This window comes from Caretta caretta, chromosome 2 (assembly GCF_965140235.1).
Source record: "Caretta caretta isolate rCarCar2 chromosome 2, rCarCar1.hap1, whole genome shotgun sequence".
In the NCBI taxonomy this organism is placed as follows: domain Eukaryota; kingdom Metazoa; phylum Chordata; order Testudines; family Cheloniidae; genus Caretta; species Caretta caretta.
The window spans coordinates 122229994-122301369 of record NC_134207.1 but is presented as its reverse complement, the minus strand read 5'-3'; the positions used below and the strand labels follow the sequence as shown (position 1 = coordinate 122301369).

General features: G+C 43.2%; 2 protein-coding genes, 1 long non-coding RNA gene and 1 pseudogene across 3 annotated transcripts; 2 read left to right on the top strand and 2 right to left on the bottom strand.

Moving 5' to 3' along the window:
• The first annotated feature begins 11099 nt into the window (after window positions 1–11099).
• Window positions 11100–22355, top strand: LOC142070770 (serpin B3-like). The gene is made up of 7 exons (XM_075124739.1): window positions 11100–11328; window positions 13057–13179; window positions 13824–13967; window positions 17716–17833; window positions 18829–18971; window positions 20453–20608; window positions 21658–22355. Exons 1-7 carry the CDS (start codon window positions 11161–11163, stop codon window positions 22060–22062), a joined length of 1257 nt encoding a protein of 418 aa, XP_074980840.1. The 5' UTR covers window positions 11100–11160; the 3' UTR covers window positions 22063–22355.
• A 7199-nt stretch (window positions 22356–29554) lies between these two features.
• On the bottom strand, window positions 29555–31501 carry LOC142071090 (uncharacterized). Its single transcript, XR_012667045.1, has 2 exons — window positions 30496–31501; window positions 29555–29627 (listed from the first exon to the last, which is right to left on the bottom strand). It is a non-coding gene; the product is annotated as an uncharacterized LOC142071090 (long non-coding RNA).
• Window positions 31502–38304: 6803 nt separating this feature from the next.
• LOC142070769 (serpin B6-like) lies at window positions 38305–56938 on the bottom strand. The gene is given in 8 exon segments (XM_075124738.1): window positions 38305–38875; window positions 43705–43847; window positions 44086–44203; window positions 44523–44527; window positions 45638–45826; window positions 45829–45865; window positions 51504–51681; window positions 56737–56938. Coding segments are annotated over 7 exon segments (888 nt in total). The 5' UTR covers window positions 51672–51681; window positions 56737–56938; the 3' UTR covers window positions 38305–38647.
• Window positions 56939–65325: 8387 nt separating this feature from the next.
• LOC142071089 (serpin B10-like) lies at window positions 65326–68525 on the top strand (annotated as a pseudogene).
• The last annotated feature ends 2851 nt before the right edge of the window (window positions 68526–71376 follow it).

Genomic DNA, 71376 nt, shown 5'->3' with positions numbered 1-71376 from the left:
CTGGTTTGTGTGGTCTCACAATCTCAACCATACACTAAGTTGTAACTCTTTCATCACTTATGTATTTATTATTTCCTTACAAAGTATAACAGTGTACGCCAGGCTTACAGTAGGAGAAAGCTTCCATGCAGCCATCACTCCTCAGCCCAAACTCACCCTCTGAACTTAGAGTCATAGGGTTAGAAGTGACAGAAAGGGTCAAGCTTCCTCTTCCTGTTCCTCCCACTGATAGCCTTTCAGTTACTGAGCCCATTGCCCGATTTGTCCAGCAATTGTCACCCCAGTGTTAGTAATCCCCAACAGAAATCAATTAATTGGCTTCAATTAAGCCTGCACTCTTCCCAGTGCTGCAGCAACCTCCGTGACCAGGGTGCTCCTAATAGTGCCCTGTCACTGAGCCCCATCTGTACACATTATAGAAGATAAGTTCTTCAGGGCAGGAATTGCAAGACAAATACAGGGTGGGAGAATGGAAGTGCCATCTCTGCTCTACAGATGGGGAACAGAGACAGAGATTAAAGTGATTTGCCCAAGAATATACAGAAAGTTTGTGGTAGAGCAGGAAATTTAACCCAGATCACCTGTATTCCAGTCCCACATCATAATCCCCAAACCATCCTTCCAGGGGTATGTTTATTACCAGAGGCATGAAAGTCAAAAGTCCAGAAAGGAGGCTAGGAAAAAAAAATAGAGGAAATAAGCCACTACATCATGATCAACAAGCACTTAGTATACTGTATCTAAGGAGCATTTGTCATTCTAAGTCCTACGGGTCTTAGGCATTTAGCCACGCCAAACTGTTTCTCCATGTTTCGCTCTGTACAAGAGCCACCCCACAATATTTGTTACCATTATCACATTCATGTGCACTATTGCCAGGCAACTTTGAAGGAAAATGAAAATCACTAGTCGAGGTTTTGATTTGGCATTGTCTCTTGCAGTCGCAGAGACTGTAGTAAAAAAGGCAGGTATGAACTGGGAGAAGGTCACTAATGATGGAAGTTACACATCAGTTAAAAAGTCATTGGCCAGATATTCATGGAGATTGGAACTCATTACAATCCTAGACCCAAATTCTCCACTACATTATGGCAACTGCCAGGGACCTCAGCTAGAGAAAAATCTTTATAAAAGGCTGCCAGGATTTGGCCTAGAAAGGAGTGAAATTGGTACATTTCAATGGAATTTCATCTTACTTATTGGTCTTGACCAAATATTCATTCCCGTCAATGGGATTCTTTCCACGAGAGCTAGATTGGGCCTATAAAAAAAAAAAAGCTTCACTATATTTACAGTGAAGTTTCACTCTGCCATGGTAATTCTTTGGAAGGCAACAATTAACTACTCGACATGAATTAAGTGCACCGTGCCACTGCTTGATATTTATTATTAGTCATCTAATCTATGTGTGCAGAGTGCTGACAGTATATTATTAGTGGTTTATCCAGCCCAACTTTAAATGGCTCAGGCAATGGATCTTCCTCCAGCCTTGCAGCGACAAAGTGCCCAGTCTTTGCTGAGCAACAAAGCCAGTAGCAATGCAGTTGTTATAGATGGAAGCATCTGAACAACCCTCAGATTTTAATGCAAGACATAATGCCCCTTGTTTTAGCCAATCTTCTTTTGAGCATCTCCAGGAACAGCTCCTCAGCCACTATCCATGCTCTAGCCCAAAGCCTGATACATCTGCAAATAAGTGTTTCCCATTACCTGGCCTGAGTTATTTTGATTTGACTTTGAAGACATTATTCCTTTTCTCACATTTTCAGATAATGGGAAGAGACAAAGTGTGTTCCCTTTTCATCTTTCCGTGAAAGTCAGTGGCAGAGACCCCACAAACTGTAGGGAATTCAGAAAATGATGGTTAAAAATGCATGTAACAGAGGCATTGCAACAAAATGCATGGATTAACATTAGACTGACTTAATTCATTTATTTGCACTAATAAAGAGAAGCATTTAGTACTCCTCCCAGGACCTGTAAAGCTACTAGCAGTGCTGCAAATATGCAGTGGGTGAGAGCCCTTTGCATTCTGTCCAACTCACAGGCCCCATTTAACAAGACTGTGGGTGGGAGCTGGCTTGCAGACTGTTGTTTGGGCAGTTCTGGCATAAAGTACACTATAATCTTTATGGAAGTTCCTTGGAGCAAGCTCCCGTGAATTACAGTTTTGTTCTCTACTAGATCAAAAAACCTGTAAGTAGACCAAAAAACTGCAAGTTTTGATGTGTACAGTTACAGCAGAAAGTAGAACTGGTGAAATCATTTGTTATACTAAAAGGCAATATTAAAGGGACATTCAGGTGGCAAAGTCAAACATTCAGAAGCTAGGAAATGCTCAACTTAAAGTTGCCTCTGAAACCTTAATTTTGCACCTTTGTGGCTATGAAACAGTCTTTAATTATAGTAATTCCTCACTTAAAGTCATCCCTGATCAATTAGGGAACACAGTCATTTAAAGTTGTGCAATGCTCCACTATTACGTTGTTTGGCTACCTGCTTTCTCCACAACTGACAGCCTCCCTCCCCCCCACAGTGCCTCCTGCCTGCTGGCAGACCCCACAGATCAGCGCCTTCCCGCTCCTCCCCCCACCTCCTGCCCGTGGCAGTCAGCAGGCTTGTGGCATTTAGGAGGCAGGAGGGAGTGGGGAGAAGCAAGGACTCGCCGCTCAGGCTCCCCCTCCCTCCTGAACACCGCAAACCAGCTGATTGCCCCGGGCAGGAGACAGGGAGAGGGTGGGGGAGCCTGCGCCCTGAGTCCTCATTCCTCCCCCCTCCCTCCTAAACACAGCAAGCCAGCTGATTGCCCTGGGCAGGAGGGAGGTGGGAGGAGCGAGGACTCGGCATGCCTCCCCCTTCCCTCCCCTGCCTCCTGCCCGCGGTAATCAGCTGGCTTGCCACGTTCAGGGGGAGGGTGGGGAGAAGCGAGGATGCAGCGTGCAAAGTAAAGGGGGGGAACAAGAGGCGGGTCAAGGGTGGGGGTTTGGGGGAAGGGGTGGAGTGGGCGGGCTGAGGGTTGAGTGATGGCAATCCTGACAGGGAACGCAGATCCAAAATAATTAGGGGAGCTGGTCATCTAATGACTTGCTATAAAGAAATTTACCAAGAAAAAAAAAAAAAGGAAATCAAAACAACAATCTCTAGATGTGTTTTTTCGAGTTCAGAAAGTTCAGCAAAAGGAGCAGACAGACAATACACCCTCTTCCACTCTCTGACTCCACTACCTCAACCAAGCTTCATACTCAGCAATGATGATTGCAGTATTAAACTGCTTGTTTAAAATGTATATAATGCCTTTTGTCTGGCAAAATTTTTTTCCCCTGGAACCTAACCTCCAGTGTTTATATTAATTCTTATGGGGAAATTGGATTCGCTTAACATCATTTCACTTAAAGTCGCATTTTTCAGGAACATAACTACAACGTTAAGTGAGGAGTTACTGTACCTGATACGAATACCCAAACCCAAACCAACCCCCCCAGCAAGTCCATACTGTGGAACCATCCTGACTCCCATCTGGCTCATCAACTGCACGACAACTCCAAGGAGGCACCGCAGCAGGCTTTTTGAATAAGAGTTTTTCAGTTTTCAGCTGAAAACCAAAATGTTTTAGGTTTTGGGCTAGGACATAAAGTCAACCTTTTCTGCACAAAGCAGGCACTTTTTGTAAAATCTTTTAGTCAATGTCACAGCCCCAGTCAACAGCCCTCTGAGGTTAGACTACTTGATACCCCTTCTTGGAAGTAGCCTCAGCCCGATGGCCACTGCTGAACTCCCACAGGCAAGCTCACCCTGCCCACAGCTCCGCCCTCCCAGTGGGCACTCTGGTTTACAGTTTAACCCTTCTGGGAACCCTTGATGAAGCCAATAAGACACTTTGCAGAGGGATTTTTAAACCAATACAGTATTGCCAATCCCCAAGGCTCAAAAATCATGAGTCTATCCCCCAGCCCAATGAGCTTTAAAGGGGGGGGGGGGAGAGATAATTTTGTATTTATTTTAATCTGACTTTTGATATTTGACCTCCCATTGCTCATTGTGTGTGTGCGTGTGCGTGTGCGAGAGAGAGAGAGAATTAGCATTGCCAATACTCCCGTATTTATTAAAGTGATTTTCACCCCTGCTGCAGGAACTCTCACTCCCGTCCCCCACCCCTTATCAATTGTGTTTCACCCACAGTCTCACCTCTGCTCTTCCTGAAGTTTTGGGGGCTCTTCACTCCTCTCTCCCTGGGAAGGGGGATTGCAGCAGGTCCCTCTTTTTCGCTTTATAGACTGGGGGCAGCTCTGAGGGATTTTCATCCCCTGTTGCCCCTTCCCAGGCCAGGTGCTGCAGGGAGAGAGGGGAGGAGCTGAGGAGTTGTCCCAATTGATCACAGGGGAAGGGGGAGCCACCCTGAGCTGCAGGGCTCTTTCTGCTTCTTCCTTATCCTCACCCTCCCCCCTCTGAGAATGGCATCAGCTCCTGAGGAAAGGGGGAAGTGAGCTCTGCCTTATTCAGGCAGTCTGGGTATTTTTCCCCCAGGCAAGCTGGAGCTTATGATGTTAACACCAGGCTGGCTGCAACCCCAGCCCAACTCTTGTGAATCAGGGAGGTATTGCAAGAGTTGACAGTGCTGCCAATCACACTTTCTTTTCAACAGCACAAGCAAAATGATACACCTCCATGCAAAATACAGGACACTTTTATGTCATTCCCTGCCTCAGTTTCCTCACCACTCCGGAATGTACCCAGTCCTGCATGATATTCCACCAGCACGGGGGTCTCTTTCTGTTCTGGTTGGTGAGGGAAAGCAGACGCTGCTCTAAGCAGTCCTGGTCTTTTGATAACTTCCAGTCCCCTCTACTGTGGGAAACCTTGTGGTCAGCCTCAAGGCACTCCCTCAGGAGATCAAGATCCCACATCATGTGGGCTGTGCTTGGTTACCACCCATCTGGTAACCAAGTCCTAACTCAAAAAAACTGGCTCTAAGTATTGCCCCACCAGCCCCAGTGTTCTGATTAGTTGTAGATCATCTTGAAGGATAATCAAATTCAGAGGCACACCGCCCTCTCCTTATCACGATTAGTATGGTGAAAGAAGTAGAGCAAGATATCCATAAAGCAGTCCCCAAAGTTACCTTGCCTCCACATTGAGCAAACAAAGGCTGCGTCCCTGTGGGAACTGGGAAAACAAAATATCTAGTGCCTCTTTTCTTTCAGAGGATAGTAGCACAATTCCAACAACCTTCTCCTCAGGATTTAAACCAAGTTTTTAGCTTCTATTTCCTTGAGGGAAGAGATCTGGGAAAAGTTCCAAACGATATTTAATAAAGTCTCCAATTTTTTCTTCCTTCATGGAAAATGTATAAGGAAATTCCAGACAGATCTTAAACAAATGAATGAGCATCTTAGAAAAAGCCCCTTTGTGGCCCATCAGTTTCATACTGTTAGCTAGTCAATGTCAGATCCTAGAAGCTAACTTCCTCTTCCTTTTACCTGCCGCAGCCTGGCTCCCTGAGAGGCCAATCAGCTCCAGCTGTTTCTTGACTCCCTGCATCAAACCCTATCCCGGAGTTTCCTGACCCAGCTACTCTGACCTTCCTGAGCCCCAGAGGGGTAGCAAATTATTCTTGTTACACAAGAATCTTTATTATTTGCACAGAAGGGTCCTCCATTTTGTTAGAAATCATTTAAAAAGTAAATACCCCATTGTGAAAATATACATAAAAAATTTTGCAAAAAATATAAATTTCTTCAAAACATAACAAAATTCTAGAGTTTTGGTTAAATTGGACAGACCCTTGCAGCAACAGTAAGAAGTGCAGCTGTCAAGGTTCCTACCCCACTCTGAACTCTAGGGTACAGATGTGGGGACCTGCATGAAAAACCTCCTAAGCTTATCTTTACCAGCTTAGGTCAAAACTTCCCCAAGGTACAAAATATTCCACCCTTTGTCCTTGGATTGGCCGCTACCACCACCAAACTAATACTGGTTACTGGGGAAGAGCTGTTTGGACACGTCTTTCCCCCCAAAATACTTCCCAAAACCTTGCACCCCACTTCCTGGACAAGGTTTGGTAAAAAGCCTCACCAATTTGCCTAGGTGACTACAGACCCAGACCCTTGGATCTTAAGAACAATGAACAATCCTCCCAACACTTGCACCCCCCCCCTTTCCTGGGAAATGTTGGATAAAAAGCCTCACCAATTTGCATAGGTGACCACAGACCCAAACCCTTGGATCTGAGAACAATGAAAAAGCATTCAGTTTTCTTACAAGAAGACTTTTAATAAAAATAGAAGTAAATAGAAATAAAGAAATCCCCCCTGTAAAATCAGGATGGTAGATACCTTACAGGGTAATTAGATTCAAAACATAGAGAACCCCTCTAGGCAAAACCTTAAGTTACAAAAAAGATACACAGACAGAAATAGTTATTCTATTCAGCACAGTTCTTTTCTCAGCCATTTAAAGAAATCATAATCTAACACGTACCTAGCTAGATTACTTACTAAAAGTTCTAAGACTCCATTCCTGGTCTATCCCCAGCAAAGACAGAATATAGACAGACACACAGACCCTTTGTTTCTCTCCCTCCTCCCAGCTTTTTAAAGTATCTTGTCTCCTCATTGGTCATTTTGGTCAGGTGCCAGCGAGGTTACCTTTAGCTTCTTAACCCTTTACAAAAAGAAAAGGAGTACTTGTGGCACCTTAGAGACTAACCAATTTATTTGAGCATGAGCTTTCGTGAGCTACAGCTCACTTCATCGGATGCATACTGTGGAAACTGCAGAATTATATACACAGAGACCATGAAACAATACCTCCTCCCACCCCACTGGAGTGTTGTTTCATGGTCTCTGTGTGTATATAATGTCTTCTGCAGTTTCCACAGTATGCATCCGATGAAGTGAGCTGTAGCTCACGAAAGCTCATGCTCAAATAAATTGGTTAGTCTCTAAGGTGCCACAAGTACTCCTTTTCTTTCTGCGAATACAGACTAACACGGCTGTTACTCTTAACCCTTTACAGGTGAGAGGATTTTTTTCTCTGGCCAGGAGGGATTTTAAAGGGGTTTACCCTTCCCTTTATATTTATGATAGCAGCAGCTTAAGTAGTTCAGCTGGCAGAGTCCACACCTTAAAAGGGATGCTGAAAATCGGAATATGTTCAGAAAAGAGCTACAAGAATGTTTTGAGGTATGGAGAACATACCACGTTGTGAGACACTTAAGGTCAACCTGGTTAGTTTATCCAAGAGAAGGTTTAGCGTTGACTTAATCACAGTCTACATCTACCTACATGGGTAAGATTCTCCATCACATGACATCGTTAAATCAAGACTGGTGATTTTTCTGAACGATACGCCATACATAGCTCGGACAGAAGATATGGGCTTGAAGAAGAGTTTAATGGGGGAGGTTCTTTGGCCTGTGTTATGCAGGAGGCCAACTAGATCAGTGTTTCCCAGATGGTGGGTCCTGACCCACCAGTGGGTCCTGGAAGGTTACAGATCGGTTATCATGTCCAGGGCCAGAACTGGCCTAGACAAACATATACTTCTCCCAGCCCAGCCAGTTTGGAGGGGAAGCCCTGGGGGAGGGTGCAGGTTTGGAGAGCAAGCCCACCCCTTGCTCACCCCACAACAGCTGGGGCAGGCTTTCTTTCCAAATCCTGTCCGCGGTGGGGCTTCCCTCTACACCAGGCTGGGATTTGGGTTGTGGAGCCAGGCAGAGGGTGCACACGTGTATTAATGGATTACCAAAAAAAAAAAAAAAAGAAAAGAAAAGAAAATGCAGTTGGTGGTTGCCTTGGTGCAATATTTGGGAACCTCTGAGCCGGATGATCATAATGGTCCCTTGTGGCTTTAAAACTGAGAAATCTGTTATCCAGTCCCGTGCCTTGTCAGATCTCTCAGCTACGAAATAAAACACCACTAGAGTATCCTATCTCTGTTCTGAGATTATTTATGCGATTGGTGAAAGTATAAAGATTCAGGTCCCAATCCTACAAAAACTTAAGCATATACACAACTTTATTCATGTGAAATTAAATGGGCCTTTTCATGTGAATAAAGTTATGCACATTCACTTTTCCCTAGCCACACTCTGTTCATTAGTCCTGGCTACGGTGGCTCTATGGCAGTGGAGGAGGATTCCCAAGGGGGCCTAATCCACCATATTTAGGGCAGATTTGTGTTGGAGGATGAGTGAAAATATACAGCAGAGGTAGCCTCTGACAAATAGTGTCTTATCTTTCCAGGAGTATAAGAATGATAATTATATTTTATGACTAACAAAAAATATTCTGTGGATTGCATTCTATTTAGTTATGCAAGATACCGTTAAGAAATCATACATCTAATAATTTTGACATATGATAATGCCAGTGGGTGTTGCAAATGCTTTATATTCCAGCACCCTGCAAGACACCACACCAAATATCTAGCAAGTTTCAAACTTCCTCTCTATAGCCAGGTAAGCATTTCTTCTTTGTAAGTTTATGGTTTTAGTTACTGTTATGATTTGTGAAGGGAATATTTGTAAGTCTTTTTGCTATAACCAGTCCATTTTAGGATTGCATGGATTAGTTCAGCTGTCCAGAATGTTACATCCCCAGAGGATCGTGTGCAAAAGGTGCAAGGCTGGGGCTCAGGAGTCTATTCCTGACTCTGCCATTATATTCCAGTGTGACTGTGGGCAAGTCACTTTGATATAATTTTCAGATGTGGGTGCCTACAGGTAATCACTTAAACCCAGATTTATGTACCTAAATAAACAGCATGATTTTCAGAATGCCTGATCCCCACAGATCTTGTTGGTTTAAGGTAAATTATGATGCGTTTATATCAGTGTAAGAGCAAAATTTAGCTTGCAGAATTTACATAAGATGTTGCAGGTGTCACCACTTTCCAAAGCATATCACATTGCTACATAAAGTCATCAGCTCTTGTGAAATCTGTAATTTGCCAGCTTTTGATTAGGAAAAGAAATTCTCAGCAATCTTCTTACTTTTTCCGTAACAAAGCATGTTGTATTAACAATAATACACAAATTTTCTTCTCAACTTCAGACGGCAGTAAATCTGTGCATATTTTTGAAAAGAGTCTGAGATGGAAACAATATATTTAAGTAAGGAAATCATATAATGAAGGACCAGAAGGGAACTCAACAGGTCATCTAGTCCAGTCTCCTGCTCTGAGGCAGGACTAAGTATAATCTAGGTCATCCCTGACACATGTTTGTCTAACTGGTTTTTAAAAACTCAGTGTTGGGGTGTCAGTCCATGATCTGTTCCACCTTGCATTTTGCTATGATGCTAGGAGAACTTTTCCAGACCCGAAGAAGAGCTCTGTGTGGCTCAAAGGCCTGTCTCTTTCACCAACAGAAGTTGGTCCAATAAAAGATATTACCTTGCTCACCTTGTCTCTCTAATATCCTTGCAGTTAGGAAATTTTTCCTAATGTTAAATCTAAATATCCCTTGCTGCGATTTAGTCCCTTACTTCTTGTCCTGTCCTCAGTGACTAAGGAGAACAATTTATCATTCTCCTCATTATAACAACCTTTTACGTACTTGAAGGCTGTGATCATGTCCCCCCTCAGTCTTCTCTTCTCCAGACTAAATAAACCCAACTTTTCCAATCTTTCCTTATTGGTCATGTTTTCTAGACTTTTAATCACTTTTTTTGCTCGTCTCTGGACTTTCTCCCATTTGTTCACATCTTTCCCAATTGTGGTGCCCAGAACTGGACACAGTACTCCAGTTGGGGCCTTATCAGTGGTGAGTAGAGTGGAAAAATTATTTCTCATGTCTTTCCTACAAAATGAAAGGTGATGCGTATAACACAATTTCAGAGGAACAGTGGATTAGAATTTGGAAAAGGAAAACCACTACATCGTTCACTTATGTAGAGAAGAAGACGGGGGACTCAGATTCAAGTCCCTGACCAATGACTATTTAATTTACACAAAGTTGAACAGCTTCAGTGGGAGACACTCCAGAATATCTGATAGCCTAGTCATTATGGTAATCTCCTGATCAGTGAGAGATTCAAAATTGAACTCTCTGTTCCAAACCAGGAAAAGGGGAGAATTGAACCTGGGTCTCCCACATCCAGGTGAATGCCCTAACCTTCAGGCAGAAGTTATAAGGGAGAGCACCACCACCTAAATACTGGGCTAAAGCTATAGAGGAGCAAGGACCACACCACCAACCACTTAACAAATCTAACCTGAAATATTTTTTTGGTCCAAACTCTGGAAAATTTGGGCCAAATTTACAAATAGTTTCAGGTCAACCAGGATTACATTTTTTAGCAGATAAACTATTTGTCAGAAAAACTTCCCCCCCGGATCTTTTTTATCAATTTGTGAAAGTCTTGAAATAGCTACCTGGGAAGAAATCAAGGGTATCCCTTTTCAGAGTTAATGGAGATGGATTAGAGTATAATCTTCCTCTCAGTCAATCCCAGTTGCAAAATGTATTGCAATAAATAGATGTTCACACATCTTACATAGTGTAGATTTCTTTTACAATAGAATAAACTGATTTGGTGATACCTTATCCTATATTATTCAAATCATTTTCTACCCATTGTCTGTTTTTGTTACCTAGATACTAGGGGTCAAATTAGACTCTCATTTACATCCGTGTATATCTGGATTCACTCCTCTGAAGTTGCTCCAGCTATAACTGGGTGCAAAAGAGAGCCTCGTGTGGCCCTGATCACATACAAACAGAAATTGGAGCATCCAATAATCCCTCTCAGGATGCCTGATTTTGAACTCAGACTGCTATAAATCATGAGTAACTCCCCTGAAGTCAGATGGGGAGATGCACCAGTGTGTTTCATTGCTCTAAGAAACAGTGTTGGTAGAAGATTTTACTCCTTGTAGCATTGTACATTAGCCCCAGAAGTGGAAGAAAAAGGAGAGTCTCAATTTCCTGGGTGGAGGATTGGAGATGAGGCTGTTTTCTTAATGGGAATTCTTTTTTTAAAAGTCTGTATCACAATGTTCCCAAAACTTATGCCCATGCCCATCCTGAGGCTAGACACGAGTGTATAACTAACAAGAAAGCCACTGAAAACATCTGATGCAGTAAGAGGTTGAGAAAAGAGACTGTTGAACTCCATTGATTTGGTTTATTTTTTTCCTCGACAGCTTTTCATTTTCACAATGAACTCCATCAGTGAAGCAACTACAAAATTTTGCCTTGACTTTTTCAAAGTACTGAACAAAGATTTTCCATCTGACAATATCATCTATTCTCCTCTGAGTATCTCAGCTGCCCTGGGCATGGTCCTTCTTGGGGCCAGAGGTAATACTGCCACCCAGATAGAAACGGTAGGCAACAATAAATCATTTGTTTTATTCCTTCGTATTTGTTCAGCAATGGCAGACCATTCCCATGTGCAATGTTAGTTGAGCTCCTCAAGGCTTTTCTTTTAATGCAGAGCGTTTTCCTTTTCCACGTGTAACATAGCCTGCACAAGTAGCAATTGTCCTAGTTAAGGTCTCAAAGGCACTTTTATATTGAATGGAATTAAACTTTATGTAGTTGAAAAAGTGCCTGGCAGAAGGTGCAGGCTGAGAACATTATTATAAACTGGAAATAACATTTCCAGTCCAAGAGCAAGAGATTTTCCCCCTCAAGCCCTGATCCTGCAAACCGCTCCATACACGAGTGTCATCATGTACATGAGTAGTGCACAATGGTACCTGGGTGTGTTATTGTTTGTGAGACTATGGCCTATGGTACAGCTTCACTTACCTTCTGCCTAGGCTGGTCTATTTTGGCCCATAGGAATGTTTGAGCCTCTTGGCCAATAGGCAAAGCCCCAGCAGCAGAAAGGTCATCTTTGATAAAACCCAGAGAAACATTTCCTCAATGTTTGCAATTTCCAGCCCCTCACATTCACTTTACATATACATTTCTGTGGTAACGTTATTGTGCACTGCCTGGTGCCTCTGGTTTTAAAGGCATTTTTTATTTATTTTGTTTTGGTGACATTTTTGTGTTCTGCATTGTACCAAAAAGGGAGATACATAGAGTAAATGGTTATTTCAGAAACGTGTGTATCTCAGACGCAGGGTCCTTTTTAGTTGCTTACTATGGACATGCCGAGCATCAGACTTACTAGTGCAGAAGTGTCGCAATTTTGGGTCATAGTTATTAAAAAAATAAATTGAACATCTAGTTTGGCAAAAGTATTAACTTATTTCGGATCCCATGAGCCTGTATGAGTCAACTTTTTTCATTGGAAAATTATTTGTACTGCTCAAGCTTGGATTGCACAGGAGTTAGTACAAATCAAGAATCACGTATCATCAGTCTGAATAAATCAACTGTCATTATTAGAGCTTTGAGATGAATATTTTTCTTTGAAGGCGAGATGTGTGACCCAATACAGTTAGGGGATGTAAAGGGATCTGCAGATGAGAGGAATGAAATTAAAAAATAACCACACAGGTTCCAATGATGCTGGCACTGAAGTCAAAGGCAAAACTCATGTCCACTTAAATATGAGCAGCAACTAATTCTACATTTGACAGACAAACACTGCATTTGTTCGAATTAAACCTAGCAAACTCTGAAAGCATTTCCAGTGGTCTTCAGATTGTTCCTTACATTTAGGTTTTGTAAAAAATAAGCTTTTATCCAAGTCCCAATCATGTGATAGGATCCACTCTTGCAGATTGCTGCGTGCCTGCAGAACCCTACTGAATTTATTGCCCTATTGCAACACAGTGCAAAAAGATCTAACAAACTGAATATTATGGGCAGAAATAGGAAGTGATTACCACAATCATAGAAATATAGCTCACCCTTCTAGTGATTTTAAGTAGTATTCACAAAATGGCTTGCTGTTCTTGATGTCAATGGATGGACTGGAGCATTCAGTGATAAAAGTTGAGAACACCTGCGTTTTGAAAGTGTGATGTCCATCTCCAGTAGAAAGGACAGTAGGTAAGACAGACAACTGAATTCTCTGTAACAAGTTCAGTTTCACACATTGTCATAAGTAAATCAAAATAGCGTATGACTGTTGCAATGTTACATTTCCACCTCAGGTGCTTCACTTCCGAGAATTTGCAGAAAATGAAAATCCAGGAACAAGAAGCTCTTTTGAAGCAACAAGAAGTGATGACAATTCAGAGAGCAGTCACAGACAACCTCTTCCTCCCCAGCAGCCGGTATCTTAGAACAAGTGTTGGAGTCGGAGAAACTTTGGGGAATTTGAATAAAAATTCAAAATTGGCAGATTTGAATTAAAACATAAAAATGGGGGGGGGAAATGCTGTGATGTTGGGTGACAGAAAGTACAGAGAGAAGGATAAAAATGTATACAAGATCGCAAAAAGTAAGGTTTAGGGTTTTTTTTATTGAAAATATTGTACAATTATATGCTTGATTTGTGAATGCAATAGTCATAACCGCATTTACAAGTGATGAGTTCAGTTTGCATCTTGTTATTTTACGAGCTTCTACCATGATTCTGAGCACATTTGCATGTATAAATCAGACATACAGAAAGCATTTGAAACTCTTCTACCCTGAACATTTTTCATTATTCAACAAATTTTCACGTGTGGTGCTCCATAAGTAACAAGTGGAAAATCCCAAAAGAGCCACGAAATACTTAGGCCTTATAACAGACTTTTGCACCACAGATTTGCACTGTCAGGAACAAGAACAAGTCAGACAAGGTAAAGCTAGTTAAGTTATTGAATCTGAATGGTTTAATAGGAGAACAATTATTTTAAAAAAACCAGTGTCTCTGTTACTCTCAGCCTTCTTCAGTCAGAAATAAACTACAGCAGCTTTGTGTTATTTGAAGGTTCCTGATGATCAGTGTGATATATCTGGAGGGATTCATTCCCAGTTTAATGACATCTTCTCTGCAATCAACAAACCTACCACTTCTTACGAACTGGCTAATGCCAACAGACTGTATGGAGAAAAGACATTCAATTTTCTTCAGGTGAGTTGCACTGGGATTCACATTAGTGGCCTGTGACATTGTAGGACAGATAGAGATGAACAACATGGACTTAGTTCAGCTGAGGTCCCATTTCCTGCTGACTTGTATGTGATGTGGCAAAGTACCTTGTTCTCCTCAGCAGACTCAGTCCTTTTTAGCCTGGGAGACACTGGCTTGGGCAAGGCAAATCCTTACAGGTAGCACAGGGTCTGGTTATTCCTTTCCCTGATCAGTCGCTGGTGCTTACTTTCCCTCCCTTCTGGGCAGGGAGTGCAGCCTCCCTTCCTGGAAGGGTTCTGTGTCTTGCTGCCCTTATTCAACTGGCAGCTTCCCTACTTCTCTCACTCTCTCATCCCCTCCCCCTATTTCCACCGCGGGGAGGGTTAAAAAGAAAAAAAAAAAAAAGAAAGAAAAAGAAAAAAAAAAGGTCTCCAGCAGTTGGAGCCAGCTGAACCTAATTAGTTCTCTAGCAACCCCTTTTCCAGCTGAACCTTATTTCCCCATGGTTCTCCTCAGTGGACAGGGAGAGGCCTTTTAATCCCCTGGGACTAATTACTACTCCTCCCTTTTTTGTAGCTGTTTGTCCTGGGTTTACCACAGTGAGTTGTGTCCACTTAGACAAGGGGTGGAGTTGATCCCATGGAGGTACTGAACAGTAGAACAGAACAGCCAATCATCTTAAAATAAAGTGGTTCCGGAATGGAATATTTAAGATAACTTCAATCTAAGGCCTTAGTTACAGGCTCTGCTCATTTCTCCCCTGGTCATAGAGCATTATAACCTAACTGTAATTAGGTGTGTTGAACAGCACTGAAAGCAAAATGTCTAAGTGTTTACTATTACTATTTATATTATGGTAGTGCCTACAGGCCAGGATCTCCCTGGGCTACACACGGTACAAAAATATAACAAAGAGACAGCGTTATGTAAACCTCACCCTGAAAAGCTGTTTTATACAGTACATTATTGTTACTCAGGTTTGTCTTCAGCTTTGTAACTATTACTTAAATAATTACTTCAGTACATCAACAGCAAAATAAAGTTTAGAGGGTTGCTATAGTCAAAAAAGTAACTGTTTAATCATGGCACCAGATACTCAGATATATATTCAGAGTTGTATTTGTTTATTTCATTGACAAAATTAAGATTTTAATGCTTTTTACTCTTGTTAGCACTCTAGAAGTAATACAATGATAGAAAAGTGAGCTAGAATTATGAATTCTGGCTCATGCAAATTCAATAAAATTGCTAGCTATGTTCTGGGGTTTCATGCTACATTTTTAACCAATTTATTTCACATTATTTACAAGGCCTCACCATTTCATTTGTGTGAAATTTCATAGGCCCCAAAACTATTCACAAATCAGCTTTCAAAATTTGCATCTAGTTTTAAATTTTATGTGGCAGCACCATTGCAGTCATCTTTAGTTATTTTGGCTGGTGGGGAAAAAGAAACATTACAGGACAGTGCTTCAAAACATTCATGAATTACATATAAATATACAGTCATGGACACACTAAGTTAGACAGCGACAGAAGTGGCCAGACAGTATATATTGGTTTCTACTTCCAAGATAAATTCAGGGTTCTACCTGTAGAACTAACAGAAAGACCTGTAGTGGGTCCTGTTCCACCAGTTTCTCCTGTTCCGCAGTCTACCCAGGATGGAAAGTAAACTTGAGAGACCTAAGGATTGGTTGCTGCAAGAGGAGGCGCATCTATCAGATCTTTCCTCTGAATGGGAGTAGGAAGTGGCCTACGTGAAAATGGTCCCCCAGTCCTTTAGGGCATAAGCAGCCATTTAAGGACCACGAGAGGACCTGTGACAACCAGATATTCTGGTTATTCAAGAGCGACCTAGGTCCACCTTCCATTGTGTAACCAGAACCTGATGTTCTCTAAATGCCTGCTAAAGTGGCTAGGTTGCCAGGGGGCTATATGTGTTTATTGCATCTAAAAAACAGAGAGTAAATCAGCCTTACATAACAAGATCACATGGAAAAGCAAACACCAGCCTCACCACAGCAGTAGTGAGAAGTCCGGGGAGAAGTCATTATTATTTGTGATGAGTAGTATAACATAGGGGCCCCAACCAGTGACGAGCTGCCAAAATCTTAACAACAGGTTCCCTCCTCACCCCACGAGGGGGTCGTTGCCCACCCCCAACCTCCGGGACTCCTGCCCCATCCAACCCCCCCTGCGTTCCTTGACGCCCCCCCCCCCCAGGATCCCTGCCCCATCCACCCCCCTCCCCTGACCCCTGACTGCCCCCAGAACCGGGCAGGAGGGTCTCATGGGCCACCGTAGTGGGTGCCCACCTCACCCCTAAGAGCCAGAGGCACCTGCCAGGGGGCGAGGTGCGGAGTCCTGGCGGTGCTTTCCTGGGGCAGCTCCCAGGAAGCATCCGATAGGTCCCTCTGGCTCCTCGGTTCAGGGGAGCATAGCTAGGAGGGGAGTAGGGGGCGCGGCCGCTCCCCCCACTGATCACATCAAAAGTGGTGCCCTAGGCGCTGACTCCCTGGGTGCTTCAGGGCTAGAGCACCCACGGGGAAAAATTGGTGGGTGCAGAGCACCCACCGGCAGCTCCCCGCCCCACCCCCGGCCCCAGCTCACCTCCACTCCGCCTCCTCCCCTGAACCCACCGCCCCGCTCTGCTTCTCTGCACCCCCACCCCCACTGACTTCCCGCAAATCAGCGGTTCCGCGGGAAGCCAGGGAGGGCAAAGAAGCAGGTTGCGGCTTCCCACTCAGGCTGAGAGTGGCGGAGGTGAGCTGGGGCGGGGAGCGGTTCCCCTGAGCACCCCCCCCCCCCGGTTACCTGTTGCGGCACGGGCGGCCCTCCTCATGCCCCCCTCTCTCCCCGCCCGAGCTCACCTCCACCTCCCTGGGCCTGAGCGGGAAGCCGCCGCTTGCTTCTCAGCCCACCCAGGCTTCCCGCGCGAACAGCTGATTCGCGGGAAGCCTGGGGGGGCGGAGAAGCAGAGCAGGGCGGCACGTTCAGGGGAGGAGATGGAGGCGGAGCGGAGGTGAGCAGGGGCCGGGGGTGGGGCGGGGAGCTGCCGGTGGGTGCTCTGCACCCACCAAATTTTCCCTTTGGGTGCTCCAGGGCTGGAGCCTAAGGCGCCACTTTTGGCTGGTTAAATTTAGAAGCCCTTTTAGAACTGGTTGCCCGTCGTGGAACAACCGGTTCTAAAAGGGCTTCTAAATTTATCAACCGGTTCTAGTGAACCGGTGCGAACCGGCTCCAGCTCACCACCGGCCCCGACCAGGGTCAGGGCCCTGTTCTGCTAGAATGCTGTAGAAACATAGTAAAAGACAGTCCCTTCCCCACAACTTACAATATAAATAGACAGGACAGACACAGGGGTAGGAGAAAAGCAGTATCACTATCCTTATTTCACAGTTGGGGAACTGAGACACAAAGATTAAATGACTCTCTCAAGGTCATACAATGACTCTGTCACAGACTCAATCAGCTGGCGGAACTTCAAAAAGGTTCAGTGTTTGACTCTTATGTAAACTGTCCAAACCCATGTGGCCCTGTATCTACACTCTACCCATCTGGTCCAGTTCCTTCTGCTCGTCCCCACACTGTCTCTAGCATGTACAAACACACTTTTGAATATTTTGTATATTTCTTGCAGTGTTGCAGAACTAAAAAACAGCAACATTTTATCCTATTCAGGAGACAGCCTAAAAAGAGACCTGTTTTCTGATATATTCTTCTGATCTTCTCTCTTATTGTACAGCAATACCTGTCCTGCATCCAAAAGTTATACCAAGCTGAATTGAAACCAGCTGATTTTCTGAATGCTGCAGAGGAAACCAGGCAGCAGATAAATTTGTGGGTTGAAACCTTTACAAAGGGTAAGGACAAGTCAGCCATTGGCTGCTATTTCTTGATATTTAATAAAAAAACAATGAGGTAAAGTGTACAAGGTGCTTAAAAACCTGGAGGAGAAAACTATTTTATCATAATTGGAGCATGCCCAGTATGCAGTGGCAGCTCTCAGCAATTTGACCACCTGAGTGACCTGAAGATGGATCATTAATTCCCACAGAGAAAACATATTTGAGGAGAACAGAGTAGCCAGCAGACTCTGGACCTAGTACAACACCCATTGAAATCAATAGGAATTCTTCTGACAACTTCAGTGAGCGCTGGATGAGACCACCAGTGTGGTTGACTGCATGGAGTTTAAGGAATTATTCAGTCAGTTGCAAGAGGTATTGGAGCAAGGAGAGGGAACCCTCAAAAAGTACCTTGATTTATGAGCTCCTCCACAGAGAAGCAAAAAGAAAAGGAGGACTTGTGGCACCTTAGACACTAACAAATTTATTTGAGCATAAGCTTTCGTGAGCTACAGCTCACTTCATCGGACGCATTCAGCTGTAGCTCACGAAAGCTTATGCTCAAATAAATAGGTTAGTCTCTAAGGTGCCACAAGTACTCCTTTTCTTTTTGAGAATACAGACTAACACGGCTGCTACTTTGAAATCTACATATAAGGTAGATGACAGCACACTACTTAAAATTGACTTGGATCCAAGACTAGTCGGCAGAAAAAGAATAAAATGGCCATTTTAGGAGATGGCATCTATTCTCCATTATTCACTTGAAGCACATCAGTGTGGGGAAGCGACAAAGATGCTGCTTGTGTTGCACTTGTTCTGTGAATAGATAGAAGACTTCAGCCTCTTAGGCCTGTCAGTCTAATATCTTTCATGTGTGTCCAGTGTCATGTGTATATTATTACACGCAGGAACATAGATGCACTGTACATCAATGTTATTACAACAGATGAATGGAACTAGAGTTACTGAACTGCCAAAATGAAATAATTTGCCTCCATTTTTTTAAGGTAAAATCAAGGACCTCCTTGCCCCAGGCACTATTTTTTCTGGTACTAAGTTAGTCCTCGTGAATGCTGTCTACTTCAAAGGGCAATGGGAAGTGGAATTTAACGGAAAAAACACCAAGGAAAGAGCTTTTCAGATTAATAAGGTAGAGTATAGAAAAACACATATCACATCATTGCTTCTATTGTTTTACATGCTTGGCAGAAAATGGGGAGCTACCATGGGATATGGCCCTCTGCCTGTAGACCAGCTCTGTGGGTGGAGAGGGAGCTGTTTCCCAAAGCTTCTGCTAGAAGAGTGCATCATGCCTGACACATGTACAATGCCTCACAAAGCCACTTGGAGCACAGGGGAAGTCAGTGTATAAGAAGCTGTGGCCTGTCAGCTCTTCATTCAGGAGTGGAAGTGCTCAGGACAAAGCCCTGCTTTTTCCCCTTCCCCTTTGGGGTTGCGGGTGCAGTTAGGTTTACTATCCTTGTAAAGATTTGCACTCATGTGAGCAAAGACGGACTGGCCCCTGAGCAGAGGCATAGCATAAGGGTGCTTCTTGTACCTTCCCCCACTACACTCCTAATTTGGAGCAGTCCACAGTCTGGCCTCTAATTATCTTCTTCATAGACCCTTAACTGGTTTCCATTGTATTCAGACCTACAATGAGCTGTTCTGCTGCCACATTTACAATGACGGCTACCAAGCGATCCATTTAGTCTGTGTTCGGTTTCCACATTCTGTCACCAGATTGAGCTCTCTCCTCATTAAGGTTGAATACTGAAAGTGGGTTTTTTTAGGTGACATTCTGCACATTGTCCCAGTGCTACTCCCCCCACCCCCATCCCCCCATGTTGGGTGGGCAATGAATGTAGAGTAGCCAGCTTCGTATTGCTTCAGTTCCATTTCACCTTCTGTTGGTCACACATTAGCACAATGTAGCAAAAATAGGTTGGCAATGTTGCGAGGGAAACATTTGTTTAGCTAAAGGAAAATTGTTCCTAGTGGAATTTGTTTCCATGAAATTGTTTTGTGGATGTCTGTTGCTTTTAGGTTTTGTAAATTTCTGGGTCAACGTGACCTAAGAACATGCTATTATATTGAAATTTAAATTAAACAGAAGATGGAAAGCCTGTAGTTTTAATGTCCTTAGCATGGTTCTCAAGCTCAACAACCTAACTGTGAGGCACACACTGTCAGTGGCAACTACTGAAAGTGTTCGTCCAACAACAGCATTAACTGTTCTTCTAAACCTTCTATTCGTCGTGGGGTGGGTGCACCTGAGTGCAGACACAGGGAGATGATAAATGGTATCTTAGCTTTAAAGGGGCAGGGGAGAAGCAACATGGTGGAATCCTGGACCATGGGGATGGGCTTTATGGAGTTTCCTAGTCCCCCCTCCCCCGATGCCTCACTGACCCCTTTCCCTTGAGTCCAAGATAGAGATGAACCTGTTGTGAGATGCTTGAAGAGATTCAAGGGGACTATATACACCTTTCTTTAGAAGGTGCTAATCTGGCCCTAAACAATCACTGCAGCATTTGGGTCCAAGTGAAGATATAATACAAGGAAAAATATGTAAATACAGGAGGATATATTGTATGAATTTCATTTGTTACTAATTGTCATTGCTTTCAGACTACAAGCAAACCTGTGCAGATGATGCACAAAATGGGCGAGTATAAAATAGCTACAATAGAGGAGCATGATTGTCAGGTGCTTGAACTCCCGTACAAGGGTGATGACCTGAGTATGTATGTACTGCTGCCAAAAGACTACACGGGTCTAACACAGGTAAACTTACCTATGATGAGATGATAACCTTATAACCAGAATATGAACATGGCAATATATCTCTGACCACCTGGACAGGCAGTATAGAAGAAAATTACCTTTCCTCCTCCTTGTTGCAGAGTATGCAGCATGTTGAATAGTAAATCTGAAGGCAGGCTGCTTATGTTGTTCCTGTGTCTATTGAATTTTCAGGAAACAAACAATGAGCCAGCCTTTTTATTCTCCAAATGGGGCACAGTGACAATGTAATTAATAGCTAATTGCTACATTTTTGTATTATCAACCTTTCTAAACAATTAATACCCACACAGACTCGTCTAAAAGTGAATGAATAATAAATGCAAACAATATAGATAACGCATCGGCAGATCCACAGAGGCTGTCTGCCACATATTGCTGCCAGACTTAACATCTGATCCATCTCCTAACCCTTCTCCCATACAATTTAATTGCAAAACACCCATTGACTTCACTGGTGCAGGATCAAGTCCTTTAGCTTTAATGGTAGAGGTCTGAGCACTGAAGTTAAAAGTTTCACGATTGACTCCCACTGTTGACCCAGCATTGTGGTCATTATATTTACATTAAAAAAAAGAAAACAAGATTCTATAATCAACACTGGACAAACACTTATTTGGAAATCTTTAGGGTACAGCTACATGGAGATAAAAGCCCTGCAGCTGAGGGGCTAAAAATTGTGGTGTACACCTTCAGGCTTAAGCTGGAGCCTGAGTTCTAGGACTCTGTGAGGGTGGAGGGTCCCAGAGGTTGGGCTCCAGCCTGCGTCCAAAAGTCCACAGAGCAATTTTTCAGCCATATAGCCGAGTCAGCTGAGATGGGCCAGCTGTGGGGTTTTTTTTCCTTTGTAGACATACTGTTAGTGTACGTCATGCTACTGACCCCAGTAGTATTGTAAGAATCATGCCTGATGTGGCTACCACAGTGTGAATGAAAAATCATTTTTTCCAATTTCTCACACAGTTGCATGTCTTGTTGATTTTGATGCATAACCACAAGATTCTGATTCCCATGTATCTTTATACCTGTAGCTGGAAAAGGAACTTACTTATGAGAAATTAACAACTTGGATTAGCCCCGACCATTTGAAAGAAGATAAAGTGGAGGTGTCTCTTCCTCGGTTCAAAATCGAGACAAGCGCTCAACTTAAGAAACATTTAGAAGCTTTAGGATTGACCGATGTGTTTCACTCAGGAGTATCAGATTTATCTGGAATGGTAAAAACAGATGGCCTGTCTGTCAGTGAAGCTATCCATAAAGCTTATATAGAGGTCAATGAAGAGGGCACTGAGGCAGCAGCTGCAACTGCAATTAGCGTAGGTATAACCTCAGTAAGAATACCTGTACAGTTTGTGGCTGATCACCCTTTCCTCTTCTTTATTAGACACCAAAAAACCAAATGCATTCTCTTCTATGGTAGAGTCTCTTCCCCTTAAGAAAATTTCTAATTAACATGGATGAGATTCTGGACCATGGAACCATGATATGGAAAATACAATGGAAATGTTTATTTTCTTCATTTTTCTCTTTTCCTTCCACTGTATCTTGCCAGTGACTCCATAGTTGCGGGTGAAAATGCACACTATACTCATGGCAGGACTCATGTGACATTCTTTTGATGAACATGTCCTACATTGTCTGTTGTTTCTCTCCCTCACAAGGTTGCTTCTGGTTCCTACTTAAAGAATGCCCCACTCTCTCAACACCTAAGGAAGGGCACCTCTGCTAAGTCCCAGCTCACTAGGAATCACCTTGAACCAAAGCTTTGATAATCAGTAGTGATCCTGAACTGAATGGGTATTGACACAAACATTGACCAAACACTTGCAGTGGAGAACCTGGCCCAGAGTTGAAGCTATGTAATGGTGAAGGATCAGGCTCATTGTTCTTGGTTATTGCTATTGCCCTTCAGCCACCTGTACTCAGAGAGAGTTGTGCTTACTTCATAAGGTATTCTGCTGAAGTGAGTAGGACTACCATGGAGGAAGGCACTATGCACTGAGGGAGAAGGAGGGAGAAGGGAGAGCTGGAAAACAGAGTCTGACCTCTTAGTACTTGAATATAAAGTTAACACTGTACACTGATACAAACTCCTACAGACAGGGTGTGAATTAGGGATGCTGTGGGAACTTTGTACTTCCTGACACATGCATTGATAATTAACACAAATGTTGCTGTGACCCAAGAACCTCTTAATACCAGCAGGCAATGGGGTGCAGAGGGCTCCAGGGTCCTCCTGATTCTCATTCATCAAAAGAGTGTCATGTGAGGTCAGAAATAAGAGTCCGTGTTGCACTCTTCATCAATATTGTTGTGAAATGTATGTAAGGATACTATGTAAGGAGTAGTGTATCTATACTGAACATATGTTCTTAAAGTCTGTGTCTGGGGGTTGGTCACCAGCAAAGGTAAAAAACAGGTTTTTTGTCAAACAAGAGATGTTCAGCCACCTACATATTTACGTGTACATTGAGCATTGTCTCATTCACAATGGGTCTCCTATCACCAGTCTGAATGGAATGCAAATAAAAGGATTGTGAGAACTTCAGAAAGGAACTAATAGGAAGAAAACAGCAGGGAGGGAGAACCTTATCTTGAAGTGCACCTCAAAGGCTTTTTCTACTATATTTGGGGGGCAAAGACAACACCCAGGCATCCATCAGCTAGGAAGGAAATGGACAGCGGATTTACTTCATGAAAATGGGATCTCAGCCAGGCTGGAGAGAACTTTGGGTGAGATAAGCTTCTTTAGCAGGAGGTCAACCTGTTAGTTAAGTCTAGCTAGTCTATAGAAAGAGCGTTATTTTGCTTTATATGTAACCATTTGATTCTAATATTCTTGCTCACTTTTACTTGAATCTCTAATCTTTGATAATAAATGTATTCTTGTTTTCACTATAAACATATCTGAGTGCTGGGGTGTTAAGTAAAGTGATGATCCTGAGTTGAATTTTACAAGCTAGTGTTTAATGTTTCTTTGGGAACGGCAGGCTTGGTAATTCTGTGAGTGGTCAGTGGATCAGGGGCCGGACGCTGCAGGGAACGCTCTGAGGACTCGAAGGTTGATGTGTGTCCATCACTACTTGTGCAGAGAAAACAAGGGCTGGAGGGCAGTGCTTGTGTTGTAAGAGGCTGTTGGTTTCAGGGAGCTGATCCACAGCAGGCCCAGACATGACTTCTTCACACTAAGGGCAGGTGGTGGTGAAGTGCCTCACAATCGTGGGTACCCCGAGGAAGTGTCACGGTTGCATTAGCACTTTTAAAAATCATTTAGTTTGTTATAATTTAACTAAGTCCAGGTGTTTGCCACCAGCTGAGAGATTACTGTGAACAGGAATATGGGATCTTCCAAATTTCATGTAGCGATTTCCTGCCAGTTGTTTAGCGTTTAACACAAAATTAGAAAATTTTGTTGACTTGTCAGAAAAATTTAAATTGTAATTAACCAATTGTCTTCCAAAAGGGCAACTGGGGAAAATAACTCTCTTTCTGCAGCGCTCTCGCGACTGTAATTTTATGGCTTTTCTTTGGTGAAGTATTATAGATGTATTTTGCTTTTGACCTTTTAATTTGTGCAATTGCAATGCATCTATACAGCTATCAAGTCAAAGATTCAATAAATCACTACATATTTTGCCATTTTCAGTAGTGGCAGGGAAATAAGCGGAACAGAAGTTGAAGACATACCTGTCTGCATTCACGTAAGACAGAAGCAGCAAGTGTATAACATACGGCTAGTGGTCACATGGTGATAGACAGCATATTGATCCCTGTTCCAGACAGCACTTGGCCATGCATTTATGTCCCACTGATTGCAATGGGACTCAAGCAGATGTGTTTAAGTGCTGTTCTGAATACAGATGCACTCCTTGGGGCCATAACATACATCTTCTTCTAATCATTCTTAAGTAGACAAGTGAGTATTACTAATACATATTGATGTTTTGGCAATTCTACTCAGTTTCATTTTTCAGTTTTATACTCCCTTGGTTCCTAACCATAAATGGTTAGTCTTAAAACCTTGTTTCTGTAATAAACCAATATAATCTACCTAGACCAGTGTTTAGATAATTTATGTCCCCTGAGAAATGATCAAAAGAAAGAAGCTCTAATCTACAAGGTACTAAGCGTTCCTCATATATGGGGTGAGAAACAAGAAAGCAGCCTCCTGTCCATAAATTAGGGCTTGTAGCAATCTGCATGGAACTGGGAGGGAAGAGTTTGGAGCAGGCACTGGGAAGCCAGTCTGTGTGCACATGGCTGGAAATGGCACTGCAGTTACAGCATTGTGTAAAAGTTGCACTCATCGCAGGTTCACCCTAGTGGCTGGGTGTTGTGTAGCAGCTCATCATCTAGCATTCCTTGCTGACAGCTGCTACAGCCTTGGGGTAGCCTCTTTTCTCATGACTTGGCCTTCCTGCCAGGTCTCTTTAGAGTCTCTCTCCTGTCAGGGTTTCTGTGTGCTACATGGACAATGCCCTACACAATACTGGTAATCGATCTGCCATCTTCCTCCCCTCCCAGACTCCTCTTCCACTCTTCTCTTCTATCAGACTAGCAGCCTGAGGGCTTCTCCCTGGAGTTTGTTAACCCAACTCAAAAGCAAACCACAAATTTCAGGGAAAGCAGCGTCAGGCCCTTTTCCTGCCTTGAACTTTTAAACCATCCTGTGTCTGCTCCCTTTCCAACTGCAGCTTTCTATTCTTCTGCAAAGTGCTGACTTTCAGGGACTATCCTCCTTAAGTCTTGCCCTGTTTGGCTCCTCAACTCCAGTCCCTCCTAAGGCTTTCTGCCTGGGGGGTGGCCTTCTCTCAGGCCCACTTCAAGATTCCCCATCACCCCTGCTCCCTCTTCCATCCAACTCCCTCCTGAACTTCCTCCATGCTCTACTTCCCAGACTACAGGTTTCTTCCCCTTTCTCTTTCTCCCTAAAGCCCTTTTCTACTCTGGGCTTCCTCTCTTTATAAAAACCACCCACATCCTCCACCAGCTGAGAGGTCATCTTTAACTGGTCCTGGCCTGCTCTCCAAGTGCCATCACCTGCGTGTAATGATCTCTCAGGCCCACATTAACCATTTCATCACCTGTGTGAGGTAAACAAAAAGAGAAATTTAGTTTTAGGATCATGGAGTCTTCTCATCTTATTGCCCTGTACACGGTACATGAAACATGGTGTCAATGGTCAGTCTAGAAAGAGACAATAAGGAAGAGTGTGTGATTAACAGGCCTACAAAGCAGCACCAAGAAAGAGAGGAAACATGCGGCATGCAGGTAGTCAGAACAGCAAAAAGGTTGACAGCCATTCAACTGCCATACTTGCAGCTACAGCAGTAGATCAGTGATTGCTTCCATTCCAGGCAGATTAACTGGAACATAGAGGCTGTGTCTACACTAGAAACACTACAGATGTAGCTGCACCTCTGTAGTACTGTTATGTCAACACTCGCTACAGCAATAGAAGGGGTTCTTCCATTCCATTGTAGTTGACGCATAGATGCACCACCCACTGCTGGACAGGGTAAGCCATGGATTTGATCTTAGTACAACACTACAATATCTTTAATGTGAGAGAGGAGAGATACCAGTCACCATGCGCCCTGTCCAGCATTCTAACAGAATGTAAGGATGAAATGCAAGGAGATGAACACCTAGAGGGCAAGCTGAAGTTAGAAATACATCCCCACGTGCAGCCCAGGATACTACTGAAATGCAGAGTTTCATTACCACTGTTGAAGTCACTGAAGAAGGATCTGACAAGCCTTCAAAGAAGAGGCATCATTACACCCATAGAAACTAGCACAGAGTGGATAAGCTGCCTAGTCCTGGTGAGAAAACTAACAGGTAAACTGAGGATCTCCATGGACCCCAAACCATTGAAAACAAGTCACTAGCCATTGCCAGTGACTGAGGACATACTATGTGATGTATCCAGGGGAAATGCATTCGCTGCTTGTGATGTCAAAAATGAGTTCTGGTGTACTGAGCTAGACGAGCCATCCAGCCACCTGACAACCTGTGTCACACTTTTTGGCAGATGCCGTGGCTATAAAAGCTTATGGGCATCAGCCTGGCCCCAGAAATGTTCCACTGAAAATTGAACTGGGCACCTCAAGAGCATAGTTGACAACCTTAATATCTTCTTCCTCTGCAATAAGAATGAAGCGGCAATCCAAATCCTCAGTACTAAGCTGTGGCAACTTCTAAACAGGTGCCAGGAGCGCAATATTACGCGGAATACAGACAGGCTGAAAATGAGAAGAACTGAGGTTCTCTACTCCAGGAATTTGATTTCTAAGGGATTTGGTGAGAGACGTTTTGACTGCCATTAAGGAAATGCTCAGACCAAAGGGAGTCCAGCAATTTATAGGGATGGCCAACAATTTTTCCAGATTCTGTTCCCACCTGTTAGAAGCCTATGATCCTTTGAGACCGTTAACATATAATGACGCACCCTAGGAATGATCAGAGACCCAAAATCAGGCTGTGATGCTGGCAAACCAGGTGTCAGTTCTTGCCAAGGCTTTAGGCCTCAGCTGAGCACTGAGAAATTCCCTACTGGAAACCAGACCAGCTCACCTGTGTGTTAGTATGGTTAAGATGGATATTAGACTTATAACATGTGTTTAGTCTTTATAAAATGTTTGTAAGTTGCTGCATGTATTAATCCTACTTATAATGTCTGTTTTCCATGCTGTAAGGTAATACTTAAGTATTTGCTATACAGTTGTAAAAGGTTTGTTCTGAAATATCTAACTTATGAACCAAGAAAAAACCCTGTTACCTAGTGCAAAATGCTAAATCCCTATGAAAGGTTTTACCTCTTGCCCATCAGGAGGGGCTATCCGAAACTAAATGGGCCAGCGTGAGACATCAGGGTACAAAGACTTTTCTAATTGTCCCTGCATACCCATGAAGAGGCTACATGTAAAAGGACTTGTCCCATCAGCTTGAATTCTGGAAGAAGGAAATAAGTTTGCTTGCTTTAACCTTGTAAAAACCCTCTCATTTCTTTTCTTAGTTAATAAATCTTTAGTTAATTAATTACAGGATTGGGTACAAGTGTTTGTTTTTGGTGAAAGATCTAAGGTACAAATTGACCTGGGGTAAGTGACTGGTCTCTCGGGACTGGGAACAACCTGAATATTTTGTAATCTGTGGTGTATAGCAACCATCTGCCACATAATCCAGTTTGCCTTGGTGGCAAGATAGATTGGAATGCCCAAGAGGACTGCCTGTGACTCCATGGTAAGACTGTTACAGAGATTTAGGAATTCACATTTGTTAGTGGGTTTGTGAAATCTCATTATAACATCTAACCAGTTTGGCGTCTCGGCCCTGCTTCTTGACAGTCTGCCCTAAGGTTGGCACACATGGTTGTGAACCACTCCAGACAGGGTGACACAGGCATTTGAAAGAGTAAAGAAAAATGCAAAGTAAGCCACCAGTCTTTTACTAAAACCCCATAGAACAGCTAGCACTGCAACGTGATGCCTCAGGAGGCGGCCTGGGAGCAGCATGGATGCAAAACCCATAGCATCTTCTACTACAGCCCAGAGAGACACAGAAAGGGGATATGCTCAGATGCTCAGATACTTGCTGTGCTCTTAGGAAAGAAACAATTCCATCAGTTCACTTTTGGGCACAATGTAAGATGTGCAGCTGGACCAGAAGCCAGTAGAAAGCAGCATAAAGAAGCCACTTCTGAGTGCACCAAAGTCTACAATACCTGTTATTGAGATGGCAGCACGGTGATTGTGAGGATAAGGCACTGCCCAGGAAAGGGTCTACTGGTGGCAGATGCACTCTGGAAGGTAAGCCTTGCTTAGTGTAACACAAATGGCTCTGTGGAATAGAAGACGGGATCGATGAATATGCCACAATACCTTTGCATCTTTGATGGGAAGCTCCAGGAAGTCCAGCAAAGCACCAAGAGGATGGAGTGCTCCAGACAGTGAAACAATACAGACTTCAGAACTGGCCAAATTGCAAGGAGTAAGTGCCATAGGAGGTTACCTGATATTATCACATAAGGGATGAGCTGAATATGCATGATAGGATTTTGAAAGAAGGGTGGAAGACATTCCCCACCATCAGTGATAACACAAAGAAGAAGTGGGAGACTGGTTTTAAGACCAACACACTTGAAGGAATATGAAACTTAACAAGCCACAAGGGGCTGGTGGAAAAGGTCATAGCTCCCTAGTGGGTTATGTACTAGTAATCTGTGGCCCCAGCAACTCAACAGAAAAGTCAGGCCATAAGCGTTTCAAATTGGGCACTCCAAATCAATGCATACTGCTGGTGGTACAGGAACATTTTTAGTTGTGGGGGTGCTGAAAGCCAGTCCCTTTACCCATCTGCCCCCCACCTCTGAGCCTGGGAGCAGGGCTGTGTCTCCGGGATGGAGGGACCCAGACAGAGGTAAGGGGGCCAAGGCCACAGCTGGGGGTGGGGGTGGGGCCAGGATCGGAGCCCGGGCAGGGGCCGGCAGCCGGGACCCCACCTGTGAGGCCAAAATCAGAGCCCCGGCTGTGGAGCGGCCAGGGAGCGGGGCCAGAGGCCGGGCCCCAGGAGCGGGACCAGAGGCCTGGGACGAGGGTGAAACAAGGGGTTGGGGAGCAGAGTGTGGGTGGAGGACATAGGCACGGGAAACACCCCGAGGTTTTATGCACGGCGCCCCACAGCACCCCCACTTCCCACACTGGTGCATACTGTTGACATTGATGTCCCAGTGCTTCCATTCCTCAAGTGTAAAATGGAGAGATCACCACCTCACTGCGGCGTTGTGAATGTAAATTCATTAACATTTGGGAAGAACTCAGCTGCTACAGGGATGAGTGCCACAGAAAAGCTCATAAGGAAATTAATAATTCTGTTCTCAGTGCTGTGTTTGAACGGTATACAGTAAATAAAGCCAAGGGCCACATATTTAACACAGAAACATAATAGCTTCTCATTTACTTAGTGCTGTCCATCCTGTACACTGAATGAAGCAGCAGTCCTGTGGAAAAATGTGATTGTGTAATTAGAAACTGTATCATGAAGAATAGACACCTTAATTTGGGACTTTCCTAACTCGTGTGTGCTTGACTTTGCAATCTTAATGTTTCTTTAACATAGATTTGTGTGTGCAAACATAGCTAGGTTTTCTTAAAAAAAAAAATGAAAAAAACCCCCAAACCAACCCCCCCAGCAAGTCCATCCTGTGGAACCATCCTGACTCCCATCTGGCTCATCAACTGCACGACAACTCCAAGGAGGCACCGCAGCAGGCTTTTTGAATAAGAGTTTTTCAGTTTTCAGCTGAAAACCAAAATGTTTTAGGTTTTGGGCTAGGACATAAAGTCAACCTTTTCTGCACAAAGCAGGCACTTTTTGTAAAATCTTTTAGTCAATGTCACAGCCCCAGTCAACAGCCCTCTGAGGTTAGACTACTTGATACCCCTTCTTGGAAGTAGCCTCAGCCCGATGGCCACTGCTGAACTCCCACAGGCAAGCTCACCCTGCCCACAGCTCCGCCCTCCCAGTGGGCACTCTGGTTTACAGTTTAACCCTTCTGGGAACCCTTGATGAAGCCAATAAGACACTTTGCAGAGGGATTTTTAAACCAATCCAGTATTGCCAATCCCCAAGGCTCAAAAATCATGAGTCTATCCCCCAGCCCAATGAGCTTTAAGGGGTGGGAGAGATTATTTTGTATTTATTTTAATCTGTTTTTTAATATTTGACCTCCCATTGCTCATCCCCAGTGCGTGTGTGCGAGAGAGAGAATTAGCATTGCCAATACTCCCGTATTTATTAAGGTAATTTTCACCCCTGCTGTAGGAACTCTCACTCCCTGTCCCCCACCCCACATCAGAACTACTTACCCACAGCCTTACTTCTACTCTCTCTGCAACTCCTGGGGCTCTTGACTCCTCAATCCCTGGGAAGGGGGCTTCCAGCAGGTCCCCCTTCTCCTCCTTATAGGCTGGGGTCTATTCATCCCCTGCTGCCCTTTCCCAGGCCATGTACTGCAGGGAGAAAGGGGAGGAGCAGAGGGGTCATCTCCATTGCTCACAGGGGGAGGGAGAGGCTACCCCAAGCTGCCAGGCTTTCTGCTCCTCTTCCTCCCCTTCTCCCCCTCTGAGAATGATATCAGCTCCTGAGGAGAGGGGCAAGTGAACTCTGCCTGATTCATGCAGTAGCTCTGCACTGCTGCTCTTCCCTAGTGGGGAAAGCAGTCTGACTGTTTTCCCCCTAGGGAGAGATGACATTCACCAGGAAGCTGGAGTGTCTTATGTTATCACCAGACTGGCTGCAACCCCAGCCCAGCTGTTGTGAGTCAGGGAGATATCGTGCAAGTTGGCAGCACTGCAATCACACTTACTTTTCAACAGCAAAAGCAAGGTACACGGTACACCGTCATGGAAAATACAGGACACTTATGTCATTCCCTGCCTCAGTTTCCTCAACACTTTGGAATGTTCTTTGGGATTTCTGGGCTCCAAGTCCCTTCTCCTGCATATCACTCCACCAGCACAGGGGTCTCTTTCTCTTCTGCTTGGTGAGAGCAAGCAGGCAGTGCTCCAAGCAGTTCTGGTCTTTTGATAACTTCCAGCCCCCTCTACTGTGGGACACCTTGTGGTCAACCTCAAGTCACTCCTTTAGGAGATCAAGATCCCCCATCATGTCGTTTGTGGACCTGGAGTCCTGACTTAAACAACTGGCTCTAAGTAGGCTGTTGCCCCACCTCTCCTGATGTTCTGACGTTGTAGATTGTCGCTAAGGCTCATCAGAATCAGAGGCACACTCCCAAGCACCACACCCCCCTTTTCTTATCACGATTAGTATGGAGAAAGAATTACAGCAAGACATCCAATAAAACAGTAACAAAGTTACCTTGCCTCCAGATTGAGCAAACAAAGGCCAAGTCCCGGAGGAATCTGAGAAAACAAAATATCTGATGCCTCCTTTCTTTTCGAGAGAAGTAGCACAATTCCAACAACTTTCTCCTCAGGATTTAAACCAAGTCTTCAGCTTCTATTTCCTTCAGGGAAGAGATATGGGAAAAGTTCCAAACATTATTTAATAAAGTCTCCAGTTCCTTCTTCTTTCACAGAAAAGGTATGAGGAAGTTCCAAACAGACCTGAAACACATTAGTGAGCATCTTAAAAAAAACCCCTCTGTGACCCATCAGTTTTGTACTCTTAGCAAGCCAATGTCAGATCACAAAAGCTAACTTCTTCTTCCATTTACCTGCCCCAGCCTGGCTCCCTGGGAGGCCAATCAGCTCCAGCTGTTTCTTGACTCCCTGCATCAAACCCTATCCTGGAGTTTCCTGACCTGGCTACTCTTCTGACCTTTCTGAGCCCCAGGTGGGTAGGAAATTATACTTGTTACACAAGATTCTTTATTATTTGCCTAGCAGGGACATCCATTTTGTTAGAAATACATTAAAAAGTAAATACCCCATTGTGAAAGAGTGATATATATACATATATAAAAATTTAAATTTCTTCAAAATTCTAGAGTTTTGGTTAAATTGGACAGACCCCTGCAGCAACAGTAAGAAGTACAGCAGCATAAGTAGTTCAGCTGGCAGAGTCCACACCTTAAAAGGGATGCTGAAAATCGGAATATGTTCAGAAAAGAGCTACAAGAATGTTTTGAGGTATGGAGAACATACCACGTTGTGAGACACTTAAGGTCAACCTGGTTAGTTTATCCAAGAGAAGGTTTAGCGTTGACTTAATCACAGTCTACATCTACCTACATGGGTAAGATTCTCCATCACATGACATCGTTAAATCAAGACTGGTGATTTTTCTGAACGATACGCCATACATAGCTCGGACAGAAGATATGGGCTTGAAGAAGAGTTTAATGGGGGAGGTTCTTTGGCCTGTGTTATGCAGGAGGCCAACTAGATCAGTGTTTCCCAGATGGTGGGTCCTGACCCACCAGTGGGTCCTGGAAGGTTACAGATCGGTTATCATGTCCAGGGCCAGAACTGGCCTAGACAAACATATACTTCTCCCAGCCCAGCCAGTTTGGAGGGGAAGCCCTGGGGGAGGGTGCAGGTTTGGAGAGCAAGCCCACCCCTTGCTCACCCCACAACAGCTGGGGCAGGCTTTCTTTCCAAATCCTGTCCGCGGTGGGGCTTCCCTCTACACCAGGCTGGGATTTGGGTTGTGGAGCCAGGCAGAGGGTGCACACGTGTATTAATGGATTACCAAAAAAAAAAAAAAAAGAAAAGAAAAGAAAATGCAGTTGGTGGTTGCCTTGGTGCAATATTTGGGAACCTCTGAGCCGGATGATCATAATGGTCCCTTGTGGCTTTAAAACTGAGAAATCTGTTATCCAGTCCCGTGCCTTGTCAGATCTCTCAGCTACGAAATAAAACACCACTAGATTATCCTATCTCTGTTCTGAGATTATTTATGCGATTGGTGAAAGTATAAAGATTCAGGTCCCAATCCTACAAAAACTTAAGCATATACACAACTTTATTCATGTGAAATTAAATGGGCCTTCTCATGTGAATAAAGTTATGCACATTCACTTTTCCCTAGCCACACTCTGTTCATTAGTCCTGGCTATGGTGGCTCTATGGCAGTGGAGGAGGATTCCCAAGGGGGCCTAATCCACCATATTTAGGGCAGATTTGCGTTGGAGGATGAGTGAAAATATACAGCAGAGGTAGCCTCTGACAAATAGTGTCTTATCTTTCCAGGAGTATAAGAATGATAATTATATTTTATGACTAACAAAAAATATTCTGTGGATTGCATTCTAATTAGTTATGGAAGATACCGTTAAGAAATCATACATCTAATAATTTCGACATATGATAATGCCAGTGGGTGTTGCAAATGCTTTATATTCCAGCACCCTGCAAGACACCACACCAAATATCTAGCAAGTTTCAAACTTCCTCTCTATAGCCAGGTAAGCATTTCTTCTTTGTAAGTTTATGGTTTTAGTTACTGTTATGATTTGTGAAGGGAATATTTGTAAGTCTTTTTGCTATAACCAGTCCATTTTAGGATTGCATGGATTAGTTCAGCTGTCCAGAATGTTACATCCCCAGAGGATCGTGTGCAAAAGGTGCAAGGCTGGGGCTCAGGAGTCTATTCCTGACTCTGCCATTATATTCCAGTGTGACTGTGGGCAAGTCACTTTGATATAATTTTCAGATGTGGGTGCCTACAGGTAATCACTTAAACCCAGATTTATGTACCTAAATAAAAAGCCTGATTTTCAGAATGCCTGATCCCCACAGATCCTGTTGGTTTAAAGTAAATTACGATGCATTTATATCAGTGTAAGAGCAAAATTTGGCTTGCAGAGTTTACACAAAATGTTGCAGGTGTCACCACTTTCCAAAGCATATCACATTGCTACAGATAATCATCAACTCTTGTGAAAGGTGTAATTTGCCAGCTGTTGATGATTTGAAATTCTGAAAAAGAAATTCTCAGCAATCTTCTTACCTTTTCCATAACTAAGCATTTTGCACTAACAATAACACACAAAGTTCTCTTCTCAACCTCAGACATTGGTAAATCTGTGCATCTTGTTGAAAAGAGTCTGAGAAGGAAACAAAATATGTAAGTAAGAAAATCATATAATCATAGAAATGAAGGACTGGAAGGGACCTGAACAGGTCATCTAGTCCAGTCTCCTGCCCCAAGGCAGGACTAAGTATTTTCTATATCGTCCCTGACAGGTGTTTGTCTAACCTTTTCTTAAAAACTTCCAGTGATGGGGTGTCAGTCCATGATCTGTTCCACCTTGCATTTTGCTGTAATCCTTGGAGAACCTTTCCCAGACCTGGAGAAGAGCTCTGTGTAGCTTGAAAGCCTGTCTCTCTTAACAGAATTTGGTCCAAAAATAGAGGCTACCTCACCATTCTCATCTTTCTTGCAGTTAGGAAGTTTTTCCTGATGTTAAATCTACATATCCCTTGCTGTGATTTAAGTCCCTTACTTCTTGTCCTGTCCTCAGTGAATAAGGAAAACAATTTATCATTCTCCTCATTATAACAACCTTTTACGTACTTGAAGGCTGTGATCATGTCCCCCCTCAGTCTTCTCTTCTCCAGACTAAACAAACCCAACTTTTCCAATCTTTCCTTATTGGTCATGTTTTCTAGAGACTTTTAATTATTTTTTTTTGGCTCTTCTCTGGACTTTCTCCAATTTGTCCATATCTTTCCCAAAGAACTGGACACAATACTCCAGCTGGGGCCTTATCAGTGCTAAGTAGAGTGGAAAAATTATTTCTCTTTTCTTGCTTACAAAATGAAAGGTGATATGTATAACACAATTTCAGAAGAACAGTGGATTAGAATTTGGAAGGGGAAAAGCACTAGATCATCCACGTGCAGAGAAAAGAATCTCAGCTCAGAGGAGGGGGACTCACATTTAATCCCTGCTCCAATGACAATTTAATTTGCACAAAGTGGACAAGCTTCAGTGGGAGAGACTCTAGACTACCTGATAGCCTAGGGCTCATGGCATTCTCCTGAGCAGTGAGAGCTTCAAATTCAACTCAGCCCTGGTCTACACTAGGACTTTAGGTCGAATTTAGCAGCATTAAATCGATGTAAACCTGCACCCGTCCACACGATGAAGCCCTTTATTTCGACTTAAAGGGCTCTTAAAATCAATTTCCTTACTCCATCCCTGACAAGTGGATTAGCGCTTAAATCGGCCTTGCCGGCTCGAATTTGGGGTACTGTGGACACAATTCGATGGTATTGGCCTCCAGGAGCTATCCCAGAGTGCTCCATTTTGACCGCTCTTGACAGCACTCTCAACTCAGATGCACTGGTCAGGTAGACAGGAAAAGAACCGCGAACTTTTGAATCTCATTTCCTGTTTGGCCAGCGTGGCAAGCTGCAGGTGCTCTGCAGAGCTCATCAGCAGAGCTGACCATGATGGAGTCCCAGAATCGCAAAAGAGCTCCAGCATGGACCGAACGGGAGGTACGGGATCTGATTGGTGTATGGGGAGAGGAATCCGTGCTATCAGAACTCCGTTCCAGTTTTCGAAATGTCAAAACCTTTGTCAAAATCTCCCAGGGCATGAAGGACAGAGGCCATAACAGGGACCTGAAGCAGTGCCACGTGAAACTTAAGGAGCTGAGGCAAGCCTACCAGAAAACCAGAGAGGCGAACAGCCGCTCCGGGTCAGAGCCCCAAACATGCCGCTTCTATGATGAGCTGCATGCCATTTTAGGGGGTTCAGCCACCACTACCCCAGCCGTGTTGTTTGACTCCTTCAATGGAGATGGAGGCAATACGGAAGCAGGTTTTGGGGACGAAGAAGATGATGATGATGATGAGGTTGTAGATAGCTCACAGCAAGCAAGCGGAGAAACCGGTTTTCCCGACAGCCAGGAACTGTTTCTCACCCTGGATCTGGAGCCAGTACCCCCCGAACCCACCCAAGGCTGCCTCCTGGACCCAGCAGGCGGAGAAAGGACCTCCAGTGAGTGTACCTTTTAAAATACTATACATGGTTTAAAAGCAAGCATGTGAAAGGATTACTTTGCCCTGGCATTCGCGGCTCTCCTGGATATACTCCCAAAGCCTTTACAAAAGGTTTCTGGGGAGGGCAGCCTTATTGCGTTCTTCATGGTAGGACACTTTACCACTCCAGGCCAGTAACACGTACTCGGGAATCATTGTACAACAAAGCATTGCAGTGTACGTTTGCTGGCGTTCAAACAACATCCGTTCTTTAGCTCTCTGTGTTATCCTCAGGAGAGTGAGATATAATTCATGGTCACCTGGTTGAAATAGAGTGCTTTTCTTCAGGGAACACTCAGAGGAGCCCATTCCTGATGGGCTGTTTGCCTGTGGCTACACAGAAATGTTCCCCGCTGTTAGCCACAGGGAGGGGGGAGGGTTGAGGGGGTAGCCACGCGGTGGGGGGAGGCAAAATGCGACCTTGTAACGAAAGCACATGTGCTATGTATGTAATGTTAACAGCAAGGTTTACCCTGAAAGAGTGTAGCCACTATTTTATAAAATGTGTCTTTTTAAATACCGCTGTCCCTTTTTTTTCCTCAACCAGCTGCATGTGTTTCAATGATCACAGGATCTTCTCCTTCCCAGAGGCTAGTGAAGATTAGAAAGAAAAAAAAAAGCACTCGAGATGAAATGTTCTCCGAGCTCATGCTGTCCTCCCACACTGACAGAGCACAGACGAATGTGTGGAGGCAAATAATGTCAGAGTGCAGGAAAGCACAAAATGACCGGGAGGAGAGGTGGCGGGCTGAAGAGAGTAAGTGGCCGGCTGAAGACAGGGCTGAAGCTCAAATGTGGCGGCAGCGTGATGAGAGGAGGCAGGATTCAGTGCTGAGGCTGCTGGAGGACCAAACCAGTATGCTCCAGTGTATGGTTGAGCTGCAGCAAAGGCAGCTGGGGCACAGACTGCCACTACAGCCCCTGTGAAACCAACCGCCCTCCTCCCCAAGTTCCATAGCCTCCACACCCAGATGCCCAAGAACGCGGTGGGGGGGCCACCGGCCAACCAGCCACCCCACCACAGAGGATTGCCCGAAAAAAAGAAGGCTGTCATTCAATAAATTTTAAAGTTGTAAACTTTTAAAAAGTGCTATGCTTAAAGTGCTGTGTGACATTTTCCTTCCCTCCTCCACCACCCCTTCTGGGCTACCTTGGTAGTCATCCCCCTATTTGTGTGATGAATGAATAAAGAATGCATGTATGTGAAGCAACAATGACTTTATTGCCTCTGCAAGTGGTGATGGAAGGGAGGAGGGGAGGGTGGTTAGCTTACAGGGAAGTAGAGTGAACCAAGGGGCGGGGGGTTTCATCAAGGAGAAACAAACAGAACTTGCGTAGCCTGGTCAGTCATGAAACTGGTTTTCAAAGCTTCTCTGATGCGTACCGCGCCCTCCTGTGCTCTTCTAACCGCCCTGGTGTCTGGCTGCGCGTAACCAGCAGCCAGGCGATTTGCCTCAACCTCCCACCCCGCCATAAACGTCTCCCCCTTACTCTCACAGATATTGTGGAGCACACAGCAAGTAGTAATAACAGTGGGAATATTGGTTTCGCTGAGGTCTAAGCGAGTCAGTAAACTGCGCCAGCGCGCCTTTAAACGTCCAAATGCACATTCTACCACCATTCTGCACTTGCTCAGCCTGTAGTTGAACAGCTCCTGACTACTGTCCAAGCTGCCTGTGTACGGCTTCATGAGCCATGGCATTATGGGGTCGGCTGGGTCCCCAAGGATACATATAGGCATTTCAACATCCCCAACAGTTATTTTCTGGTCTGGGAATAAAGTCCCTTCCTGCAGCTTTTGAAACAGACCAGAGTTCCTGAAGATGCGAGCGTCATGTACCTTTCCCGGCCATCCCACACTGATGTTGGTGAAATGTCCCTTGTGATCCACCAGAGCTTGCAGCACTATTGAAAAGTACCCCTTGGGGTTTATGTACTCGGCGGCTTGGTGCTCCGGTGCCAAGATAGGGATATGGGTTCTGTCTATGGCCCCACCACAGTTAGGGAATCCCATTGCAGCAAAGCCATCCACTATGACCTGCACATTTCCCAGGGTCACTACCCTTGATATCAGCAGATCTTTGATTGCGTGGGCTACTTGCATCACAGCAGCCCCAACAGTAGATTTGCCCACTCCAAATTGATTCCCAACTGACCGGTAGCTGTCTGGCATTGCAAGCTTCCACAGGGCTATCGCCACTCGCTTCTCGACTGTGAGGGCTGCTCTCATCTTGGTATTCATGCGCTTCAGGGCAGGGGAAAGCAAGTCACAAAGTTCCATGAAAGTGCCCTTACGCATGCGAAACTTTCGCAGCCACTGGGAATCGTCCCAGAACCGCAACACTATGCGGTCCCACCAGTCTGTGCTTGTTTCCTGAGCCCAGAATCGGCGTTCCACAGCATGTACCTGCCCCATTAGCACCATGATGCATGCATTGGCAGGGCCCGTGCTTTCAGAGAAATCTGTGTCCATGTCCTGATCACTCACGTGACCGCGCTGACGTCACCTCCTTGCCCGGTATCGCTTTGCCAGGTTCTGGTGCTGCATATACTGCTGGATAATGCGTGTGGTGTTTAATGTGCTCCTAATTGCCAAAGTGAGCTGAGCGGCCTCCATGCTTGCCTTGGTATGGCATCCGCACAGAAAAAAGGCGCGGAACGATTGTCTGCCGTTGCTCTGATGGAGGGAGGGGTGACTGACGACACGGCTTACAGGGTTGGCTTCAGGGAGCTAAAATCAACAAAGGGGGTGGCTTTACATCAAGGAGTATTTCAGGCAGGACTTCACGGAGGGTTCCAATAAGAAATGGTGCACCTAAGTTATTGTTCTTATTGGAACAAGGAGGTTAGCCTGGCCTCTGATTGATACATGGCTAGATTTACCTCGCTGCACCTTCTCTGTGAGTGACTGCAGTGTGACCTAGAGGAATGAGTCCCCTAGACGGGGGAGGAGGCAAATGAGTACAAAACAAATCTGGTCTATTTCTTGTTTTGATCCACTCCATCTATCTTTTACATCTTTGGCTGGCAGCAGATGGTGCAGAAGGACTGCATGCCATCCACATCTCATGGCTGCTCAGCAGAAGATGGTGCAGTAGGACTGCTAGCCATCCTCATCTCTTGCCTGCCCGGCAGAAGATGATGCAATAGGACTGCTTGCAATTCGTATCGCCTGCCCGGTCACCATAAGACAGTTCAATAGGACTGACTGCAGGACTAAAGAGAATGACCTGGTCAAGTCACTCCAGATTTAGTCCCTGCGCCCATGTCTGCCCAGGCGCTCCCAGCCGACGTGGCCAGGAGCACCTCGGACATGACAAGGACAGCTACCAGTCGTACTGTACCGTCTGCTGCTACAAGGCGATGGGTTGCTGCTACTGTGTAGCAATGCCGTACCGCGTCTGCCAGCACCCAGGAGACATACAGTGACGGTTACCTGAGCGGGCTCCATGCTTGCCGTGGTATGGCGTCTGCACAGGTAACTAAGGAAAAAAAGCGCGAAACGATTGTCTGCCCTTGCTTTCACGGAGGGAGGGAGGGAACGGGGGCCTGACGATATGTACCCAGAACCACCTGCGACAATGTTTTAGCCCCATCAGGCATTGGGATCTCAACCCAGAATTCCAATGGGCAGTGGAGACTGCGGGAACTGTGGGATAGCTATCCACAGTGCAACACTCCGGAAGTCGACTCTAGCCTCGGAACTGTGGAAGCGCTCCGCCGAGTTAATGCACTTAATGCACTTAGAGCATTTTCTGTGGGGGCACACACACTCGAATATATAAAACAGATTTCTAAAAAACCGACTTCTATAAATTCGACCTTATTCCATAGTGTAGACATACCCATAGAATCACAGAACTGGAATGGAGAAACTGAGATGCTAGGAAAGGTTAAACAACTTCCTGTATGTGTAGAATCCCGGTTTTCTTTGGCCTGCCCTCTGTCCATTGAGCCACATTGCCTCCCAAATGTTGTAAGCTGGGACGAGTCAATATGTGACTGAACAAGAAGAATACTTCAAACAACCAGTTATCCTCTGGTAGCAGATTTCATTCCATCTGCAGCAGCATCTCTTTTTGGCTCTGATTTACTAATGCATTGCTAGATTTGAATATTTTGACACAGGGCCAGTGTTTGCTTCTAATGATGAGAATATAAAAGTACCCCCAAAATGTTGTTTAACTGAAATGTTTTCTGCAGTAGAAAGAATTCACAGTATATTGAGGAATTTCAACATTATGGGCCTGATTCCAGAGTAACTGTTGAAATCAATTTAAGTAACATTGGTGTAAAGCTTGTGTAAATAAGAACAGAATCAGGCCCATTGCTTTACATTTGTTACTTAAGCATAAAATTTCAGTGGGTTTATTTCTGCTTATGTAATTCTAAAATGCTGATTGTTAATACTTTTTTGTAGTTGGCAGAATTTTTCACTCGGAATTTAACATAGCATCGTTTTAAACATTGTGCAGAATTGCACATAAAGCAGAAGTACGTATAGCTTTGATTTTCTTTTCATGTAAGTCGGATTAATTTTTAATGCTTGGGTGCCTAAACACCAATATTCGTTTCTGTGAGTGGAAATGTATAGTTGTTCGTAGGCTCACGCTGATGTTTACTATCAGTGTCAGTATTGGAATTAGCACCACTTGAGTAATTTTTAATGTTAACTAACAGTGAAATATGATAATTCAAGAATATTCAGAATATCTGGCAATAAAATAACATTGGTCCATGTTTGTTTGGGGGAAAAAATAACATGCTACCAAGCTAAAACACTTTCCTTTAAATTTCGTGTCAGAGGAATATAGGTCTACAATGCATAGGAAGTATTTGCAAACTGGTTTATTTTCCTAAAACATATAGTTACTAGAATAAGTTTTTGTAAATTCTACTCATGATAGTAGAAGGGTTGGTATTTGTACAGTTCAGTCATCAGGGGGATTAATTTACAGTGCTTTTAAACTAATCTTCTGGTTAAGGCCTGATCCTGCAAATACTTACTTAAGGGCTTAGTTTTAAGCATGTGAGTAATCCCATTGAAGGAACAGAATTTATATGATATGACTGGTTCTAATACCTATTTGTTTTCTTAAAACAAACCAGTTTTAAAAATACCTCCTCTGAATTGGGGATATGAATTTCTCTCACAGTGTAAATTTAAAAGGCCGTATTTTATTGTAGTAGCATCTGGATTTTTTTCTGAACAATCATAGAATCATAGAACTGGAAGGGACCTCGAGAAGTTCTAGACCAGTCCCCTGCACTCATGGCAGGACTAATAATCTAGGCCATTCCTGACAGGCGTTTGTCTAACCTGCTCTTAAAAGTCTCCAATGATGGAGATTCCATAACCTCCCTAGGCAATTTATTCCAGTGCTTAACCACCCGGACAGTTAAAAAGTTTTTCCTAATGTCCAACCTAAACCTCCCTTGCTGCAATTTAAACCCACTGCTTTTTCTCCTCTCCTTAGAGGTTAAGAAAAACAATTTTTTCCCCTCCTCCTCCCCACAACCTTTTACATACTTGAAAACTGTTATGTCCCCCCTCAATCTTCTCTTTTGCAGACGAAACAAACCCAATTTTTCAATCTTCCCTCATAGGTCATGTTTTCTAGACCTTTAATCATTTTTTGTTGCTCTTTTCTGAACCGTCTCCTATTTGTCAACATCCTTTCTGAAATGTGGCGCCCAGAACTGGACACAATACTCCAGTTGAGGCCTAACCAGAGAAGAGTAGAGCGGAAGAATTACTTCTCATGTCTTGCTTACAACGCTCCTGCTAATACATCCCAGCATGATGTTTGCTTTTTTTGCAACAGCGTTACACTGTTGACTCATATTTAGCTTGTGTTCCACTACGACCCCCAGATCCCTTTCCACAGTACTCCTTCCTAGGCAGTCATTTCCCATTTAGTATGTGTGCAACTGATTGTTCCTTTCTAAGTGGAGTACTTTGAATTTGTCCTTATTGAATTTCATCCTATTTACTTCAGACCATTTCTCCAGTTTGTCTAAATCATGGCTTCTGGAATGCTGGCCTGACTATAGCATGGATTGGGCTGGGCAATAAAATTCTCTCTCTAAAAGATGGCATTGAGAGATAATAGGACTTCCAGGCACTCCTGAATGTCTTTCACCATCCAGGATGGGATGGGTACACACACAGGGTGGCTCACATTTCATTCAGTTTCTTGGTACGCAAATGGCCTGAGCTCTTCAGACTCATCTTACCAGTCCCTGTTTGTGCTATTTGGAGACAGCATCAAGAGGATGCATGAGCTTCTCCAAGAAGGAGGGCTGGCCTATCGCCACAATGAGCATTACTGTGTTATGCCTTGGGTAGAGTGGATGCACTTTAAGATGAGGAGATTTACACACGGTGGTGTGAGTAGCTATCAGTCCTACTGCACCGTCCGCTGCAAATGCAAGGAGCTGCTGCTGTGTAGCAATGCAGTACCACGTCTGCCAGCAGCACCCAGGAGACGTACGGTGACGGTGAACTGAGCGGACTCCATGCTTGCCGTGATATGGCAACTGCACAAGTAACCCAGGAAAAAAGGCGCAAAACGATTTTCTGCTGTTCCTTTCACGGAGGGAGGGAGGGAGGCCTGACGACATGTACCCAAAACCACCCACGACAATGTTTTTGTCCCATCAGGCATTAGGAGCTTAACCCAGAATTCCAATGGGAAGCGGAGACTGCGGGAACTATGGGATAGCTATCCAAAGTGCACCGCTCTGTAAATTGATGCTAGCCATGGTAGTGAGGATGCACTCTGCCAACTTAATGCGCTTAGTGTGGACATACGCAATTGAGTGTATAAAATCGGTTTCTAAAAATTGACTTCTATAAAATTGACCTAATTTCGTAGTGTAGACGAGGCCTAAGTATAGCTGTTTTAGCTCCACTGACTGCAGTAGAGTTGCTCCTGATTTACATGGCTAATCCTCCTCAAAGCAATTGCCACACATTTTACAAATCAAAGCTTACAAGACGTGAGGTACTTGAGCATTATTTGTGTCCCAGTTTTATCACTGGGTAAAAACTGAAGCAGAAGGGACCAGTTTCTGTAAGTAAACTTAATTCTGTGGTAGTTCTGCGCACAAAACAGCAACAGATTCAAGGACAGGGAGGTTAACTGACTTACAGGTTTTCTAACCACCGAACAATGTATGGAATCCCAAACTGTCTGACACTCATTTATCCACATTCTTCCCTTCTATGTTAAAATTCAGACTATTTTAAGTTCTGTAATTATGGTCAAAGTTACTGCCCTCCAACGCTGAAAAGATACACTGAGAGGTATAGCAGAAAACAGAGAGAGAATGAAGTAAACAAGGGATACATCTAAGCTAATGTATTTATTTGAAAATGCAGTTTCAAAGATATTTACAATAAACTAACCAAAGGGGTTGTGTTGAGGGGATGGGATGGGATAGAACAGAACAGAGGGTTGTGGTAAAGTGTATTTAGGGCAATCCTTATTAAAAGCATTTCTTGTTTTCTCTGGGTGAAGTGTACTGCAAAATTAGAGACATTTCTCTACTTCATACCTTGTTAATTTTAAATTGCCTTTCCACTGTGCAATCCTTGTTGAATTGGGTTTCCCAGTTGCCTTTGAAGTAGATGGCATTCACCAAGACCAGTCTGGTCATTGAATCAACAACGCCCTGAGCCAACAGATTCTGGATTTTACCTTTAGGGCACATTAAAGGAAGAATAGATTTTAGCTGGTACGCATCTATCTACTTAGTTGTGTTATTAACTACAGTATCTTCTACCAGCTGCACAATACAAGAACTTCATCTTAATCTGAAGGATTCAGTTCTGTTTTTCTTCTCCTTCCCTTATTGTATCTCTCCTATTGGCCATATGCTTTTTAAGCAGGCTTTAGCTGTTTAGAGAGACACTGTGGAACTCTGCAAGTTATTTACCTTCAGTTTTTTCTTCTACCCAGGCAATTATATGTTTTCTGGAATCTTCTGCAGCTCTAGAGAAGTCAAGTTGTTCTAGCTCTGCATGGTAGCATTTCCGGCAGGAGTCTATACATGTCTAGGACAAACTAAAGAGGGTGCATTAACAATACATTTTTCTGGTGTGCAGTTGCAGAAGACTCAAACATAGAATCTACCTCTTCTTCCTCCACCCCTTCAGAAAGAGTCAGTCTTAAACCAACTTGTCACTTCTTTTCAAGATGAGCGTTTTATTTTCTATTATTACCTTCTGAGTCAGAGCAGCTGGCCTACTGACAGATCAACAACAAGACTGCATGGTGAAGTGAGGCAATCAATTTGCTTCGGTTTGAGAGTACAAAGCTTTGTAAATTGGTCTCTAGAAAAGGTTTTTGTAACCCTCCCATAGTATCTCAAACCTGATCTAGTTCAGAAGTGAAACCTCAGGGGGTTATTTCTATATCTTTTTTGTACAGTATGTGTGGACCATAATGACCTGCTCTTAAGCCTTAGGAAAGGTCTACTGTGAAAATGTCAATAGGTCAGTAATTACATGGTTAGGTCAAAATCATGCTGTCTTTCTCCAATTTGTATTTTGGAGTCTTCCATTTTATGGACAAAATGCCAAAGATGCCAAGTTTAAATATTTAATCACAGTGGTTTTAACTTTATTGAGAAGAGGAGCTCTGGATCATAGGGCTAATCTACACAAGGCTTTAACGTGCCTTGTGCGGTCGCAGCGTAGCGCTGGGAGACAGGTTTCCCAGCACTCTAAAAAAACCACCTCCCCGAAGGGCATAGCTCCCAGTGCTGGAGCACTGTTTACATGGGCGCTTTACAGCGCTACAACTTGCTGCACTCAGGGGGGTGTTTTTTCACACCCCTGAGTGAGAAAGTTGCAGTGCTGTTAATTGGCTGTGTAGACAAGCCCTGAGCCAATTTATACTGGCAATCTCTTTTAGTAATAAAATTACTGTAGATTGGGGAGGGTAAGGTTGATCGGCTTACTGAAAATGTAAGCTTGTTTTTTAGTCTAGGACTCAAGAGAGACTTTCAGTTACCTCTTAATTTTCTGAGATGAACGAAGCGGGTCAGAAAGAGTAAAGTTAAAATCAGGGGTACACTTTTTGGATACATTTTAAAAGGGAAATATATACCCCAGTACCCGTTACTCTCAGCTAAGTCTTTGAAGAATTTCTAATCACTCTTGTCTGGTTTAAAAAAATAATTATGTGCCCATTGCTGTGTCCTTTGAATGCACTGTCCAATTTAAGGGGAGAGAAGACACCTCAAAAAGTCACACAATAATGCCTATTGCCCTCCCTGTCCACCATTGGAAGGAAATTCTTAAAATCTTAGATCCTGGCCAAAAATGCCTGAGTGATTAATGGAATGCTGAAGAGTTCGGGTTTGTTGGACCTTCCATTGACAACACTCCATTCCAGTTCTCAAGAGTTCAGAGCTAGGGACTGTCAAACAATCAGCTGAGCACACAAATTGTTTGGATTTTACAAGGAGACTGGCTTTGGTTAGCCAGGTCCTGAACTACATAGTGCCTGTAGATTAAAGCCAATCCCTGGATTTGCACTCAGAAGTGGAAGCGTAGCAAATGTGTTATAACACAAAAGCAAACTGAACGTTTGACTTACTGCAAGAAATTTAAACGTCAATCTTAAGAAATAATTAGTGCCTGGTTTGTTAATTTCAGAAATAAGGGACTGTATCCATCATGAATGTCTTCACCTTTGTCCAGGGAAAGCACCTATAGAAAGAGACAGAAATACACTCAGCATGACCCACATGTGCTGAAACATGGGCTTTGGGACAGGTTAGTACAATGACTTTCAGAAGCTTAGAGATGAAAGCTGCAGCCTGAACACCCAAGGCAGCCCTAAAAGGGAAAGGATTTCCCATTACATAATACATTGGGAGCTCACTGTGAAGGTTCGAAGAGAGAAACTGCTGAAAAAACATTTTACCATGGAAATAAACATAGCTGTTTTGAAGAGACCCCTCACTCAGTCCTAGCTTTAGGGCACATAAATGAACAGTTCTGGAGAGTTAAAGGAAAACAATCAACTTGAAATCTACTCAGTTTCAAAACATGAATTTAAAGTAGCTTCAGGTCTCATATCTGTCTCTATATCCCCATGTCGATTTTTGTAGCTTTATAGTTGCATTTTTTAAATTTGTTTCATTGTGCAAAAGAGCCTGACAAACAGGGAAAATGTCTGTATGGAAGAAAGAGTGAAACACAAAGTGCTGTCAAATGCACAAACATACAAACTGGGGGGAAATGTCCCTCATTTTTCCTTAATCTGAACTGTTACTTGCAAGACTAAGAGGTTAAAGAAAAAAATTCAGACAAGGTAAGATTTATGTTGACGGTATCCCTTTCAACAGTCCTTTTCCCAAAGCTTCCAGCAATGTTTTGGAACTATGCCTTCAATTCAACCACTACCATAGGATGCTGCTGCCTTTGTCCCTTTGTAACAGGGCCTCCATTTTGCCTTCCATAATGCTTTATTTGTTGCATCATTACATGTTTGCATTGTTCAATTCCCCATGCTTTTCCGTCTTCTTCTTTACTAAAATGAAGCACCTGATAATACAATAGTTAGCACAGGTTCTCTTGGGAATACATTCAAGAACAGATCTGGCTCTTATTTGAGCTTAAACATTAGTGAAATGAAGAAATGCTATGGATGACCTAGTGTTCCAGTACGTTAGTTCTTTGCTTTAATACAAGCAAGCTTTATTTACTAGAGATCGAGAACGACTCTTCTAGTATGAAACACTGTACTGCAGTAAGACACCCTGAAAAGCCCTTTCTAAGGGAAAACTTTAGCTCTACAGTGCTTTACTGTATGTGGGCAGGCAAATGTCAAAAGCGACAAAAATAGCCCAAGACCTCAGAGGCTTCCCAAAGGGCCACAACAGCCAACAGGGGAGGCAGGCGGTTCATCAAAGGAAGTGTCCCCATAGGACACAATAGGCCCAATTCAACCGAATGCAGTCTGGGATAACTCTGTGGGACATCCATGGTAAGTCTCTGGGCTAAATTCACTGATATCCGGTCTCGTAGGTCAACGGTTTTAAAATCAAGATCAGGCCATATTCTGCTTTCATTTACATAGATGTAAATCTGACACAATTCCATTGAAATCTAATAGTTATTCCAGTTTTACACCAATGTAACAGCAGAATTTGTCTCAATGTTTATTTAAACATAATTAGTACTAAAGCTTAAAATTAATCCTCAGTTTGAGTTCAGGTGACACACTGATTAAGATTGATTTTTTTTTTTTAAATACTACCTCCCAAATGTTGAATTTGCTTAAAAGTAATAACTACTAAAAAAAAAAAGCCATGATATGAATACCATAACAATTGCAGAGCTGTTGTACTGGTTGATATATTGAGCAAGAGATTTACTTACACAGAACAAGAGAATGTTTGCACGCACTAGTGCATGTAATTTTTAGCAACGTCTCCTAGTCTGGTAGTTAATCATTCTAAACAAAAGACATAGTCTTGTGATGTAAGCAAATAAGTCTTGTCTATTGCTATAGCTTTGATCCAAAGATCAAAAAAGGAATATTAACAGTTAGAAAACACTTGAGTGAAATAGTATTATTGTCTATGTATCTCTTTGAAGGTTGTGATAAACTATATATGAACTGTTTAATGGATAAATTACACTATGTTAATTGCCATGATGTTTGGGAGGCAGAAGATTAAGCTTATTCTCTCAGGCCAAAAGGCTGCTGGAAATGTATAAAAACCCTGGGACACAATCCTCCTTCATCTCAGATCTGCTTTGGGTTTCAAGAAGGGGAAACCCTAAGCCATAAGAATTGAGATCCCCAGTCAGTGACTGGAGTCACCCCGAATATGGATATTGGACTATAACCTATAGACTATTTCTAAAAGGACTTTTGGCAACTACAAACTCATCTCTGCTATGTATCTGAACCTCAGGAATGGAATTCAAGTCTGTATGTATATTGATCTTTTATCCAACACTAACTCTTTTCGTTTTTCATAAATTTTAGTTTAGTTAAGAATTGACTATAAGCATGTATTTTGGGTAAGATCTAAGTTATAAGTGGACCTGGATGTGTGCCTGACCCTTTGGGATTGGAAGAACCTTTTATTTTATATGATGAGATAAGATTTTTAGTAATCATCATCATATCTGACATGTGAGTCTGGATGGAGGCCTGAGACTGGGTACTTTAAAGGAACTGCATTAGTTGGACTTCTGAGTAACCAGTGAGGTAATATAGAAGCTGTTTTGTGCTGGCTTGGTAAATCTAAGTATTGGAATATCCACCAGCTTTTGGGGTTTGTCTGCCCAGTTCTGATTGCAGTTCACCCTAATTGAGTGACCTCAGCTGGCTCCCACGGGCAGTTACAAGGCCAATTCTAAAAGTCCTTACATATTATAGGGAATCAGTTTCAACTTCACCCTATTTTACTGTTGAAGCTGCAAGTTTAGGCAAACTCTTCACCTCCCCTAAACCCAATATTGTATAAGGCTCTAAGTACACAGCTGTAAATTTAGTTCTGAAATTTGTAATTCTCACCCCAGGACCCCTTTCATACTACACTAAAAACCTACAAGCTAAGAGAACCTAAAAGGGTATGTAGCTGCAACACAGAAGTCCTTCTTTGCAGACAGATCTCAGGGCCTCAACTCCATGCTCATCTTCCCTGACTCCTGCCAATTTTGCCACCATTGATCACTTTCTTTTTCTAAATCTTGTTCTGTCTTTGCATTTGTAACTCTGTCTCCTGGTTCTCCTCTTAGGTCTTTGCTTGACCTTTCAGTGGGACCTCAGGGCTCCATACTTGGCACCCAACTCTTCTTCCCTAGGCCCTCTTTCTCTCTCGAGGTTCTGAGTGCTCATTGGAGTAGGATTTGGCATTAAGAGTTTAATGAACGAGGCCTACATTTTCAAAAGTGACTAGTGATTTTTTTGGTTGCCCAACTTGACACCTTACAGGGGGCCTGATTTTAAGAAAATGCTCCTGGCTATGTTTTTAAGACATATTTAGGGGATTAGTATAATCTGATATTAACCCCAGAGAATGTAATTGAAGAAGTTCTTTTCTAACTCTTGAGGCAGCTAGACAGCTCTTTTTCAAGACACCTCAGCTGTATGGTGCCACCAAAATTCTACTCTCAGGCTCACAAGGATGATAATGGGAGTTTTCCATAGGTACAGAACATTCAGTAGAGATATCTGGTTCATAGATACTAAGGTCAGAAGGGACCATTATGATCATCTAGTCCGACCTCCTGCACAACACAGGCCACAGAATCTCACCCACCCACTCCTGCGAAAAACCTCTCACCTATGTCTGAGCTATTGAAGTCCTCAAATCGTGGTTTCAAGACTTCAAGGAACAGAGAATCCTCCAGCAAGTGACCCGTGCCCTATGCTACAGAGGAAGGCGAAAAACCTCCAGGGCCTCTTCCAATCTGCCCTGGAGCAAAATTCCGTCCCAACCCCAAATATGGCGATCAGCTGAACCCTGAGCATATGGGCAAGATTCACCAGCCAGATACCCAGGAAAGAATTTTCTGTAGTAACTCAGATCCCACCCCATCTAAAATCCCATCACAGGCCATTGGGCCTGTCATAAATATAAAGGGAAGGGTAAACCCCTTTGAAATCCCTCCTGGCCAGGGGAAAGCTCCTCTCACCTGTAAAGGGTTAAGAAGCTAAAGGTAACCTCGCTGGCATCTGACCAAAATGACCAATGAGGAGACAAGATACTTTCAAAAGCTGGGAGGAGGGAGACAAACAAAGGGTCTGTGTGTCTGTCTATAGTCTGTCTATATGCTGGTCTTTGCCGGGGATAGACCAGGAATGGAATCTTAGAACTTTTAGTAAGTAATCTAGCTAGGTATGTGTTAGATTATGATTTCTTTAAATGGCTGAGAAAAGAATTGTGCTGAATAGAATAACTATTTCTGTCTGTGTATCTTTTTTGTAACTTAAGGTTTTGCCTAGAGGGGTTCTCTATGTTTTTGAATCTAATTACCCTGTAAGATATCTACCATCCTGATTTTACAGGGGGGATTTCTTCATTTCTATTTACTTCTATTTTTATTAAAAGTCTTCTTGTAAGGAACTGAATGCTTTTTCATTGTTCTCAGATCCAAGGGTTTGGGTCTGTGGTCACCTATGCAAATTGGTGAGGCTTTTTATCCAACATTTCCCAGGAAAGGGGGGGTGCAAGTGTTGGGAGGATTGTTCATTGTTCTTAAGATCCAAGGGTCTGGGTCTGGAGTCACCTAGGCAAATTGGTGAGGCTTTTTACCAAACCTTGTCCAGGAAGTGGGGTGCAAGGTTTTGGGAAGTATTTTGTGGGGAAAGACGTGTCCAAACAGCTCTTCCCCAGTAACCAGTATTAGTTTGGTGGTGGTAGCGGCCAATCCAAAGACGACGGGTGGAATATTTTTTACCTTGGGGAAGTTTTGACCTAAGCTGGTAAAGATAAGCTTAGGAGGTTTTTCATGCAGGTACCCACATCTGTACCCTAGAGTTCAGAGTTGGGGAGGAACCTTGACAGGGCCTATTTACCATGAATATTTAAAGATCAATTAATTACCAAAATCATGTTATTCTATCATACCATCTCCTCCATAAACTTATTAAGTTTAATCTTAAAGCCAGATCGGTCTTTTGCCCCCACTGCTTCCCTTGGAAGGCTATTCCAAAAGTTCACTCCTCTGATGGTTAGAAACCTTCATCTAATTTCAAGTCTAAACTTCCCAATGATCAGTTTATATCCATTTGTTCTTGTGTCCACAGTGGTACTGAGCTTAAATAATTCTTCTCCCTCTCCGGTATTTATCCCTCTGATATATTTATAGACAGCAATCATATCTCCCCTCAACCTTCTTTTAGTTAGGCTAAACAAGCCAAGCTCCTTGAGTCTCCTTTCATAAGACAGAAAGAAAAGGAGTACTTGTGGCACCTTAGAGACTAACCAATTTATTTGAGCATAAGCTTTCGTGAGCTACAGCTCACTTCATCAGATGCATTATGAAGTGAGCTGTAGCTCACGAAAGCTTATGCTCAAATAAATTGGTTAGTCTCTAAGGTGCCACAAGTACTCCTTTTCTTTTTGCGAATACAGACTAACACGGCTGCTACTCTGAAACCTTTCATAAGACAGGTTTTCCATTCCTCAGATCATCCTAGTAGCCCTTCTCTGTACCTGTTCCAGTTTGAATTCATCCTTCTTAAACATTAGGAGACCAGAACTGCACACAGTATTCCAGGTGAGGTCTCACCAGTGCCTGGTATAAGGGTACTAAAACCTCCTTATCTCTACTGGAAATACAAAGTTGTGTTAAGTGGTTCAAGTTTATCCAGACATACCTTTGCCATCTGGGCTGCAGTGTTCACTTTTGCACACAAAAGAACCATGGACAAAGCAGAGGAGATACTCAAAGGAGAAAAGAATAAGTTCTGTGTATTGGTATTTTCACTCAGCTTTTTGAATAGGTTGAGTGCAAAGGTGGTGTTTGCTTTACTGAGGTTATCCATGGTTCAGAACCTATAAGATAAAACACAAAGGAAAGGTCACATAAGATACAGATTTAAAATATAATGGAGTATTTAATGTGCCAGATTCTCAGCTGGTATAAAGCACCATAACTCCACTGAAGTTTTACACCACCTCAGGATCTAGCACAGTGTCAAATAAGTTTAAGGATCACGTGTTCTCTCTCTCAAAATCTGAGTTTATATAAAAGAGCCTTCAGATAGCAAGTGGGACAAACTCACACAAATTGCAAAGTTTTCCAACACTCTAAGATTCATGTTGATTTTCAATAGCATTAAAAGCTATTTTTCAGGAATTCAGTACCTATCTAGCAGACTGTCTAATCACATGAGTACAATTTATATTTCATATAATGTTTTATATTTCATATTTTATTTTAATATTTAATACATTTTATATAATATTTTCATATAATATGTTTTATATGTAATGGTCATTATTGCAGGCATGTTGTTTAAGTCACAGCTATGCAATTCTTAATGCCTCAAATTTACTTTAATCCAACCTGTAGTACATAGTTATTTGAATTTATATTAGATTCTCTGGTGTAAAATAGTCACTGGATGAGCTGGGTTGATAACTTTGTCAACTGATTTTGGGTGTAAAGTTCTATAAACACCTGCCTTATTCACTCATTCGTGGTAAATCCCCATATTACTTCCCACTGCTTTCTAGGATAGTGTTTGTCTTCTATTTCACAGCAGAGTTATGGAGAGTGGATCCTGTGACTATATGTTCTAGGGGGTGGAGTGCCACTTCTGCAGACATAGGGAAGAGAAATGGGAAGAGAAATAGGAAAATATAATAGGAAATAGGAGAGGGAGGTTGTGAGGGTGAGGGAAACGCAAGTAAGACGAGAGCTCTTTTTTGCAGTCTTCTCTCTTTAACGGTTCATCCCTTTCTTACTTCCATTCCTGTTTCCTCCTGACACCTCAATTAGAGGGCAATTGTTCAGCAGTGATTTTGTTTTATACTCTCAGCCCATCTATTCCTGTCTGTCAGTGACCAACTGGAGATTCCGCTTCCAGCATTTCTCATTCAACCAATTGGGACACTGACAGCAATCATGACAAGAATGTATTACCCTTAATTCACATTGTAGCATGACAGAACCTTTAGGATTAAAGAAAGTCTAATGAAGATGTGTAGTAGACATATGTGCCCATCCAAGAACACATATTAATAATAAAACAAACCAGCGTTGACATTTGATGACCGTTCTATAGCTTATATGAAGCGAATCTGGTTAGCTCGGTCCAATAGCCCATGAAAAGGAGTCCACACTACAGTCTCTTTATTAATCTCCGTTAACTTAATGGCTTTATTTTCATATTGCCGCCCAGTAGTTGCTCATTGTAAATATACTTGTGCATAAAGAAATTACTGGAAAGCTCCCAATTACAGCTGATGATATCTTTTGTATTTTCAGAACCTATGACCAGCAGGCAATACTAATTGAAATTAATGGTGTGGAGGATTTATTTGGTTATTGATATGGCAATAAAGAGCGAGAACAAACTACAGAGACTCGACAAAACTGTCAAGGCAACTTTCTAATAAAAATATTCTAAAAATATTCAGCTATTTAGGGGATTTCTCAAGTGCACCCTCATAGCGCAGTAGCAAAGAAATCATTATTGTAGAAGGATGGACTGCTGATTACAGTGCTATTTTGGGACGCAGGAGACCCAGTATTAACTCCCTGCTCTACTACAGACTGCCTGTGTGGCCTTGGGCAAGACACACAGGCTAGGTCTACACTGCAACAAAGACCTGAGGGACAGATGTGGCTAGTCTGGGTCAGCTGACTCAGGCAGCAGGGTTATAAAACTGTAGTGTAAAATTCAAGCTTAGGCTGGAGCCTAGGCACTGAGACCCGGTGAGAGGGGGGGTCCCACAGCCCAGACTCCATCCGATTGTACCACTGAATCTAAAAAACAATAACAAAAAAAAAAGGGGGGGGGGGGAGGAATTACTGTTGGTCATCATGACATCCAGAGATTACAAATTAGTTTCTGTTGCAGTGTTACCAGAAACATGAAGTCTGATTCAGTCCATGTTTGGTTACCCTAAGTACCACTGGAACATGAGACACTTCTGCACTGTAAAGCTTAGATTGAATTTAAAAAAAGAATCCACAGAGAATTTTACACCACATACACAGGTAAAGACTTGCACTTCTCTTGTGCAGATGTCATACATGTTTTAGAGTTTTAATTCCTGCAGAGTTTTTTGTTTGTTTTTTGCATCATGTAGTTTTTTGGCACTATTAAAACACCTTGAAATTAAATGGCACGATGATTTAAATTAAATGTATTCTGTGACAGAAAAAAAATCAGACTCAGTACTGTCACTTGTTCTTTGTCCTCCTTGACCCCAAAACTAGGAGACATAGAACAGCAAAATATAAATCTGTTAGCTCCTAAACACCTCTGACCAAATACTGCAAGACCGATCTGTCTTAATCATGCAATCTTATTACCAAAGAAAGAAGTTTATCAGAACCCTCTGTCTTAATCACGCAGTCTTATTACCAAAGACAGAAGTTTATCAAAACCCTCTGTCTTAATCACGCGGTCTTATTACAGAAGACAGAAGTTTATCAAAACCCTAAAACAGATAATCAGCATACCAATGGACACTCACCCTGGTTCCAAAAATAGTGCTACTACCTTGGAAATAGCAGGAATACATTGACTCGGTTTGATTTAGAATGTTAATTGACCATCTGGATTAAAGCTCTTGAACACAGTTTGAGGGCAATGTTACCAAGTAAATAAATTATCAGCCTTTTTCCATTTTACAATAATCCTATTAGGAAAAGAACACTCGTCTCCCTCTCCCTTAGAGGAATGCATTTCTCTGTGGTTAACAGGTCTATGTATACCATGGTCCACACCATTAGACCTAGCCGATCAGATTCCTTTCATGACCATGACAATGGAGCTGCTTTTTTAGTTTCCCAAACAGAGTGGAATCTGTATGTGTGCTGGTACAGACTGCTACATGTCAGAGGGAATAAACTTCTGGGATCTCATAAAAGGGTATTGCTCGTATTTCCCCTTTGCTCTGTGTTGTGTAGGATAACTCCCTGCATTACAGTGCGAGTTTCCATGCCGCAACAGACAATTCTTTTGGAATTTAGAAAAATTTCTAGATCTATGGTCAATACAGTCCAAGTAAGAAACAATCTTGCAATCCTGACAGCTGCCACAGGCTTTATAGTCTTGCAAATTTCCAGTGTATTTCTCCTCTAGTTACTGAAGCTGAAAGAGGGAAAAGAGTCAAAATTAGGGGAAAAAATCAAATGTATTTGATAACTGCTAACCTGCATATACATGAGAATAAATGCTACCTTTTCTAGAATTGATATTACATTTAAAAACTATCACAGAGATATTAAGAGGCTATAGTGCTAACTTCATTTCATATTGTTCGTCACAGTGCATCTGAGGCATGTGTCAGGTAGCGGTGTGTATCATGTTGTCCATCTCTGTTTAAATACTGTACTTAATGTATACATATTCAATAAATCCAGTTGAATGAAACAAAAAGTTATGGAGTAGAAATGGGAAACTAGGAGATGTGAGGGATTTGTTTATCAAAGGGCTTGCTCCCCTTCCAAACTGCATTACGTTCAAGCTTCTTGTTCTTGACTTCAAGGCCCTGCATAACTGGTCTACTTTCTTTGTCTGTTCATTCCAGCAACATCCCGTGCCCAAACCGCCCCATTCCCTCCATTCTACCAATGCTAGCAAACATCAAATTTGTACAGGACTCAGATTTTAAGGATCACGATGGTCTCTCATGACTATCTGCATAAGCCCAATAGCTTCACTCTCCTTATAAGCATGTGAAGATACTTCACACATGTTCATCAGGGCAACATCAACCCCATAACTTGTGGTTGAACTACAGCATATCTTTTGGAAATACAGCCAATCTTAATTTAAAAATGTGAAGTGACTGAGAAGCCATCAGGTCTTTAGGGAGATTATTCCAATGATTAATTATCCTCCCTGTTCAAAATTTGTACTTTACTTTCCATTTGATTGTGTCAAGCTTCAACTTCCAGCTATAGGATCTCATCATGTTTCTGTCTGCTAAATTAAAGAACCTCTTCTACCAAATATCGTCTCTCCTTCTTGGCACTTCTCTCATGCATGAAACACCCTTCTTGAATTAGTCTGCAAAGTAACTTCAATCCTCATATTTAAATCTTTCCAGAGGACCCACTCCATATGTGACACCTACAAGCCAGCATCCTGTGCTGCGTGTACCACACCCACCAGCTCTGTCCTAGCCCACCGGCAAGGGAACCAGGGAAGGGTCCTTGGCTGGCACTAAGAAACCCAGCGCCAGGCGCACAGAATCACAGGGTTAGGAGGGACCATAAGGCTAAATAACCCCCCTCCTCCACCTGGTCTTACTGGGAGGCGGAAACCACAGGCTGAGTCACCTTCTCAAGGCAGGAAAGGCCCCCGGGTGCCTATTGTGAGTTGTGGAGTCAAGATTCCGGGGCCCGGTCTCCTAGGAGCCTGACTCCTCCCCTGTCCCCCCCATACGCTGCCCCCTCGCTCCCGCCCATCCCACCAGGAGCACAGGGTGCCGCACCCCCCGGCCTGGCGGCTTCCATCACACGCGGGGGGCACGGTTCGGTTCCTGGCTCTCACCCCCCACCGCACACGCTGTCCCAGCGCCCCGAGCAGGAGCGCTCACTGCAAGAGAAACGAAACTCGCCGGACACCAGCCGGACCCCCCCTCCCCGCCCTCGGCTGCTTGAGCCAACCCCGTTGGGGCCGATGCCCGGGCCCGACTCCGCCTCCCAGCGTCTCCTGCCCGCCCGCCAGACCCGAGCGACCCCGAGCCCCAGGCTGGGAACTAAACACAAGTCGCAGCCCCGGCCCCGCCCCCGCCCGGCTCTGGGTTCCCACCGCGCCCCAGGCAGCGAGCGCGGCAGCACCCGCCCCACACGCGGGCGGCCCCCGGGCACCGCGGCAGGGGGCGCCAGGCCGGGGCTGGAACCAGGGGCGGCTGCTGCGGTACCGGTGCGGGAGCGGCTGGCGGCGTCGATCGCTGCTGAGCGCAGGTCGAGTGAAGCGGCTCCGGTGGCGCTGGGCAAAGGGGAGGTGGCCTCGGGCTTGTGTTAGCTCCGCTGAGCCCCGGCGCCCCGCCCTCCTGTCCCCGGAAGCGCCCGGAGCCCCCCACGGGGCGTTTAATTCCTCAGCCTCCGCCCGTCGCTGGTTTCCTGCACCAGCGGGTTTGCCTTGTTCTGTTCGGGGTAAATTTCATTCATGCTGCTCCCGGCAGGTTCATGGAAGCAAGTCACTAAGGCCCCGCCTAGACTAGGAAAAGGAGATGTGTTTGCCAAGTGTGTTCCCGAACATTGCAAATAACATGATTTTAAACACCACTGTGCAACCTCATGCACACAAAGACAATGGTCTTTCTAAAAGTCTCAGCTGGGCGTAATCGGTGCTTAATTTGTGCTAGGTCTTGCCAGGGCTGAGCCCAGCACCTCTAGGCTTGGCAGTTCATAGCCCTGGCACCTCTGGGTTTGCTGCATCAGTTATGTATGTAAAAAATTGCTTGAGCCCTGGCACCTCTTTCATTACAAATTAAGCATTGGGCATAATCAACCCTAGTTAAGTGACTATCATTTTGGAATGGTAACAAGGAAACTATTAAAAGTGCTTGGAATATCATATCAGACAAGTGACAACCCCTCCTCCTCCAAAACCCCACCGTCTATAATCAGCTAAATCACCCATTTCAATAGTAGATACATAATCTCAGCGTGTGGTTTTTTATTGCTTTAAGTGAAAATCATACACTAGAGTTATGGCTTAAAGCAGGGATCAGCAACCTCTGGCACACGGCCTGTCAGGGAAACCTGCTGGCGGGCCGGGACGGTTTGTTTACCTGCAGGGTCCACAGGTTCAGCCAATCACAGCTCCCAATGGCTCGGGTTCGCCGTTCCAGGCCAATGGGGGCTGTGGGAAGCGGCGGCCAGCACATCCCTTGGCCCACGCTGCTTCCCACAGCCCCCATTGGCCTGGAACGGCGAACCGGCCAGTGGAAGCTGCAATCGGCCAAATCTGTGGACACTTCAGGTAAACAAACCCTCCCAGCCTGCCAGCGGATTTCCCTGACGGGCTGCGTGCCAAAGGTTGCCGATCCCTGGCGTAAAATATCAGCTAAAAGCACATTGGAATTTGTGTAAATAACAGGAATATCTTTGCTAAAATGCATTCTTGAAATGAAAGCCTATTTTTTCTATTTTATTTGTGAAACAGATATCTAGGAATGGGTTCAAATTACAACTAGTAATTACATTAACAACACATTACTGTTGTTTGAATGCTGCAGGTTTTAGATCATATGTCCATACGCATTATAGTCAGATAGGAGGCATGGTGGCGAAAGTTTTCATATTAGTTGTGCTCATCAGACCTGTTAGACAATTTAATTTACAAACATTTTTAAAAGATCAGGCACAGGAACAAACGTTAGTATGAGCAACATGACACACCTGTATAGCCCTCTAGAAACAGCAGCTGGTCATGAAATGGACAAAGATGACAAGTTCACTGGCTGGGGAGGCTAGGCCAATTCACTAACTCTATGCCAACATTGTCAGATTTCAGAGTAACAGCCGTGTTAGTCTGTATTTGCAAAAAGAAAAGAGTACTTGTAGCACCTTAGAGACTAACCAATTTATTTGAGCATGAGCTTTCGTGAGCTACAGCTCACTTCATCAGATGTATACCGTGGAACATTGTCAGAGAGCACTGGCAGAATGTTTAATGCCTCATCCAGAGTCCTTCCTCTGACATCAGTAAAAACTGAAAGGGGCCCTTAGGGAGGAAGGATGGTCTCACTAAATATAAATGTTTAGTTTAGAGAGTTTCTGGTGAGGATTGAATTTCACATGCTTTTGCCTTGGATTTTATGAAAGATAGTTGACGGTTTTGTATACCTTCAAGTTTATTACACATCAGACAGTAAGATCTCTTACAAATTTGTTATGGTCTATGGTGATAACATTTCAGTCAGCTGGATCACACTCACAGTAAAAAGAAAAGGAGTACTTGTGGCACCTTAGAGACTAACCAATTTATTTGAGCATGAGCTTTCGTGAGCTACAGCTCACTTCATCGGATGCATACCGTGGAAACTGCAGAAGACATTATATACACACAGAGACTATGAAACAATACCTCCTCCCACCCCACTGTCCTGCTGGTAATAGCTTATCTAAAGTGATCATCAAGTTGGGCCATTTCCAGCACAAATCCAGGTTTTCTCACCCTCCGCCCCCCGCCCCCAAACTCACTCTCCTGCTGGTAATAGCCCATCCAAAGTGACCACTCTCTTCACAATGTGTATGATAATGAAGGTGGGCCATTTCCAGCACAAATCCAGGTTCTCTCACTCCCTCACCCCCCCTCCAAAAACCACACACACAAACTCACTCTCCTGCTGGTAACAGCTTATCCAAAGTGACCACTCTCCCTACAATGTGCATGATAATCAGGGTGGGCCATTTCCAGCACAAATCCAGGTTGGGTGAGAGAACCTGGATTTGTGCTGGAAATGGCCCACCTTGATTATCATACACATTGTGAAGAGAGTGGTCACTTTGGATGGGCTATTACCAGCAGGAGAGTGAGTTTGGGGGGGGGGGGGCGGAGGGTGAGAAAACCTGGATTTGTGCTCGAAATGGCCCAACTTGATGATCACTTTAGATAAGGTATTACCAGCAGGAGAGTGAGTTTGTATGTGTATGGGGGTGGGGGGGTGAGAAAACCTGGATTTGTGCTGGAAATGGCCCACCTTGATTATCATGCACATTGTAGGGAGAGTGGTCACTTTGGATAAGCTATTACCAGCAGGAGAGTGAGTTTGTGTGTGTGGTTTTTGGAGGGGGGTGAGAGAACCTAGATGTGTGCAGGAAATGGCCCACCTTCATTATCATACACATTGTGAAGAGAGTGGTCACTTTGGATGGGCTATTACCAGCAGGAGAGTGAGTCTGTGGAGGGGGGGGAGAAAACCTGGATTTGTGCTGGAAATGGCCCAACTTGATGATCACTTTAGATAAGCTATTCCAGCAGGACAGTGGGGTGGGAGGAGGTATTGTTTCATGGTCTCTGTGTGTATATAATGTCTTCTGCAGTTTCCACGGTATGCATCCGATGAAGTGAGCTGTAGCTCACGAAAGCTCATGCTCAAATAAATTGGTTAGTCTCTAAGGTGCCACAAGTACTCCTTTTCTTTTTGCGAAGACAGACTAACACGGCTGTTACTCTGAAACTCACAGTAAAGTCAGTGAGAGAAGGATTTGGCCAAATGTCAATTTTCCTCTACTTCTGTGAGCAGTGTTATTATTAATTTATTAACTCTTTTAGTGCTTTTGAATGTACAATGTATGTCCAGCAGACTGACTCCTAAATGGCCCGGCATCTGTCATGTAGATAGAATGATCTAGTTCCAAATGGAATGTTGTGGACAGTATGTGATGGGGTTAAATTTCTATTTTAACACTCTGAAAGGAAAAAAGAAAATATATATTTTGGGAGGGAAAAACTTTATAAAAATACAGCTCAAGGCAAATATGAATTTCAGAGCTAATGCTGACTCTCTCTATCATTATATCATTAACTGGCCTTGTTTTGCCTGGGATTTGCAAACAGGACTTACTGTGTTTTCAATTACCCTTTGTATACAGATCTGCAACACCTGTGAATAAGAGAGCTAATTATTAAGCACTTTACTGTGACATCAGGAATGGTCTAGATAATACTTAGTCCTGCCATGAGTGCAGAGGACTGGACTAGATGACCTCTCAAAGTCCCTTCCAGTCCTATGATTCTATGACTGGGTCTAAGGTGGCCATGGACGACAGAAGGAGCGATTAAGAGCCCCCCGCCCCCAAATCATTCTGCATGACTGCTTAGGCCTGTCCCCATCTTGTCTGCAGGCATGGGGATGAGGTCATGGCCTGAATGCCCAGGTGCATTCTCCTGTCCTATGAAGATGCAGGTGGGGAGGGACAGAGGCTACAGAGCCATGACTCTGGCCCCCATAACACTAGCCAGGAGAGCAGGCTCAGTGCAGTGGGTGTTATGCTGCACTCTGTAATGGGCTGCAGTAGATTACTGTCCCCTCAGTGCAGCAGAGGAGGCACAATTAATTCTGGAGCTACTCCTGACAGAGGCAGCTCATGCTCAGGGCTCTAACTAAAAGCGCAAACTAGACCTATGCTTTGAATTTCAGGCTTCAATTTGTATTTCCCAGTTGCTTGGTGAACGAATGATGCTATTTGGTAGCATAGAGTAACATTCTAAGGGGAGCAGAATCTGCCTAAGAAGATGATGCTTTTGGTTTAGTTGTGCCTGATGAAGAAGAAGAAAGGATGATCTGCCTTAAATCTTACAGAATTTACAGATGTTCTCACTACTGCACTGGTAGCTGGAGCCTGAGGGCCCTCTTCATTGACCTCAACAAAGGACTTGTGAAAAACTTGTGACAAAAAAAGATTATTATTCTCAGACAACCCTGTGAAGTCAGCTTGGCTCTGACTGAAAGCATCTTACAGCCCCATACTGCTCCAAGTGGACTTGAGGTTATAGCTCTCTTCCAGCTTGATCCTGGGCAGAAACAACTCCACTTCAGTCATTTTCATCATTTCTGGGCTGGTCCACTTAGATAATTTATCATAGGTCAATTCCCTCTCTAGCTACAGTGAGTTAAGAAAGAGAGGGATTTGACAATTAAAGAGCAGAAAGGAAATCAAGAGTAAATGAAAAAAACTCATCATAAAGGCATGAAACACATACATTGCTACCACCCATGGCTATTGCCATCATTAGAGGATGTGCTACATGCAAATAGCGTTTGATCCTGCAAGGTGCTAACTGACGTATGCTCCCGTTTATCTAAATGGGAGGTGACCATACATGCAGGATTGTGTCGGTAGAGCAGTTCCTTGTTTTTTCTCTTTAAACGTACATGGGAATGTTCCCCTCTTATGTACATATAGAGCTCCTGTTAATGTTAAGAGAACATCGACATGTGCATACAAGGAAGATTTGATGCTCTGAGGGATTTGGCGTCATTACTGAGGGATTATATAAGAGGAGCAAGTTAGGGGATTTAGAAGGTGAGACATAGAGGCCTCTGTTTCTCTTAAAAAGCAGCAGACCTTGTCTAACAAGCCATCCTTAGTTCCGCAGCCAGGGATTCCCTGCTGAGGAATGACAGCTGGTACACCTACAGGAAATGCTGGCACAGGAATTTTTAAGATATCTTCAGGGAGAACATCCACCCCTATCCCTGACCACTCCCAAAATGATGAGAGGAAAGGGGCTTGTCTTAGAGCTGTCCAAGGAGCAGAACACACCTCAGCAGCTCCCCTCTCTGGTCTAATGAACCAAGGCAGACTCATCAGAACGCACCTGCTGGTTTGGTTGGGAAATAGGGGTATCGTCACCACCACCCGCCCCATCTCTCCAGCACTACATACCTTGTGGGAAGGTAGGCCATTCTCCTACCTTCCCACAAGCACTTTCCAAATCTTCCGTATACTCAAAATATTGTCGCATACCCCTCTCCCACCTTAACTTCCACATCATGCTTTCCCTCTTTATGTCAACACATCATACCCTTCACAACTGCACATATGCCTGTAGGATATGTCTGTAGCTATCCAGTCTCTGAGGTCAGAGTTCAGGTTTTGCATTGCAATGTGGGTTAGAGGAATTGTCTGTGTGTGTTGTCCATCTGTACATGTGTGAGGTGGAAGGGCACCCTGGGGAGGTGCAGAGTCAGTGGTGTGTTGTGTTGCTGTTCAGGAGTGGGAATCAAGTTGCCTTTCCTGCCTTTGAAGGTTTGAATGATTGTGTTTTGCACTTAAGCAACCTTAAAGAATACCATCTTACTTTTTTTGGCCTCCCACAAGAAGTTCTTGTCACCTGCAAACAGCGTCCTCCAGTTCCTGTACTTTCCTTAAAGTGAAGCACCTGCAAGCAGAGTTTGTAAAGACAGTAAATATACTTGAAGACAGCTATCTAAGACAAATGTACACACAATTTGATTTTTAGTGACCTAATTGTCAAAACCTCAAATTTATTATAATTAGTGAGCAAAGATGGTTGCTACTTAGCCTGCTAAGGAAGCTATATCTATGATTTTCAATGACGATTTGAATGTAACTGAAACCCAAGTCAGAACCACACAGCCGCACTGCTGGCTTAATAACAGATCATCATTATGAATCAGATGGAAATTAAATTAGACATATGGTGAGACCATGTAAAATTCATGGTGGCTTCAGCCATGTATTATTATACTCTGTTTATTATTGGGCATCACTGTTGTGCTAGATGCTGTATAATATATAAAGGTACAGTGCTTCCCCAAGGGCTTACAACCTATATTAAAAAGACAATGCATAATATACGGAATGGCCATATGAAGGTGTAATCACAGAGCCATCAAATGGTAATGATCAGATAAATTTATGGTAAAGCATAGATTGATTAATCTTGTCCCATATCAACATCTTTTCTTAAACCCTGCAAGTATATAGTACTTGTACTCTGTTTTCTAAAAACTGAAATCTAAACTAAACTTATGATGAAAATGTGCAGTCCCTATTTTACTGCATGACATGGATGTTATCATTTAATCTGCTCTGTTGGCTGGGGTTTAACTACTTCAGAAGACGTTTCAAAGAAACCTAAATATGTCTAATACCAATATTACATTACCTCAGATTCCTGTGAGAGACAAGAAATTACTTGCCTCGTCAGCTGGGTTCTGGATCTGTTTTTTAGGCAATAAACACATTTAGAAATATAAAACAGCTGTGCTTCCTTCTGGCTGTGCTTCCTTCCATCCTCCACTCTTACCGTCCAATATATTTCACCACCTATGTTTACCCCTCCTCCCCACCAGTTTCCAGAACTTTCTGTTGTAAAGTTTGCCCGGATTGTTGACATACCGTGTATTTCTTGGGCAATAAAGTTTAGAAATAAAATCAGATTGCAGCTCACTTTCCTTCTAGCCTACGTTCTACACCCCGAGGACCTATCCGGCTTAGGTAGGCACCTCTTGATAATCTGGCCCTTGGACCTTGGACTCTTCAGGTTCCATGGCTGGCAACAGGGTTCATTATGGAGTATCTGAACAAATGGATTCTTTTGTTATGAGAAGACTAACAAGAGGATGACAGAATAAAAATCTTTTTCTTCCCCCTGAGGGGAACAACAATTTAGTGCTTGGCCCACTTATTTGCTGTGTTGTACCATCTCACAGCAAGAGATTTATCCTTACTTATCTAATTTAAGATTGTAAGGAACAGATTTTCGGTTCCTCTGTTTGTTGCACTGAGGACAGTGTTTAAATTGCAGATACTGCAGGGGAATGCTTATGATTTAATTAAAACAAGTCTGACACTGTGAGGATTTAGAGACTGGCAGGCTTTTGAAAATGGAGGGATTGAGGTCTCTCTCCAGCTTTTCTTTCTGTTCAAGCCCACTAGCATATATGAAATTTCATGGCCTAGTCACATACCTTGTTCATTCTGAAGGGTTGTTCCTCTGTAAATCCATCCTTAAATTTCTTTGCCCAGTTTTCTTTGAAGTAGAGGGCACTGACAAGCACCAGCTTGGTGAGTTAATCAACAGAGTTGACAGACAATAGCACCTGAATTTTAACTTTAGGAAATAGTGAGACAGTCATATCATTGTGCAGCTTTTATGCTTGGAGTAAATACCAGATTTGAGTTTTGGAGAATATATGTAAGAAAAATGTACTATTTGAGACCATACTTGTAAGGCAGCTTCCTGTCTTAAGAGATGAAATATCCTCAAACATATTGGGTTGGACTTTGTGGTATCCTTCAGTGACTTTGTCCTACTCAGGCTGCTTCTCACTAGTAATAACCCCGATTGATAGTCTTAATCTACATTCCTCCCATGGAGAGAGAAAGAAGACTGAAGTCGACATTAGAGGCGACTTAGGTCGGCATAAAGGACCTGGTAGTGTAGATGCATACATTAACAGGTCAACTTAAGGCAGCTTCCATCTACCTAACTCTGTAGTGTAGACCAGGCCTCAGAGTTTATCACAGTAGCTGTAGAACCTCAAACTGGTGCTGAAACATCTTCACCCCTTTCTATTTTTGGAGGAGAAAAGGCCTACAACCCCCCCTGAGTAATTTCAGCAGAGTGTACCCTTTCTGCCAGACTGTTTCATGACACTATATATATCAGAAAATGAACCCCCTGAACATACTGCATGGAATCCCATCAAAATGAAACACATTTTGCTATGTAGGTATTTGTATGAGGCCCAACACTCTGGTATCTTATTGCCTTCAAACACATAAAGGTTAAATTGTTATCATAAATATTTGTGCAGCTGGAAAGCAGTAGTCATCACTGTTTTCCCCTGTGGTGCGAGTAGTGTTATAACTGAAAGGAGATGTCATTTTGGATTTGGTGTTACTGAACTTTCAAATGTAGTTATCTGCCTGCCTCCAACCGGGGCAGTGGGGCAGCAGCCATTTTGTGTTTCAGTTCAAATGCGGAATAGAATGAATCAACGTTTTTTCTCTCCCCTCAGAAACAATTTAGGGTGGAAAAATACATGATGTCTCTCTGTGAATGGTAAAAGAAGAGTCCTGACCTCACCTTCAGTCTGGCATTCAACACTGGAATTGATCTCTCTTCTGACTTCTGCTGCTGCTCCCAAGAAATCAACAGCTCATGGCTCTATGTGGTAATATTTTTTGATCAATTGTAAGTATTCCTACAAGGCAAGAGAGAGAGAAGTCTTACATATTATTTGGCAATATATATGGGCCAACTACTGCCAAATAGAAAAGAGAATTCATGTTATTACACAGTTTACTAGGATCATAAAGCTATATCTTCAGAGAAGCAAAATATTTTTAGTTATATATGTTATCAATCATTTACTCATCTATGATTGTTCATGTTTACATACAGTCCAGACCAGAAAAGCAAATTAAAAGAATACCTGTAATCTTGATATGAGTATCTACGAAGAGTCAGTGGGAAATAAATCTTAAAGGATAACAAACCTTTTTGCAGATGTAATTGAAATATTTGCATTTAGCTCTTGTATGGTTTGTTGTCCTAGACCAACCATAAAGATGAATTTTCTCCCCATTACACAGATAGATGAACTGCTTCACTTTATTGAAAGGTGATGATTTTTCTCCATGTAACTGGTTGGCACTTTTAAGCAGGTAATTTTTAGTGGGTTGGTTATTAATTTCAGAGCTAAGTGCCTGAAACCCTGCATGGATGTTATGGGCTCAGCCAGGCAGTAATGGCACTTCTGGGTGCTGCCTTGGCTGCCTGCTCCTGTGCTGCTGGGAACTCTGGGATACATCCAGAGGACTTCTGGGACCTGACCGAATTAGGCCAGGGCCGTGCTCACAGAAGAAACCAACAGGGCTCGGACCCTAGGTCTCAGCTTAACACTGGCTGGGGCCCTCCAACCCTGCAGGAACCTGGGACCCTGGGTCTTAGCCCTAGGATAGCACATTTGTAGGACGCACATGTGGACATGTGGACGCAAAGTGGGGTTGGCTTGAGCCTGGGCTCAGACCTGGGCTTAAATTGCTTTGTAGACATAACCTCAGTGTCAAAGCAGAGAGGTTGAAATATCTGCATAAATAGTGACAAATAAATTGGTTCTATGAAGTTTCATTTTTTAGTAACCCTAACTAGTTATAAGTAGTAAGTTATAAGTAGTATATATAAGTATATAACTTATATATAAGTAGTATAAGTTATAAGTACAAGAAAATTTAATGTTCATTCTTAACTACGGTATATTGTTTTCACCTGATCCTTTAAAAGTGACATTTGTCCTCCTTTGCCTTGTTGCAGAATACAACTAAGCCAGTGCAGATGATGTTCCAGAGAGGGAAATTTAATTGGACCTACATACAAACAATGCACACTCATATTGTTGAGCTCCCATATGTCAATAATGACCTCAGCATGCTCATACTGCTACCAGATGACATCAGCAATGATATCACTGGCCTAGAAATGGTAAAGAAATTAATCATATTAATACGGGCAATTCAATTGTTTTTATATCCTAGATGTTTATATGGCTGCTGTCTGATGGTAAGTGATGCTACATTCTTGTATTAGGAACGGGTGAAAAGATCTGGCTCAGGAAAAAATAAGGATAGACCCAAACCTTGTCTAACACTCAGAGAACCCGAGCCTTTATTGACCTATGACAAGATTTTCATAGACCCAACACTTTTTTGCACTTCTTACTGTCATCCAGTCCGAGAAGCAGAAGCCCCAAAATCCTGCAAGAAAGGCAGTTCTTTCAGCCCAAGCAAAACCAGAGACTACAGGAACCCTTGATAAAAAGCCAGGATAGATGGGAACACTTCATACTAAACAAATATCTACATCTTTGAATGTATTTTCATATGATAAATATTTTAAATAAAGATAAATATAACTTAGAATAACTCAGCTAACAAAGTGACTAAGTATATATGTAATTAATTAACAAACATACTTTTCTGATACATTGCATATGGATATGCTAGAATGCCAAAGACTAAAGACATACAATATGGTTACTATCATGTAAAACAGGACTCTGCTGCTATTATGCTACAAATAGTCAACATTGAAGGTATTCACAAGGTGGGGTCGGGAAGGAATTTTCCTTCAGGTCAGCATGGCAGAGACCCAGGGGGGTTTCACCTTCCTCTGAAACGTGAGGCATGGGTCACTTGCTAGTCTGAACTACAGTAAATGGTGGATTCTGTGTAACTTGAAATCTTTAAAACAAGATTTGAGGATTTCAGTAACTCAGCCAGAGGTTATGGGCCTATTGCAGGAGTGGGTGGGTATGATTCTGAGGCCTCCAATGTGCAGGACATCAGATTAGATGATAATGATCATCCCTTCTGGCTTTAAACACTGAAATCTTCCAGTTACTGCACAAACCTGCCGTAAGAAAACATGCTGCTTTACAGTTGAGAAGACACCTGTAAACTAGCCAGAAGCTTTTCAGTGATCTTCACGATATTTATAAACCATCTCTATAGTTTCTCCATTCAGGATGTGAAGGACATCAATGTTAAGGAAGTTTCATTTTCACTGTGTAATTTTTGATTCTCTCTTTTTTAACTAACTGTAGCTAGAAAGAGACTTGATGTATGAGACATTATCCAGACGGACCAGCTCAGAAATGATGGAGAAAACTGAAGTGGACGTGTATCTGCCCAGGATCAAAATGGAAGAGAGTTATGACCTCAACTCTACTTTGAGCAGCATGGGTATTTGAGATGCCTTCAGTCAGAACCGAGCTGATTTCAGAGGGATGACTGAGAAAAATGATCTGGTTTTGTCAAATGTTTTTCACAAGTGCTTTGTGGAGATCAATGAAGAAGGCACTGAGGCTGCAGCTGCCAGTGCAGCTTCTATGCCAGCACGAAGTCTCATTTCTGCCATTCAGTTTGCAGCAGATCACCCTTTCCTCTTCTTCATCAGGCACAATAAAACTAACACCATCCTCTTCTTTGGCAGATTCTGCTCTCTATAAAAACTCAGATTTCTGTTGCTAACCAAGATCTTGCAGCAGCAGGACTGTACCATAAAGACAACGCCTCAAGTGTCTAAATAGTTTGGGTAATTTTATTTCACTTTCCTGTATTATTGGCCAATCTTTGTAGCTTGGGGAACAACAAATAGTGCAAATAATATTGGGCTACGACTCTCAAAAGCACAATAAAAATGCACTGGTTGCTTTCTAAATGACTGTAAATTGCACTCTTTCCTAATACTGTACAACTATACAGTTTGCCAGAAGCTGTGAATGAGTGACAGGGGATGGATCACTTGATGATTACCTGTTCTGTTCATTCCTTCTGGGGAACCTGGCACTGGCCACTGTTGGTAGACAGGATACTGGGCTAGATGGACCTTTGGTCTGATCCAGTAGGGCCATTCTTATGTTCTTATGTTATAAAGCAGAAGAACAAGTTTGATCTAGAGAAATACATCTCAGGAATAAAACACTTACCTGTGCAGGCACACAAAGAGTACACAAGCAGGGCCAGATCTTCAGTAGGTGCAGATTGGACCACCCCTACTGAAATCAATGGAGCTAGGCCAATTATACCAGATGAGGATGTGGCCCACAGTCTCACGAATTATACTGAGTGAACATAGGCATGGCTAGTAATGCAATAAAACTATTTGAATGTAAGTGTTTTGTAATAGTTACATTTCTAATGGCATTTTTTCCTGTTTGCAGACTGCTTGCAAGTGTACTGGAAAAAGTGGTAAACAGTGAGGTGGCAAAATTTGCAGATGATACAAAATTACTAAAGATAGTTCAGACCCAGGCAGACTGCAAAAAGCTACAAAAGGACCTCTCAAAACTGGGTGACAGAGCAACAAAATGGCAGATGAAATTCAATGTTGATAAATGCAAAGTAATGCACACTGGAAAACATAATCCCAACTATACATATAAAATGATGGGGTCTAAATGATCTGTTACCACTCAGGAAAGAGATCTTGGCGTCACTGTGGATAATTCTCTGAAAACATCCACTCAATGTGCAGTGGCAATCAAAAAAAAAAAACCTAACCGAATATTGGAATCATTAACAAAGGGGTAGATAATAAGACAGAAAATATCATATTGCCTCTATATAAATCCACGGTACGCTCACGTCTTGAATACTACGTGCAGATGTGGTTACCCCATCTCAAAAAAGATATATCAGAATTGGAAAAGGTTCAGAAAAGAGTAACAAAAATGATTAGGGGTATGGAATGACTTCTGTATGAGGAGAGATTAATAAGACTGGGACTTTTCAGCTTGGAAAAGGGACGACTAAGGAGGAATATGCTAGAGGTCTATAAAATCATAACTGGTGTGAAGAACGTAAATAGGGAAGTGTTATTTACTCCTTCTCATAACACAAGAACTAGGGGTCACCAAATGAAATTAATAGGCAGCAGGTTAAAAGCATAAAAGGCAGTATTTCTTCACACAACACACAGTCAACCTGTGGAACTCTTTGCCAGAGAATGTTGTGAAGGCCAAGACTATAACAGGGTTCATAAAAGAACTAGATAAATTCGTGGAGGATAGGTCCATCAGTGGCTGTTTGCCAGGAGCTGGGAATGGGCGACGGGATGGATCACTTGATGATTACCTGTTCTGTTCATTTCCTCTGGGGCACCTGGCATTGGCCACTGTCTGAAGACAGGATACTGGGCTAGATGGACCTTTGGTCTGACCCAGTATGGCTGTTCTTATGTTTTTATGTTCTGTTTCCCCTGTAGGTAACATACCAATGGGCAAGTTGTTAGGATATAGATATTCAGGCCTGTCTGTAAAGGTCTGTACTTTAAGAATTTAGGTGTATTCTTATCACTTGGCTAGTTAGAGGTATAAAAGAAAGAATCAAAATCACTGTCTGCCAGTGTAAGGTCCTTCTCTTACTGTGACAGTCTGAGGCCCTGTTCTTAGGCTAAGGCCTTTGGCTAAGCGACAGAGGCAGCCATAAGCTGGGAAGCGACCGGTCACATCCTCACATTCCAAAGTAGTCACACTGAAAGAAGGTGCTATTGGGCTGTTAGGAATACAATCCTGTCCTGATAGTGCCTATCACCTCCAGAGAAAGGGAAGTGCTTAGAAGATGTAAAAGGAAATTGAGGTTGATAGTTTTCTGTCTGGTAAGAACTCACTTATCAATAGACACAGCTGGAAAACTCTTATGTCTTTATAGATGTCGTTGTGAAATCCTCACTTCTGTATTGTTTTGTCATTATAGTTCCCACTTTGCTATTGTTTATTGGCATGGTCTCTGTCTGGTTCTGTGATTGTTTCTGTCTGCTGTATACTTAATTTTGCTGGGTGTAAACTAATTAAGGTGGTGGGATATAATTGGTTAGCTAATCATGTTACAATATGTTAGGATTGGTTAGTTAAATTTCAGTAGAATGATTGGTTAAGGTATAGCTAAGAATATCACTATATAAATTAGGGGCAAACAGGAAGTAAGTTGGGATTCGAAAATAAGGAAAAAGGAACTTGTATTTAAGCTTGCTGGAAGTTCACTCCAATAAATATTGAATTGTTTGCCCCTTCGGACTTCGGGTATTGTTGCTCTCTGTTCATGCAAGAAGGACCAGGGAAGTGGGAGAGTGAAGGAATAAGCTCCCTAACACAAGTGCTGTACAAGAAACAACTATGTAAAATATAAAAAGCATTTCCTTGCAACCATCTGCTTTGTAATAATTTTACTTTCAGCTAGCATCATACTAGGGACTAATTCTCCACTGCCGTCTTCTAGTTTTATGATGGAGTAACCTCACTGAAATCAATGGAGTCACACTGGTATAAACTAGGGCAATGGAGAATCAGGCCCTAAATACTTATTTGTAAATATTGTGCAGTATGTTTATGTAGAACCCATATCTTCATAAATGTTGGTGTTAGAGCTGTTTGTGCAAATTCCCAGCAACCAGTTACCGGGGAATAAAATATTAGAAGCACAGAGCTTTTTGAGTAATTTTCTCCCTTTTTTTGGGACTGCTCCTAACTCTTTGATTTCAGGGTAGAGATTAAATAAGCTGGGTACACAAG

What these genes read in the sequence shown, in the direction of transcription:
- LOC142070770 (XM_075124739.1), top strand. Translation starts at nt 11,161, where the DNA reads ATGAACTCCATCAGTGAAGCAACTACAAAATTTTGCCTTGACTTTTTC. An exon ending in GGTTGAAACCTTTACAAAGG is followed by an intron (nt 17,834 to 18,828) that starts GTAAGGACAAGT and finishes CATTTTTTTAAG; the next exon opens with GTAAAATCAAGGACCTCCTT. An exon ending in GAGCTTTTCAGATTAATAAG is followed by an intron (nt 18,972 to 20,452) that starts GTAGAGTATAGA and finishes CATTGCTTTCAG; the next exon opens with ACTACAAGCAAACCTGTGCA.